The 72,089-nt window shown below is 37.1% G+C and overlaps 1 protein-coding gene across 2 annotated transcripts; it reads left to right on the top strand.

Moving 5' to 3' along the window:
• The first annotated feature begins 27,080 nt into the window (after positions 1-27,080).
• On the top strand, positions 27,081-67,983 carry PEX5L (peroxisomal biogenesis factor 5-like). Of its 2 annotated transcripts, XM_009702422.1 has the most exons (14): positions 27,081-27,143; positions 28,905-29,009; positions 43,785-43,896; positions 45,758-45,967; positions 47,075-47,201; positions 48,354-48,450; positions 54,579-54,674; positions 61,449-61,565; positions 62,498-62,641; positions 63,516-63,586; positions 64,804-65,001; positions 66,348-66,513; positions 66,886-67,043; positions 67,773-67,983. In XM_009702422.1, exons 2-14 carry the CDS (start codon positions 28,941-28,943, stop codon positions 67,975-67,977), a joined length of 1,770 nt encoding a protein of 589 aa, XP_009700724.1. In that variant the 5' UTR covers positions 27,081-27,143; positions 28,905-28,940; the 3' UTR covers positions 67,978-67,983. The 2 variants fall into 2 exon arrangements, with proteins under 2 accessions (XP_009700724.1, XP_009700725.1); XM_009702423.1 differs by lacking the exon at positions 45,758-45,967.
• Positions 67,984-72,089: the final 4,106 nt, after the last annotated feature.

The following is a 72,089-nucleotide window of genomic DNA, read 5'->3' as shown; positions in this document are numbered from 1 at the left end:
CATGAAATATATGAACAAAATTAAAAACATCACTCAAATCTGTAAAATAATGTACTGCAATATATCATGTTTAGTCAGCATCTTTTATGTAAAGTAACAGTCTTATTTGCTCATTTGCTTGGTGGCTCCACTTCGTATGGGTCTTGTGTCAGGAAGGTTTCCTGAGGTTTATCTTTGAAAACATTATGCCTCCATCACTGATAAATTTCTCAGAAAATGATCTTTGCACCTCAGGCAACACTATTAGTTTCCAGTTCTATTTCAAATCACATAATATATGCTGTCTTCAGTAAGATGACAAGTCTTGGAACAACATGATTTTCTCAGTAGAAAAACAGGAAGAATATAAAAAGTCTATAAAAGTAGAAGGTAATAAAGAACTTCAAATGAAGCATCTGCAAACTCCCAAGGCTGTTATAGACAATTTTGTCATTTTGAAGGAGATGGTGCAACATTTTATCATTTAGGTTAGATAGCTCTCATTTTGCCTGCCAAAGTATGACTGCTTTTAACATTACATACACAAATGAAAACACACACCTAACAGCCACACGTGTGGTCAATCAACAGTTATATTCAAACCAACAGAAACATTTGCCCATACATTTTCTGAAAATTCTCACAATTTTAATGCATCTGGAACTCAAAAGCTTCTCTGACTAAAAGATTTCAAAGTGATAAGATTAAAAAGTGCTATTAAATTGCTACAAATTGCTTGAATGCTGATCCACTTAGTAACACTTGTATCGTAAAGCACTTTGTAACCCAAATTGCATTTCAGAGTCTGCTACATTTCAGCAATGAATACAGTTATTCCTTCACAATAGGTTTATAAGGGTAAAGTGCAGCAATATCGCTAGGAAAAAAAATGTAAAAAGAATCCAATTTAAACGACATTTATTAGTTGCTTATAAGTTTCTTGAAAAAGTGTCTATATCCGATTTCCAATACAAGTGTTTTTAGAAGAATTCTGCACAAGCTGGCTATGTGCACAGTAATAATCCTGAGTGTCTTCTTCAAGGAAATGGCTGACCATATGCCCAAAATATACAACTCCACCAAAATTTCACTCTACTACAGCTCGGACAACAACAAACACTCAAGCAGGTTAACAAAAAACCCTTAGAAATGGAAAAAGGCATGGTCTTTTTTCTTTAATTAAAGAGTCCATGTGTTTGTTCATATGCAAACAGTTGTACCTAGGCTGGGTCCTACTTACCTTTTAAATACAGCTACCCTCAGCACCAATTTAGGAAAGAAAAAAAAATTGAAAGCTCAGTAGAAATTTGCATTAAGCAAATTAGTAAGCAAATTGTTTCAAACAGTTACTAAGTAGATAAATTGAAGGAAATATTAATAGTATACAAAACTGAGGAGAATTAGTTTCTGGCCATAAATTATAGATCTCATCAAGTACATGCTAGCATATCTCTATCTCTCAACCTTTGGCAAGATCATCAACAATATCTTGACCTGCTATCTTTTCCCTTTTCCTTGTATTTTGTCCCAAGATAAAATAAGGTAACATCCATATCCAAAGTGTCTGGGCATAGATAGCACCGGAACAGCAGCAATATCTCTGACACGATACGCGAGTTATATCCATGGCTTTAAGTTTATTTGCTTGGCAAACTCTTTCCTCCTTCATGTATTATCACCTTTAGCTTACAAAATTTGGAGATGATTAACAGAGCGCTGTAGAGGCTAATGCTTAATGGATTTAACAGAAGGGCTTGAAGAAATGTCCACAATGCCCAAAGCTTAAGTCCTGACACCGAAATGCATACGCACACATATGCTTTAAGTTTCACCACATCAATTATTATACAAGATATTTTTTCCTTGTAACAATGCCTCTAGCAAAGTTCAGCTCAAGAAACCCAGAATAGAATATGTAAAGATCCCTTAGTCAGCCAGTCTGCCTCTATCAGCTTTTAAAAAATGGTTTTAGCTCTGATTCTATTTCTCAAGTCTTTGCTAGAGCTACATTCATCCTACCAAGAAACAGAGCCAATACCACATCCTGAAAGTAACAAATCACACAGAAGCTGAGTACTGAAAACACATGGGTAATCCATCAGTAGACTGAAATATGTTTACATGAGAATCCATTCAATAATTCTGAATAAAAAGCCTGCAACTGAGACTGAAGGACTGTTCATATGTGATTTCTCAATAAGAAAGGACTGAATACTCAACCCATCTCTAGTGCCATTTATGAAGTAGTATATGATTCGTTATTTACAGCAAATACTCACCAGAAAAAAAGGTTTACACTCCAAGTTGTTAACCTTTTAGGCATGCTTTCTTTCTTTTGAAGATCTATTTTAGCTCAATGGTTATGTGGGTGACACACTACTAAGTAAAAAGATTATCCAAAATTTGGAGCCTAACACTGAAAACTGGTTAGTTTTAGATTATACTTAATCATGAATTTAAAACAAAGATGCAAATAAGGGCCAGTGCCTATATCGCAATTAATATGATTGGAAAAAAACCATGATGCTCAGGAGAAGAGACAGAGCCTGTCTGCTTCAGGTACATAGGAACTGATTAGTTTCATATAATAGCAAGAAAATTCAGTGAGCAGGGATCTGTCAGACTATTTGCTTGATGACTTACACCAAATGATGTGCAACAGCACAAAGAATTTACAGTCTAAATCAACTACAACACAGGAAGAGATGAAACTAAAGAAATGGAAGCATGTGGCCATTTTTCTTATTAGAATTTTACATGTGAAAAATCAAGTTGATGTAGACATCAGTAGTCAAAGGGCTACTTGAAAACAGTGAGTCTGGAGACACTTTTGTTCTCACACAAGTAATAGAAATTAATTTCTTAGTTCAATGATTCTGTAAAGTACCAAGAATTTTCTAGAAGTGTGAAAATGAACATGATCGTTGTCTCCTAGGAGACAATAATCTTCAGTAGGATCATCCTCCTGAACATATTTAGCAACTCTGTAGGGTTCAGTTGTTTTACAGGAAGAATTCAGAGTTTACCTGCACTTTTACATGTTTCTGAAGGGTGAATAACAACTGAAGCTCTTATAGAGCTTTTCAAAGGTCAGTAAAGTGAAAATATTAGAGAGAAACCAATACAATTTTCAACTATTTCTTGTTTGTACTCTCCTGACATAACATAGTAGCAATATGTATTTCTTCAGAAACTGCCTTATTTCCATCGCCAGATTTCATGCTTTAGTCTTTAGAGCCACACTGCCCGTCAACTCCGTCACAAATCACGTAAGAATTTCTCTCTTCAAAACAAAGGTACACATTCAAAACTCCCAACAGAAATCTAAAGGTCAGACATTTACATTTCCACCAGTTACTACCTTTCCAGCATAAAAGTCCCATGTGTCTATTCAGCGCATTCCTCATTATTCTAACATTTTTTATCCGTTAGAGAAAAAGAGGGTGATATACCCTCTTTTAATAGGAAACCAGTTATTAACAGAGTCATTTTCTCCTAATACTGAAACAAATAGTTTATAATTTTAAAAATTATTGCCTTGTATAATAAACACAGAATTTAACATTTTCTTCCACTGGAAATGCCCTAATGAGCTGCTGTCTTCTCTGCACAAGAGGATTGCTCATGTGTATCAATCTCGAAATGTGTCAGAGACTTTTGTTTCTTTGACCCAGGCTAATCTTAAATGGTCAGCCTTGACTCTGGAGAACATCCTTACAAAAATTAATCAAAGTGACAAACACGGAAAGAGGAACAGATCAAACAGCAAAGTTACCATCAGCAATTAGAGAGAGCTTTCTCTGAGGCCACTGGCTGTTACTGGGGGACCTTCTTCCCTCTCTGGACCAAAAGACCGGTACAGGGGGCTCAGCAAGAAGAGGGGCAAGCGTGACAGTCTGCCAGGGCCTGCACCTCCTGGTGCTGAATGGACTCAGGTTTTGCATTTGAGCTCAGTAAGAGGGATGGGTTTTCATAATTCTTCCCTTTCAGATACCTAATAACTCACTCTATAAATTTGAGTGTTTTCATATTCCCAGCTCATTCACATTCCTTCATAGCTGCTTTTCCCTGAGTCAGGACCCAGTTTGCTGCAGTTCACTTTTTCAGGATTATCACATGGTACATACTTTATATGATGTACTGTAGATGAAATACTCCCACCATTTGTAAGAAAGTCTTTTGCCAGATGGCATCTACAGAACAAGAACCTTGGCCAACTTCATAAACACTGTCCCTCCATTCTTACCCAGGTACTGGGTGATTCACGGGCAGAAATGCACCACAGGTGGCTCTGTGCTCCCTTGCCTCAGGTCTGCTATTGAAAATTTAAAACTTGTAGAAAAAGAAAGTAAAGATTAAATTCAGGGTAAGATAACAGATTCATATAATAATATAGTTTGGCATAGGCATCTGAAGATCATCAGATGCAAACCCTTTTGCCCCAAAGTAGGGCTATTTTATATAATACAAAAAGAATCTACAAATCTGCAGAAGGTAATCTTACACAGAGTCCCATACCATAATATCCTTCACAGGACATAGAAATTCATTGAAGTTATAACATGTCAAAACAGAAATGACAACCTTAGTTCTTTTGATAGCCAGTGACTGGCTTTAATCATAGGTTTTAACTAGGAAATGTAGTCAGCCTCCTGTGATAAGCATTAACAACAGTTTTCCCAAATACAAATGCTTTCCTGCCTCACACGTGGTCTAAGTCCCACGTATCCCACAGAGAGGAGGAATGAAAAGTTACACTAAAAGAACAAGTATCTTTGTCTTCCTTCTTGCAAAAGGCAAAGCAGAAGCTTCGTCACGGTGCAGCTAAAGTAACCAAGAAGCTGCCACCCCAGTCTTCCACATGCAGACAGCAGCAGCCAAATACAAAAGACATTTAATTAAAAATCTCAAGTTAGTTCTTGAAGTTTGGAGTGCTTCTACTGAAATACATTCTCTCACGTAAAAAGAAAATTATAATCAGCCAGTATTGTGGGACACACTGACAAGAGGATTAATGGGCTTTCTGATGCTGCCTGGAGATTTTATTACACTCTATAAAAAACCCTCTGTTTTTAAATTATTTTAATTTTAAAAATTTAAAATATTTTAAAATTATTTTCATTATTTTAATGACAGCAATACAGCAAAGTCAAAACACAAAGCAATGGACGAGTTGGTTTTGAAGAAAATGGTAACTCCACCGTTTACTGAGAGAATTTTACTATAGCTAAGAATATACCCTGCCACATTTCTAATTAAACGCTATGAAGCCAATAAGCATAATATAAAGATCAAATGCCAAGTACAGTCCAGATCAGCCATTCCTTCTAGTGCAAATAAATTAAATCAGATTAAAAACAGAGATTAGGATCAGATTATAGCACTTGAGTTACCTGCAAATAATTTTTATCATTTGTGCCTACAAACCATAGCTATGACACCATCAGCAACATTCATAAAATTGGTTATAAACTATTTCAGAGGGAACCCTGTGGAAAGCTGCACCCTGATAGAGCTGTCTGGGCCACTCTTCAGCTGCATTTTCTGCGGATACACACCAAGTACAAAATTTTGAAAAAGATGGAACTCTTTAGATGCACCCAGGGACCAAAGCTCTCCCTATGGAAAAGCAGATTTAATAACTCCTTTGAAGAAAACTCTTGAGGAAGTTAGAGAAACCACTAGTGTCTTATAAGTAGCACTTCCCATGACTCAATTCTGGCACCATGCTGTGGTGCCCTTTACTTCCTCCCTTGAACACAAAGCCTGAACCACAGTATTAGCAGGCAGATAATAGTTACATAAAGTGCGCTTAGACAGGAGGACAGTGAAAAGAAACATTATTTGTGCTCCTCTCGCTTGCATCAGTACCTGGAGTGTTCCTAACTCAGCTCCTCCAGGGTATTCAGAAGACAAGGCTACAGCTGTACCCAAAATCCATGCCGGGCAGCTGGTAACAGAGTGATGAGATTGCCTGGTGACAGCACAGAATTGTCTTTCAGCATGACTTATGAGCACGGGGGCTGCACATAGCTATAAGCAACTCTGATTCTACCCTTCTGTCAACAATTAGGTCCCAGTCCTGCTTCTGTGTGAATGTAGAAGTCCACCTACATTTGCCAAAAGAAGGATATAGGATCATATGTACTTCAAACTGGTTTAAAAGATACTGCAACAAAAATACAAGTACATTTTCCTTGCAAAGATATATCAGACAACATGGGAACTACTAGCTCAAAGAAGGGCATGTTAAAAATTACCATGACAGAATTAGGAGGAATGAGCACCTGGCCTTCCAGGTGTAGCAGATTCTCAGGAGACATCCCTTCATGCCTGAGTCTTTTAGAAAGAGCACGCTGAATTTATAACCTATGTAAGGCTGAAGAGCCACACAATACGATGTGCCACGGCACCCAATTAGTTTCAGAATTGGCATAGACATAGGAGGAAAAAAAAAAATAAGCTAAACTCTTTACTTTTAATTTATGAGGGTTTTTTCCTCCAAAATTAACTCAATATTTATCAATAAAGCGTCCTCTAGAGGAAGGGGGGGGGGAAGTTCCAAGAGGAGGTTTTAAAACCAGGTTTTTGACCTTCTCCTTCAGGGTTTTTTTAACTGCTAGATACCATCATGAACAGCTGCTCCCAGTCACAGTACACTTACCACTGCCAGACTGCACACAGAGAGATGGAAATCTACTCTAAGAAGAGGATTGTACAGAGTAAAACTCCACAGGCTACTTTTAAGGCTGATTTAGTACTCTAGAGGTTAATAATGTCATTCCAGTTTTTACTGGAATTTTACTAGAAGTTTTACTTCTGTGTTTGATTACATGATAGACCTCTAGTCTCAAAAAGAAAGGTTGCATTCTCTGTGCAACTTGTCACTTTTTGGTATTTTACATATCCAATGGGTAAAATAACGGCAGCATGAATCCTGCAAAATTTTGCAGATAATGTGACTTTTCAGTTGAAATCTTCATACCTATTTACATCCTTGTGTACATTTATGTGAGTGTGATGGATAACGTGATTAATTGTAAATGAGTGTGTGTTGTTGAAATATGACCACCCAATAGTTAGAAGTTTTAAAACCCCCATATTCATGTTTCTGCAGTTGCTGAATCTTCTTCCTAACTGGTCTTTTAAAAAAAGATTTCACTCTAGAGAAATTAAACGTCTCACTTCACTGAGTCTTTTCACTAATTTAAGCAGGAAAAGAAGTTCATTATTCAAGGTAGATCACACATGTTTAAAAGCTTAATTCTCTAGATTATGACTTTTAACAGGATGTATATAAGTTCAGCTAATGTATCCCTGCAGAAAAATGTTATGCCTCAGAATACAATGTCTTTTGCAGGCAGCAGCTGGAGACAATATTTCCTAACCATGTGCAGTGCATGGAGATGCAGGGCTATAGGATTCCCACAGGTCATATTTGTACAATATAGTTCTGGAGTTTAAGACAATCAGTTTTCACTGTTTACTACCAATATGGACTTCGTGTCTCAACAGGAAGTCCAGGTTCACTGTAGTCCAGAACCGGCCAAAGACTGGACACAAGATGGTTTTGAGCTTTAGGAAATCACAGCAAAGTTTCTATCGGAAGTGAGCTGATAGGAGAACTTGCAAAGACGCCTTTAACCATTACAATTCTTGGGTGGTTCTGAACAGACACCATCCTCCCTCCCTTGTGAAAAAGCCTAGGGAACTTGGTCCTGATGTAGCACGACTCCATATAGTTGCGTATGTCTCATAAGACTGCCAAATGTATGAGATCTACCTCCCTGAAGACCCAACACCACAATTAGAAAAAAAATCTAAGACAGACTACAAAAGATAACATGAAGACTGGCAGATAAAATATAAATTGCATGATCGTATGTCAATTACCTGCCCACTTTAAGAGAAGTATTACTTATTAAAAATACATTATTACAAAACAAATCATACCAGGGAAACAGAGGCAGTGATGCCAGCTACATGCATAACAACGCCAAAGCCAGCCAGCTCTATTTCACCTTCCCTCAGAATAAGTACACAGGACAAGTTGCAAGCGTAAGGTGGTACAGTTAGAGCAACGTGCTGTGCTGGTATTCGGATTTCACAACTGCCATGAGACTGCTCTAACTTGAGCAGAAGTCTTCTGAAACCCACAGATGTTAATCATTACCTATAAATGCAAATAATAGTGCAAGTGCAGTGCCATGATGAATTACTTATAATGCCGCTCCAGTTCCTCAGCCTCATTTGCTGTAGTTCTTGATTGCTCCCATGCATTTCAAGCTCTCTGTGCTACAAGTTCTGTGGCAGACTCTTTGGAAAGATTAGGCTGCCAAAGTCCATGGGACTGGAGCATCTCCCTTATGAGGAAAGGCGGAGAGAGCTGGGTCTGTTCAGCCTGGAGAAGAGAAGACTGAGAGGAGATCTGATCAATACTTACAAATACCTTAAGGGCGGGTGTCAAGAGGAAGGGACAGACTCTTTTCAGTGATGCCCAGCGACAGGTTAAGGGGCAACAGGCATAAACTGAAAGTCAGGAAGTTTCATCTGAATATGGGAACTGTTATTTTTCTGTCTGAGCCTTCAATCACAAACATGGTCTAAAAAAATTCAGTACTACAGAGATGTGAGTGTATAATTAGAGAAAGTTTCAATGTATGGTATATGCTTAGAATCTTACTTCATCATGTTTAAAACCTTTGTCTCATATAAACCCTTGGCTGAGCTCATCCCATGGCATACTTCATGAGGGCTGATGATCTCATCAGTCTTTTCCTTCTCTTTACTTCTGGCATTTTTCATTATTTGTGTTCTCTCTTCTTCTGTCTGGCCTCAGCACTTTTCACCTCAACAGCTGTCTATTCTCCTGAAACCAGTATTTCTCTTTAAGTATACTTAACCCTTTGTGGTATTTGGAACAGGGAGATGTAGTGAAACTGATAATAGGACTGTGAATTTTGTCAACAACAACTTTTTTTTTTTTTTTTTTTTTTTTTTAATCTGTGCGAGGAACAACTGATAAGAAGTATTTAACATCCAGCAGTTCTGTGGCTTGCCTGCAGCTGTGCACACTGACTGGGGCTACCTCCAGGCCCTCCTATTTCTAAATATTCAAGATGTTTCACAATCATATTTCCCTCTGATTCATACAATACCATACAATACAATTATGAGCTTCGTTTGCCACTTGGAACCAAGTTTAGTCTAAAGTTAGAAATTTCAAATCAGACATGGTTTTGTGCTGACTGAATATAAACCTTAGGCCGATTTTCAGTGTTTATTTTTAATGGATTTTGAACGCTTCCACTAATTCAGGAGCTCAACTGATTACAACACAAGAAGGAGGACTTATTTTGCTAAATGTAATTCCTGCTTACAGGATTTACCGAGTACGCCTTATAGCTGGAGAAGGCAATGGGATTGTGAGCTTTTAACATCTTACAGGGTCAGGTTATAACCACTGTCAAAATTCCACCAGGTTAATGCTCTAAGGGTAGATAACACATGCTAGCCTGTGTCATATCTCTAACTACAGATAGGGCATTGTATTTAGTATTTAAATGTGTGAGATTTAGTCTTTATTCATGCTAAAATAGATTGTTATATTTAGATCTTAGACAAGCTTTTATCCTAATACTTAAGTGTCACATGTAGCTACAGCTAGAATCCAGGATATAGTTTCTGTTTTTATAATTGCATTACTCAGAGCTTAATAAAAGTGGAGGGAATGGGGAATTTTTTGCTGTGAGCTACCAACAGTTTGGTTTTAGGAAATACTTCCAGAACACACTGTATTCATGTTCTCATGGGCTCATAATATAGCAGTACCAACATGGATGGGCAGCAGTATAAAGCCTTACAATAGGAATATTTGTAATGTTTTAAACTGGCTTCTAGCCATTTTGATAATTGCTAGTTTTACAGTACTAAAAGCTAATAACTGTTCTGGATTTCTCTGAGCAAAAACAGTATTCTTTTTCAATAGCTTATTTTACAGCATAAATTCCCAGCAACCTAGATGGGCCAAAGCACCTGTATGATTTTCGTTGCTCTTCACTCTTATTTCACTAGTTTTGTATATGAAAGAAGTGAAAGACTATGGACGTTATTACTGCAAGAAGTACAGTCTTATCTTTGATTTCACATAAATAACTGAAACTAGCTTAGAAAACTGGACTATGGAAAAATATTTTCTCTTTAAAGTGGTGAGGGATAGCTGTGCTTATTCATTACCCTTTGTACCACATTCCCTTATTTCTTTTGATTTCTCTTTCACACTGGTACCCTCTTAGCCAGTATGTTGCTATATGGCCTCTAGCCTTGGTTCACAATTCTGAACAATTTTAAAGTTAATACTCCTTTATAGAAGTGTTTCCTCACATCCATCTATCCGCCCACCCACCAGGACCCCAGGGAGAAAAACATCAAACTCTCTGAAGTTGTTCTGTTCTACTCTAGAGATGACAACTGCATTGCAAAGATTTCCTATCGAGCACTGAGCCTTGCTATAAAATTCAGAAATTCCTTTACATCCCTCTAGTCCTGCTGTTTTTATTCCACTTGCTGCTGACATTAGGTAGCTCTTACAAAATGAACACCTGAAGGAGATATGATTTTTTTTTCTTTTGGAATCCATCCATGAAAATAGCAGGACCAACAAAGAAAAAAAGGTATGTGTAATGCAGCAAGCTTTGAAGCAGCACTGTAAAAAAAAAAACCAAACAAACAAAAAAACGAACAAAAAAAAAAAAAAACAAAAACAAAACCCCGCAGCAAAAACACCACACCAAAAAATCCTATTGATTGAACATGCGTAAGTTGGTTTTAAATGACCACATTTCTTTTCACTGAGAGGGATTGACCGATATGACTGAGAGGTGCGTGCAATTTTTATAAACATTCAAGGAACACAGATTTTTTTTCAGGAAAAATGTGGCAGATATGGAGTGTCTGGCTAGTACACATCAAATGAATGTGAAATAAAGGTAAAAGTTTGAATAGGGTCAAGCTGTCTAGCCATCTTGTTTTCAGAAACCCCTGTTCATTAACACTATGAATTCTGGTACACCTCAGCACAAAAGACTGAGCTTCGTAACTTACATAACTGGATCGCAGGCTGGGGCCTAAGAAATAATATAATATTTGCCTTCTGAAAAAAAAAAAAAAAAAAATCTTCTTTCTCAAAGAGACTAATGTAGCTTAGTTACTCCTGTATTCAGGTTTTAGAAAAAGGCAAGATAGTATTAGAAATGTCAGCTCTGCATTCAAGGAATAGGTAATCTCTCAGGGTGCATCTACCTGCTCTGGTGAGCTTCACCGAGACACAAATACCATCAACCCATGACAGCTGTTGTATTAGTTTGTCAAAAAAAGTTTTGTCACATGATTCATATGTGCCATAAAGCAAATTTCCATCTTTGTTTTATCAAAATTATGTCATGGAAATATTTAGAAGATGAATCAGTAAGAGAATCTTTTTATAGATTCCTAAATGTAGGAAGCCTGCTGGTTTTGCAACATGCAAGTTTCCTGTTGAAAGAGAACAAAACCACAAAACTAAAGTTGGGACAGAATTTCTTAGCCAAAACGTCATTCACTGGAAAAACATAAGAGTCGGCATGGTATATTTATCCAATAAAGAAGAAATCAGCTTCTCAGTTTGAAAATTTGTTGAGAATTTTGGATCCTCATTTTGAAATGGCATTCTGTTCAAAATTGACACACGCTTATGTCAAAAATAAAGCCAGAAAACCAGGAACATGGATTGACATGAATGTCCAGTCCCTAACAATAATAGGTCGCTGTCCTTTCTGTATGCAGAGATCCATCTTAAAAGTAATTTTTTTGCTATTACGTCATTTAGACAGCTTCAGAAACTTTTCATTTCCAACCTAAGTCTACTCACTATCCATCTTTAATTCTGCTAAAAAGACAACCTTTAAATTTTATTATTTTTAATTAAAAGCTTTCATCTCCCCAGTTGGCTCTTTTAGTGTCAATCAACCCTTCCCAGATGTGACTACTATGGTATTTAGATGAGGACCTAGAAGTGTTCGTACAAGAGAAACAATTCCTGTCTTGAAGTGAAACACATATGATTAATTCACAGCTGCATAGCTTTACTAGTTTGCAGTAGTCCTGTGACTGACTGCTGTTTTTTCTTACTGGTTATTTCCAAATGAGAGACTCCCAGATGACAGCAGGAGTTCCGTGGTATTAGAAGGACCTTTCTATTAAAAATAGGAGGTTCTATCATATTGTCTATTAATGATGCCTTCAAGGCTTGTATCATTTATAGGTTCATTAGCATCCCCAGCTTCTTGTGCCAGTCTTTAGTGAAAAATATTTGGAGATACCAGTCCCAGATGTTCACCTACTGATTTCCTTCTGACCTATATATATATATTTTTGTCACCTCTGTAACTATATAGAACACTTGGATTTAATAAAAGATTCCATTTGATTCAAAGTTAAGTATTTTCATAATTTTGCATCGCATTGATAGTCACTTAGTTGTGGTTCAAACAACAAGAATTTTTTCATTGTGATTTTTCCAGTCAGCCAATGAACCAAAGACAACAACTCACACACCAGAAGAGGCAGATGCAATCTGGACACAAACAGAACCTTTACAAGGGTATTCCCATAGCACCTATGCTGCTGCTGGTGCTAACTGAGCAGAGGTCCCAGCAGTTCTCCTGCTAAATCTATGTTTGGACATTACTTTATTCAGATCATCTTGTAAGGTGCTCAGTATTCCAGACCATTCACCTATCTTTTTCTAAATAATGATATTAAATCAATATATAAACAAGTTAGCAGAAATGTCAACATTGTACAATAGCTACTGCACTATAAAATTCCCTCCTAAGAAGCCATAGCTGTGCTTTATTGGTCCACAGTGTAATTCTAACTCGGCAGTTTCATTAGAGAATATTTTATATCCTTCTTTATGAACACCTCCTATTGTTTCTAGGTATGATGTACAGTATAACAAACAGAACAGTGAGCAACATACATCAGGACAAACCTCCTGTTAGTCAAAAAGTGAAACAGAAATATCTAAGTTTAGTTCTGTAACAGTGTTTCTGACTCACTGAACACATAATTCTCAGAGGATGAATTTCAAATGTTGATATGTTTGTTGTAAAGTAAAATTAAGGATCAAAAACTAACCTTCATTGCTATTTTATAGATTATTTCCTAGAAGGATTTATAGAAATCATAACTTGAAACTGATAGCAAGCGATTATCTGAAATTCAATCATTATGTAAAATAGAACACTAATGTGATAGCAAGCTCTCTGCTACATTTTGGGCTGTACTACAAAGAGTAGGAAAGTAGCAGCAAAAAAAGAAGGCCAGCAGAGAATCCTAAGGCCACCAAAGGGAGATGCAGAACAGAACTGAAAATTCATTAAATCCTCTCTGCACAATATCACACCTGACCTGAAGGGTGGACCCAAGAGAAGAAAGGTAGCAGCTTTCCAAAATAAAACATTCCCCTCCAGATCAAGTAATGCCACTAGAACAGGCTGCTGAAATCACTGCCTGTGGGAGTATTCTGCGCCATCTACTCCCGTGGGAGAAGCAAGGCGCAGACATGCTGGAGTGATAGCAGAATGGGGTTTGTGGATGCATCTCATGAGGCAAGAGTATGGACCAAGTCAGACTCTCAACTTGAGCTTGCTTTTTCTCTGAAGTGAGTTGTCAGGTAGTCAACATGCTGTTCTCACTTCAAAGCAGCACTGGAGCACTTCACAAGCAGAATATTACAAATTCCATGAATTAACTTTTTTCATTATGAATATATGTATATATCTTGAGGATATATTTGAGGATATTCCCCATGAGATGCAAGTGATGTATAAAACAAAGAAGTTTTGTGATTTCAGTTATATATGAGGTCAACTACAGTGAGCGCATGGAATATTAGAACCTTAAAAGCTCGGAATTACTAGGAATTACTACATCATGTGGTCTCACACAGCCCAGAAATTTAAAGCTACTTTCTAATGGTACAAAAACACCTTACTGCAAAACCTTGCAAAGAAACTCCTCCTTTTCTCAGCTCCTGTAGGATTTGTAACAATTAAAAGTCATCTATAATTTGCTAATCTGGTGATATCTGTAATACTTCTCATTAGACTTAAATAGCTAACTTGAAATAGTCATAAACAAGTCACACTTAGTAATAGGAGTTCTAAATTAGGCCGCTACAAGACAAACAAAAGCCAGTATTCCGTTCTTGAGCCTTCTCTTCTGCACAACAAACCAAATGTGCAATTACCCTTTGATTCACAAATAAACGAGGAAACTTCAGACTAAAATTTCAAAAAGCAGCACAAAATACAAGCCCTTACTTATATTCACGGCATGTGTCTCTGATCCACATTTACTCTCAAAAAGCTCACTTTTGCACAGAAGACAATGTCTCATTTTTATTCACAATTGATTTCCAGCTATTTTATACGTAGGGAAATGAACATGCATATTTTTACATTTGCAAGCAGATCTTGAAGAGAGTTTCTAAAAACTCAAAGATTCTGATAATGTCAGGATGCTTACAGAGTGCAAAAATAAATTAAAAAGGCCATATGCAGAAATAATGCACCGTTATTTGTTGAGTTCTCACTCTTGAAGAGCAAAATTTAAGCTATATTGTCACAGGCAATAAAGAAATAAAAGGCCAGCATTTGACATAAATGCCAACACAAAAAAAGAACACCAACCCAACCTTCAGAGAAAATAGCAACAGCCTCAGCAGGCACACAAGGAGTTATTTCTCTACTTGTGAGCGCACAGGGGCATGAAAGAAATAAGTTGTTTTTTCCAACACTTTCAGGATAACACAGTAACATCTGCAAGGAGGTGGTCTTCATGTACTAGGAAATAAGAGAAAGTTCTTGGTCTACCTTAGCCAAACTGTCTTCAATCATTGGCACTGTTACGGAGCAAAGTAGCTTATTCCATTAATGAAATGAGGTAAAATGTGTGTAGTTGATGGGAGACAGTGCAATTCAGAAAGGAGTGTGTGAGAATAGCTCCAGGCTATCCTTTTGACTTCACTGACCATGAATCAGCTGCTTGAATTTTTTCACTGGCTGCTAATGACTCCAAGGGCACTTTATGTTAAGGTGTGAACAGGAATGGGGAAAAGAAAATCCTGGCCATGCTGTGTAGGCTCTTAGTTCAGCCTTTACAGGTCAATCACAGCTCGGCAGGGTTTCAAACAAGGCAGGTCGTATGTGGCCCAGGTAACACCCTCCCTTACAGGAAAGCACCAGTGTTTTCCGATTCCACCAGGCATCTTACACAATTATAAGTAATTTTTCCTTACCCTGGCCATACAGTGGCTACACCATGCCAATACCACAGGCTGCCTCACTCCTGGAAATCCTCATTCCCTCATCTCTGCCGGATGCTCTCTGGCACTGATCCCTTGGGACAACCACACACATTTCTCGGTTCACTTTTCTACTCATGAACATCTCTCCATAGGAAGGAATGACTTGGTTCACTCTCTTTACAAACGTGCAAGTTTAATTAGTTAATAAGCATGTTTCTTAGAGCCTGAGATTTTGGCAGTTGCTCTGGTATGTTATCCTACCTCAGTAACTCCCTTGTAGCAAACTTTGGGTTGAAGCACACATCGCTGGGCCTCTCACTGCTATCACCATCTGTGACAACTTCTTTTTTCCTCAATTATGCTCATGCTACCTGGGCTGAAAAAAATCTTCCAAGTCCTTGCCAGTCTAAGCATATGCCTACATACTTATTCAAGTAATTTTTAATCCATCTGAGTTAACAATGCCATCTTTCACATCATTTCACTGGGGTTTCATTAACATGAAGTGTCTGAAGGTTAATAGGAAAGAGTCAAGTTTAGATCAAGACTTCCCTTATTTACAAGTTTTTCAGAGTGAAATGGAGCAGCAGTGTGTTTCAGTGAATACAAAATTCAGAGTGCTGCCTGATAGACCTATTTGAGACAGCCAGAGCACTGTCACTAGAAAAGCTACCTACAGCCAATCTACTCTCTTCCTAAACCCACCAGGAGACAACATAGTGAATTACTGCTGGACTATACCAACAGCAAACTAGTACTTCTTTTCCTGTGGTGGCTCAGTTGCTCTCTTCAGTGAGCAGAAAGCAGAGTCAAGATACATATAGATACATATATTTGAAACTCCACCACTCATCCTCTACACTCAGGCCTAATACCTATCTCACCCATGCTGGGGTGCCAGAAATACCCGTACTCCCCTCCACGTGTTTGTCAGCTACATCCCTGTCTATTACTCAGTACAAATGGCAAACATGAGCAAGCTGCTGCACCCCTTTCCCTCAGATACCAGCTTGTTAATTCTCTGATGATAAGCACATTTATCAAGGCTGGCTGTAAGCAATTCAGAAAGTGGTTAACTCATCCCTGCTCTTTCACTTGATCGAGAATTACTTTCATGTTCAAGAACAGTGCTAAATGAATGTGTTCTTGTGGAAGGGGACACAAGTAGCGTATAGCACTGGACTACAAGATGAATACAGATTATTTGTTTCATAGAACCTCTAAGGAGAAATATTTCTGACAACAGCTGTCATGCTATTGTCAGGCAACTTAACTTCAACAGCATTAGCTTACTATGCCCTGAACTATAGGGAAGATTTAGTTCAGCTTTAACTACATAGGACAGGCTGGCACTAGATTTGACATCCCAGCTGAAGAGGCAGAATCCACTAATCAGTGCGACAGTACAGCCGAGGGATTCTGTATGTACCAGAAGCCAATTTTGAAATACAAGCAGTATCATTTACATCCCAAGAAAGTAAGTGGTTAAAAAGCTTCACAGCTAGCATAATTGATGATTTAACAATTCTTTGCATATAAAATCTTAATTAAGATGTTTTGAGAACCAAGAACCTCTCTGTAAGAGGCATGCACCATTATCAGCTTCTTTTTACTACCTGGTCACAGATAGCATGCTGTAGGTACTCACAGTGTTTTTATTAAGCAAAATTACTACTCTACCTGCCAAACTAAGCTGGTTTAAATAGTTGCTATAAAAAGCGTGCACTCGCCACCTTTTTAATTGTACCGCAGACATCCCCAAACTGATAGTAAATAACTGAATTTTGAAATACTATTGAAATACGGACAAAAATAGAGACTTTACTTCTCTAATGAGGAACCTGACAACCTAAGCATATATGGACTGGAAAACGTAGTGTACTTTACAAACATCATTATTATGTAATGTTAAAGCATGTATTTTAAAAGCATGTGTAAACTGAGTGAATAAGTACATCTTTTTCTTTAATAGATGCTTGTTACTTCATAAATATGCAAAAATAAGTAAAGGAGGTAAAAATAAACTTATGAAAATAGGGCTTTTGATTGCATTACAGTAACTTGATATAGGAGAGGGTGAATGCCTGTTTCAACAGACCAATACAGAGCATATCTGCTATCAGTGATGTGCTGGCTATTAGAAATGGAGAGATTGCTTTCAGCTCCTTGTAGAACAGGCCAAATGCTAATCATTGTCATTGATGTAAAATGAAATTAAATCCACTGAAGCCCAAAAGAATACAGAATACTTGCAAATACATACAAAAGAGCAGATTTATACAAATATAACTGATGTGGCCTATTATGTTAAAAAATCACCTTAAAGATAGAAGAATGAGCTTTTAATTGTCCAAGACGGCTGAACTTCTGATTAGGTCTAGAACTAGTTACCTACTAGTGCATCTACATTTTTTCATTTTTGTAATTACAACATTTTTGCAGTATTAGAGAAGTCCATTCTCTACACTAATAGTACACATCAAAGAATTAGGAATATCTTTTAAGAGCACACTCATAATACCTTAATTTTAAGAACTTGCTTCCTGAAGGTTTCCAAACTGTGTGATAAACGAGTGGCTAAATGAAGGGACAGTAACATAATCCTCTCTAAACGGGCTTATACGATGCTGTTAATGCTGCTTTTGTGGCATTAACATACTTTAGTACTTCAGATGAGATCATTCCAAAGCTGAAACTGTGCGCAGAGGCCATCTCCAGGTCAGGGACATGAAGTTATTTTGCACTCACACTGTTGTTCCGCTGCCTCATCTACTATTGCTGCTGTCTGATAAATGGCAACCTGCTATTTTTAGGGAATAAAAGTAAGGGGGTAAACATATTCTACTATACTGAGTTAAAAATAGAGTTTTATTCTAGCAAGTAAGATTCAGAAACCTTTGTTACCAAGAACACACAGCACAAGAGACAGAGAGTGAATTTTGGGTCAAGGATACAGCATAAAGCCCCTTTATTATTAAAGTGCTCTAACAGTCCTACTTTAGTCTCCATTCACTATAGAAAGGACTCAAATCTTAAGGTTGTAGCAGAAAAATGCCATAATAAATTCAGGGGTATCAAATGTTTCTATCATGGTGGGAATCAAATGTTTGTATTACAGAAAGTGCTAAATCTACCCTGACAGCATTCAGAATGGTGGCTGGAGAGAACTCAAATAGGTCAAGAAAATAAATCCTAAAATTATTTCTCAATCATAAAGCATCCTGATCTGTTGTTTTCAAACCTGCCATCTACTATGATATGTTTTCAATATTTAATATGTACAGGTCTAATCACAGGCCTGATGAGAAAGTATCAACAGTCTGCTTCAAAACAAATCCAGATCATAACCCTCCATCTATCCTTTTACTTTTTTTTGTCCATTCATTCTCTGCCTTACCATCTTTCTACCCTTTTATGTAGTATAATCACATATATTGTTATGTCGGGATTAAATATATTTTAGCATTTCACATTAAGAAAAATTTCCATTCTTTTTGCATAGCATTTGAGCAAGGTGTTCAACAAAAAAGCCAAAGAAAAACAAAAGTCCTAAACAGAATTAAATCTTTTCCTGTAATTATTATACACAAATCATGAAAGAACCTATATGAAAGAATTAAACTGAAGGCATGGATTTTGATCACATAATGTTTACCCCAGATTTATAGAACTCAAATCCTGAGATTTTCATCCTAATCTTCAATAAGAGTTAATACTGATGAGAATACAGTACAAACTGTCTTTTGTGTCCAAGCTGTCTTCCTTCATAAACAAAATCAGAACAACCAAAATAACAGTCCTTTGAGAAGTAATACAAGTTTAAAATGGTTCTGAAATTAGGCACCTAGCAAGAGACATATACCAATTCATTTATTTAAATATATATGTTATTATTCAACACAGTATGCAGAATTTTATGACTCTGAAGTAACAGGACATCTGAAGAGTTGCCCTTATTCAACATAATTTCACCTTTCCAAAACAATACCACCTTCCTTAAGGGCTTTCAAAACAAGAGTAAAATCATCCCTACAGTGACAATAAGGAACATAAACTCTTTAAATCTGGTAGTGTAAAAGCCATAGGAAGCAACAGACAACTGCTACGTCCATCCAGCAGTTTTGATAAAAATTTCTGTTATAGTCTCTACAGGTCTGCCAGTTCTTTTCTTTGCAGAAAACCACAGTTTCAGGACTTAAATGATCTTAAGACTCTCAAAGAATAGTAACTATAGGATATGATTGGATTAATATTTATGCAGAGCTTTCTTTTAGCTCTATAAGAGATCTTTTTTCTTTTCAATTTTGTTTCTTTGCCTCTCTATCTCATTCTAAATGTCTGATGAGTGTCTGCCCAATCTAGAGAAAGTAGCCACAAACAAGAAGACAGATGATGGGATTTAATTTCTTTTTTGGTTACACAGGTGTACAACTGTGAAGTGAATGGTTTCATAATGATATCTGGAACAATAAGAACAAAGTACTTAAACTTGCAAATACTGGAAAAAATATACATTTCTTCAACATTCCAGGCAGGAGAGTACAGATTATACCATTTTAACAACAGAACCTGCATCACTTCCTTTTTTAAAAGAACCTGCATCATCTTCCAGGCACAGTTATACTTCTAGTTGTATTGTCATACACTTTTCAGAGTCTCATTGGTCCCAAGTGAAGAAGCAATAGAAGAGAAAACGAACCCACAGACTGGTCTCTCCCCAGACATCATCCACTTTTTCCTCTGCAAAAGCTAGAGTCTGAGACTGAAGACAGACTGCTACTAGGTACTTGGATACAGCCTTTGATGTGAGGCCAAAATACTTCTATGTTGCCACATCTAAGCGTGTTTTTTTTTATTGTGAAAAGTTAGTGATATCAAGATATAACAGTTAAGGCACAACAGTTTCTGGGAACAGCTGGATCTGTCTCTCTTTTAAAAAAAAAAATAGACAGGAACATTTAAGCTATACCATGACTCACTCCACAGTTTGCTGTCATCAACACTGCCTTTGTTATATTAATATCAATAAATTAATGTTTTGACTCTCAGGACACCACACCTGAGAGTACGGGAACCTCTAACAGCATAGTTAAAGGCAGAGATAATGCAAAAGCAGATCCAAGCAAAACCATCAAATTCAAGATTCCCAACATCTATAAACATTTGTGACAAGCACAAAAATGTTAAATGCTTGTCTGAAGCTTTGTAGCTCAAGCCATTGTCTGAGGTTAAATAAGGACAGGTATTAATTTCACTGAGGGTTACCCTACCATGACACCTATAAAATATTTTATATGACAGGCTCAGACACAGTTGTCTTGTAATCATCAATTAGCTCAGAACAATGTTCTAGATTCTGAATTTCTTATGAAGACTATTTTATATTCCTACTCTTTGATAACAATTCTTTTTTAATTAAGCACAAGCTATGTATATATTTTTCTAACTGTCCTGTTTACTCAACTTACCATCACTTCTGTGTTTAGTCCAGCTGTGGCATTACATCTTCAACAGCATTAGCACTAATACAAAAGTTCTACATGTCCACAGATTACTTATAATCCAAATTGATTTCAGCTGTATTAAATGGTTTACTCATCATTCTGGATTAACATCTTCTGTGTCTAGGGGAGGGTGTAAAAGAATTGAAATATAATTTCAATTTCTACCCCAAAAAATAACAAATTCTAGATTTTTAAAGAGACAATATTTAATAGCTACTCTTCTACACAGTTTTAAAATCTAAAGTTGAAAGCTTTTCTGTCTGTTTTAAGTCCAAATTCTCAACAATTCTTGCTGATGATCAAACTTCTGGCCCTAAAATTACTCAGGAAATTAACTAAACTTTCTTAAAGGAGGGTGGTGATGCAAATGACAGGCCAATGCTTTGTGTCTACATACATTTTTAACTAATTCTTAAGGCATATTAAGACTATGTGGAAGAGGGCATACTTCTGTTGCTGATAAGAAATATTATGGGTTTATCAAAAATTCTTCCATTCAGTATTTATGGTCCACTGACCAATCTGTGTCAGCTGTAACACCTGGGTTTGTGAACGAGCAGAGGAATATAAGGAAAATTTGCTAGAGCACGTTCCCATCTCCCATCTGAAAACAAGCACATGGAAGATCATGCAAAATTATCTCCTGCCCAGTTTCTTATATGCTGAAACACTGCTAATTATTAAACAGAATGTATGTGCACCATATGTTTTAAGGCTCAGATTTCACTGCTTTCTCACAGTGACAATTTTTGACAAAATACCACAGTTCCAGTACGCACACATAACTCGGGCAGTATTGTTTCTTTATTAGAAAGCAGAATTTAAATTATCATTTGAAAACAACAGATAAAATCTAATGCTCAACTGTTCGTATATGTGAACAAATGTCATTGGAATTATATTATCTTCACTCCTGTACCATGAAAGCATGCTCTACATTACACATACAGACACATCATGGCAGATTGTGTCTGCCAGACATCTGTTCCAGGACCTCTCTGTGCTCCTAACTTTATCCTTAGTTTCTACCACTTTTGTAGCCCTTCATTCAACATGAACCACATCCTAGGAAACTCCACTAAAGATAAGATGCCAAGAAGTGCACAAAACTGGAAGCCATATAAGGAGAACTTATTTCATCAGTAATATTATGCATATCAAAGTAGCAAGTCAGACTTACTGTATAGCCTTGAATCATACTACGTTTGCCACAGACTGTTAGTCTGAGTTCTCTGAACATTTCATGAAACAAAAACCATTAAAAATCATTTAACAGCTTTCAGAGGTGAGGAGCACCTACCACTTTAAAAAACAATACATTATGTGCTGGGAGGAAGCGAGTGAGCAAAATACATAGTTTACACATCACGTGTGCAGTAAACATATTTAAACAATGGACAGTACATCCGTCACCAATCTGTTTTGAAGGTCATCTGAGCTCCTTGAATTTCACTTGAATGGGTGCTAGAAGAAAGCCTTATTCTAATTCAGTACATGCATTATCATAGTAATAAACATACACATAATAACAACAGAAGTAGTTATGATTGGGGCTGCTTATACTGAAGTCAACATAAAATGAATATCAACTGAGAGAGAGAAAACACTTCAGTATTAATTCGCTGCTGAAGAGCACCAAATAAAATTGAAATTGCCAGTTGCTACATCCAATGATTTCACAATGTTCCTTGACACAGACTAAGCAGAGATGAAAGAAATTTGACAGCAATTCCCTGAAATTTTTGAAGTAAAATATCATTATGCAGTCAAAAGACTCGCCCCTTTGATAATGCCGTTCCAAATTATCAAGAAGTCAATCAAATAAGTGCTAAAAAAATAGTTTCCACATATTCATAGTGGCCTTATTAAAAGATGACGCTTACATAGAAAGAAAGGACTGCAAAATGTCTCATCCAAGCCTGCTAACAGAAGCAGCTGTATTATAGAAATGAGTTTATATAAAAGGACAAGAACCTTAAACAACCTTTAACTAGTTAGTTCTGTCCCAGACTTCACACTTCTTATCAACCTTGCTCTCTGTTCCAGGTTGGATTGACTATTTACAGTTAGGTCAACTTTATTAATTATTGTTCCAATATTAGAAAGCATTACCTTGCTCAAAGGATACACTGCCTTTGTATAATATTCCAAATAAAACTTTTTGACTTAAGAGAAAAAAAACCAAAACACACACAAAACTGGTTTTACTGCATCTTCCTCCTGTTAGCCTGCAGGAATCATACCAGTTTATAGAGAATGACTTAGAGTTGAGAGAGATGTTTATTAATTTCCAGTCATAATATGTGTTCAGATGCATTAATGTTGCCTAAGTTCTTGAAAGCAAAATCGGCCGTGCAGAGCTGTGCCCAGAGATGCTTTGGAAGCAGTCCCACTTTGCTTTCAGAATGAATCTATAGGCATCAGAATGAGACAACTTCTAAAGAGAGCACACCTAATGCAACAGTTACTGATGGTCAGCAAACAGAAAATCTAACAATGCTATTTCAATGCAAATGCTACTCAAACTGGAATGCAATTTAACCACAGTATTGACATTTAAATGGACATAAGACACAACCCAATGAAGGTAAATGTGAATGTTTGTGCTGATTACGTTTTATCAGGTATTATGTCTTTGCCAATTTTCTTGTATGCAGTAAGGTCTTCCATATTAATATTGAAATCTGTTATTGCATAGACATAAGAATGAAAAAAGAAAGGAATGAAAGATGAGTAGTACACTCAGCCAATATGGATTTAGCTGCTTTACTGTAAATTACTTCTTAAGCAAGCCTTCCTATACCCGATTCCTTCTTTGTAGCCAACGTTATCTGTATTTCACCATAATCTCGTAAGAATGAGTTACTAAAGGTCATGAGTCAAGGGAGGTTGGACCATCACTAACAGAAAGCTTGATAAGAGGTTCCCAAGGATGCAAGTACAATATGGAAATACTAGCTCAGGTCCTGAAAGCTGGTCTACCTTGACAACACTGCTTCCAGTTCAGGACATACAGCCTGTTCACATGTCTCCACACCGTAGTCAACTGAGCACTGCCTAAAGGAATTATGTTCCCATTTACCTTAGATATATACCTCACTCTGTTAAGCTTACAATAAAACAAACTATCAAGAGCTTTGATGAAACAAAATTTTCTATTTAAATATGCATCTTGTTTTAGTTCATAGAACTGCCTCATCATATAGTTTGTCATTATATCTTGCATCTTATATATCATTTAAAATAACACCACTAGAAAAAAGTAGAAAAGCATAGATGATGAAAAGACAGACATATGGAGAAAACATGAACAGAAAAGCCTGAGAAGGGAAAAATGCAAAGTAATAAACACAGATCCTATGTGAAATCAAGAGCACACAGTTGTATTGTGGACACTAGAACTCTCATGGTACCATTGCATAGCTATGTGTGCTCATTTTGAGAGGTAAAAATGTTAGCACTGCATAATTTTAAACAGTAAAGTCAAGTTTGTCTCCTCATTTTTATTTTTAATTTGCACAAAACACAAAGATTTGTGGTGCATAAAGCCATTCTGAATAGGCTGCTTAATTGGTACTGCAAGTCTAATATATCAGCTGCCTGGGGATCTGGAGAGCAGCCAAGCATCCCAAGTTCAACACACACACAGTAGTTCTATCTGTTCTTTCTCCTAACATAGAAGGGCTACAGCTACTATAACTTAAAGTTACCACATAATGCATCTTCATAAAGTTTGGTTTATAAAACCCCTCTCCAACCTATTAAAGCTATTAAATGCGATCCGTACTTCAAAATATTTTGGACTGAGAAGTACTCGGTGGGGTTTTTTGGTGTTTTGTTTTTAAACACACTTCAATTCAGTAGTCCAATGTGAAAAGTTCAGCATAGCTGGTCACTTTTTTGACATTATATTCATAAATACAGCAAGTTTTTATTCTGCTTCTCCTCAACTAGAAAGGAGAGATGTGACATGAAATCAGTAATCATATCATACATGTACCAGCACTGTCTGCATATCCCTTTTTTTCTATCAAATTTCCTTACAAGGGAAGCTGTGTTAAAGCTCCTATTTTAAAATAAGCTTAAATTTAAACATGCTGACGTTGAGATGATTCCAATAGCTCAGTGCATAGCGAGGCATTGTAGTGCGTCAAGTAAAGCTGAAACAGCTTGGTAGGATCTTTGGAAAATAAATGGAACAGCACAGGTTTAGATAAAGGCAGAATTACTTTCTCCATGTATACATATTTAAAAAAAAAAAAAAAAGAGAATACAATCACTCAATTTCTTTCTCTTTCTGACAAGAATAAGTGGTATAAATATTCCTGCAAGGTGAATTTGGGACTCAAGTACATCAAATATTTGTCAAAAGCAAACTTCTAATTATGTTATGGATTTGGATAAAATTCTTTTATTGCTTAGAAGATGACAAAGAATTTCTCTAATTAATCATTATAGTTTAAATACTGTTGTCAAAACATTAAATATTTACAAGGCACTGGGCATTGGTTTTTCACGTACAAGAACAAATTTACAAACACCTGTAATGAAGAAAATCATTACAGAATTATGTAGTATTTCACCAGACAGAAATGTTTCAATTATGACCATGTATTCATTCTAACTGATCTGTCCATCAATCTATTGGTCCCATGTATTTAAAGAAAAGTTTTATTGTACATGAGCACAGTTACAAAGCTATATGCATCACTATTTTAAAACAACAAACAAACAAAAAGACCAAACAAAAAAACCCAAACCTGTATGCTGTCCTAGAAATTTACATTAACATGCTCTTACAGTAGCTTAATTGAATAGTCACTACTGAGTACCACATCTAAATAGTGTGACTTGTACAAAATTTAATTTGGAACTATTCAGAAACACCAGCTGCAAAAAACCAGAGCATTTCCATACAAAATCCTGCCAAATCAGCATACTCCTTTGGAAATGTCTATTACTATCCACTATCTGATGCCAAAGGATAAACCTAGAGAAACGGTTATTAAGTTTTGAACTCAATTCTATTATAAATATTTAGCATCATGGGAATACTCTGAACTCGACTCCTTATTTTGCTCTGGAGACGTCACCTAAAGGAACCATTCCATTTAAAGTGTATCAATGAAATACTAGCATGTTTCTCAGTTTTTCTTAAGCAGTATGTTCCGTGAAAACAAATAATGTATTTTTCCTTCATCAATTCCTGTTTGTCTTGATTTGTACATAGGTTGTCATGCTCTGCATGACAATTGTTTCCATCTATATATTGCAGACAAATAGAGAATGATGACATTTATTAACTGATTAAACTGTTGTTTACATGAGAAAATAACTTACCTTGCAAATCCACACTGTCAACAAACTGTTCGTTTTAAACACCTGGCAAGTGTAAAATTAACTGTTACAGAATTACAGGTTTGAGCAATAAGCTACTGTAACAGATAAATACATACAGCAAGCCAAAATGCCAAGAAGCACTTAATATTGAAGGAGGTCAAGTAAATAGCACAGGATTTTTATTATTTAAAAAGAATAATCCATCAATAGTTATTGTAATAAACGTACTAGAGATTATAATTTCAGCTGCAGTTCACAACAGTAACAAGGTTGTCCTGGTCATAGAAAAAACTGGTTTTATTCCTCTCCAGTTCTTCTGTGTAATCACTTCATAGGCAAGCATTGAATATACAGTATTCACTACAGCAAATACAGAGACCAAAATTTTCGAGTCTATATACCTTACATTGGACAACAAAATGCATTTCTAGTCACCAGAATAAAACAAACCCCTGGATTTTCCAATGAATTGGTCACCTCTTTATCTCTCCACCAGAATCTGAGAATTTAACCTATTTCACTGCACTGCCTTTCTCTTTGATATCCAGGAAATTGCCTACCAGCTTCTAGTTTCAGAATAATGTGTTTCATACCACAGGCTGAGTAGCCAGAACTAAATCAACTTGACTTACACATAGTCTTTTAGCAAAGCTAAAAGAAAGACCTAACAAAAAAAAGTAGTATCAAACTACTTGCCTTGACTAGCAAATGTATGAAGTCTGCTTATAAAAAAAAGTAGCACAGAGGCATTCACCAGGTTACTAGTCTACATTGTACTATAGCCACTTCAAACTAATGAGACAGATTTTACACACGGTATCAACCACTCCCAGGGTTTTGCAGAGTTATGTTTATGAAAGGTTAACAGCAGGCACTAATATGAGTATCATGACTCTTTTCAGGCAGTAGGTGAAACCTTGAAGAAAAAGTGGCTCTGTCTTCAAAAAAGTGACCTGACCTTTGCTTTGGTGGGTTTTTACTCTGCAAGAAATAAAAAGCACTGCATGCTTTCCAATGCATCCTTTCTAGCTGATAAACTATTTTGTTCTAGCACTCGGCACAAAAGGACTACATTTTATAAAAGTCAAATAGCATGTTATTAGTGCTAGCTAACGATAGCTCCATGCGTCATACTAGAAACAAGCTTTATAGACCTGGAATATGTCATATGAATCATGAACAGAGTAAATACGTAATTGGCCAAGAACCTTTGATATGCTTACCAATTAGAAGTAATTCTCATTGAATTAAGTATATTTAATTTTACAATGACTTTGCAGTTCTTTGGATATCAAAGGCATCACAAATCCAGCATGCTTATCATTTATGACACTTCTGCTCCGAGATTTTCTTGCAGCATGCAAAGAACTCTCTGTAGGGTAACTGTGATGTGTTGCACAAGCAAGCTAACCTAAGATTGACCTGACAATTAATAAAAATCTGTTAAAAAACAGCAATAGTATGCAATGTTTTTACCTGCAATCGATGAAATGTTTCTGAAACAACCTGTAGTTCAGTATAAGCAATAGCGGTTTTATTTATTGGACACAGAATACAGTGCTAGTGAAAGTAATTCTAGTATATGATGTAGTAGTAAAGAATCCCTTCTGTTGATAGACTTTTAAGTATTTAAATATATTTAAGTCTAGTGTAAAATACTGCTTTTATAGAGCCAGATTCTGCAGTCTTTGCACAGCTAAAACTTCCACAGAAATCAATGGGAGCTTTTAAAGTATAACAGTAAGGACACGCCTAGGGTCACTAGCATAATATAGTCTGCTGCTATGCTTTATGTGTATGCTGAGACTTTCTCTGTCACTTACAAGATTATAAGAGATCAAATACAGAAATCCACGGGAATTCAAGAAGATAAATAACCTTTTTAAATGAAGAGTATGGGCTTCAAAGACAGTATGGCACATAATGTTAGTGCATTTTTTGTTTGGCTAAAATATTGAATAATGTTATTTTAACTTTGTCTTGAATATTTACAATATATTAAGTGAATTTTAAGAAGAGTGAAGTTTAAAAAAAAAAATTACAGTAAGTTCAACAACCATGACCATTTTTGGAAGAACTGCAGCAATGCCTATGATGGCAGAATTTGGCTCTGTATACTCTTTTAGCAAAAACACAAGACTGTTTGTATGATGTAAACTGCTTTTAAAAATGTTACTAGAGCTATAAACACTGCGGGCCCAGCCCTACAGGTTATACATTCAACATTCAGGGAGAGTTTGCCTCAGTGAACTACAAGGAACTGTGTTGTATTTGCAAAATCAGCTTGATGCTATTTTTATACAAAACCCAGGTGTTTCAGATTTAAACTTTTGGGTAACTAAAATTAAATCAAGGGGCTGATCCTCCAGACTTTACTCCTGTGGAGAGCCTGTCCTGCAGAAGGTTCAAGTCCTTCTGTTCACACTGGAGTATGTCCAGCCAGCCTTGCCCCAGCAAGGCAGTGCCCTATTCCCGTTGACTTCACTGGGGCAACTCTAATGAGTCACAAGACTACGGCTACACCCCAACCGCGTTGTTAACTAACGGGTTCACAGATAATTTATTATTATTTTTAAACAGTGTTTGTGTATTCTACTTTCAACCAAGCTTTGCTTCCAGCCGTAAATGCCGTCAGTTTAACGACTGGATGGTTCTGGGGTGTATTTTTGGGAAGCGGTTGTTGCCAGGCTCGCTGCTGACTCGCGCCATTGTTGATTTCGCTGTTGTAGGGGAAAGGCTCTAGGGCGGCAGATAAGGCTGTTGCCATGGTGATGAAGGAGATTCCGAGGGAGGAGTCTGCAGAAGAAAAGCCCCTCCTTACTATGACATCACAGGTGGGCGGAGCGCGGGGCTCTGAGGAGGCCGCCGACACAGCGCGAGTCACCAGCCGCGGTGGCCTGGCCTGGCCACAGCCACACGGGAGATACAAAAGGCCCACACGAAACACGGCACACGCAGACCGAGGGGAACCTCACCCAATCCTCAGGCTCCCCTCGGTGCAATTTCAGCTGTAGTGGTGCTGGCTGAACCCACCTGCTAGAGGATCTCACACCAATGTCACCACATTTCCTCACCCACATGGGGAAAAATAGCGTGGGGTAACTAATTTAATCGCTTGGGGGTTTAGATGTTTTGACATGAAAATTTAAACAAAACCACATTTTTCCCCCAAATAAAGGGATCTGTAGAAAGTACAGTATATGTCAGTTACCAGAAAGTTATTTAAAACCAATTTAAAATTTCAATTCAATGCCATCAATATTCACGCCACAAATATTAATTTGCAATGCATATATAAAACGTACATATTCAGTGCATATATAAAATAAGAAACAACCAGCATCATTTCCAGTATCTCAGATCCCATCCCGAAGCTCTCACTGGGATTCTACTCCTGGTCCAGGTCAGCATATGTTATTTTGCACGCCCCATTGCTTTCATTTCTACTTCAGTCAAAAGAAGGATGTAACATCATCATACTAAACCGTACACCTTGGAGTAGCCATTGAATCTCAGGTGGTTTCATTAGTTTCTTGAAGACAGTGACTGAACGCTACCATAAAACACAGCACTTCCATTTCACTACAAGAGCGGATTTTATTCCCTCCTGTCGGTCACATAGATGAATTTGTTCCCCAAGCAAGCACGTTTAGTTTACTGGTAATATTTAGTGCACACAAGTTGTTCCTACTGATCAGGAGGTTTAATGGAAGTAATCTTACCACATAGTTGTTCTTATGCGAGAGCCTTCAACAAAATCCACAATCCTGGTTTATTCTTTTCATGTTTTAGGATAACAGCTACTGTACTTTTTGAAAATGTTTAAGATGCACACAAGGCCAGCATGTAGTTCTCTAACAGAGCATCACAGATGCACTGCACTAATACACGTACATTATAGAAATACCATCTACTACTACTTTGGAAACCAGGTCTGGCAATCTCCTCCTCAGCCCCTGTTGAACACCATATTTTGCTTGTGGTGAACTCTAATGTCTATGAAGTAATTGCACAAAGGAAAAGGATGCTCCCTTTAAGGCATCATTTCTAATTTTCTACTAGAGTAATTAGCAAACAATTAGAAACCAACATAAAATGCTGCAAAACTTCCATTGGCTTCAACAGGGCCAGGAGTTCAGCCTGGGTTCATTAAATGTTTAATGCACCATTTGTAGTGGTTGTCTGTCAGTCTACTCAGCAATAGTCTATGATATAAATTTATGAGTAAAATGCTTGTGTCTGTTAGTCAGTGTAATTTCTTCCACTAAACACAAATACCTACTTCCCTGCTATGCACCAAAGGGGTGCAGAAGCCAAAAGGAAGCAGAATCAAGTGAAAAAGTGAGTATTTTCCATAGCCATCTCCGCATCATGTATGTGTGTTGTGCAGTTATATGACCATATTGCATACATCATTTGTGTCCTAATTGTCTGGCTGTAACGTTGTTTTGAGATGCTGTCTCTCTAGTGTGTACGTGTAAACCTCTCATTCAGACCATTCATTCAGAATAACGCCCTGCTATATTGCGATATACATTTAACCATCACCATCAAAGTGTTTGTTTCTGCTCTTTACATGATGAAACAGATGGATGTGGTTGCTGCTCACAGGGTGAAGCATGCAAGTTCCAAATTGGCCGCAAAGAAGTTTCCTAAGCCAGATCAAATTGGGTCATGAGAAAAGGGCCTGGTCTTTCCAAACTTATCACCACTGAACCCAGTAGAGGCATGTGTGTATCTTAGGAAGTAATTATTTACATTAGGTACCTACATTGCTCCATCCTTACAACTAACTAAGCAAGAAATCTCCAAGTAAAGTGAAAGGATCAAGCCCAGATAGAGTATTGGCTTTTCTAAAAGTAAAGAAAAAAAGCGAAATCTCACATTTCCAAAAATTCTTTGATGAATGGAGGATTAATTATGTCTGACTGTGGAAGCAGACTCCACAGGAAACATAAGTGGAATCTGAGATACAAAGAAGAGACTCTAAATCTCATTTTGAGATAAACAGTTAGTGATAATGTAGGGAAGTCCCTGAATTCATATTTTAAGAGATGCCTCTTTGCTCTCTTCCTCTGGAAAAATGTTAAAAACATATCCAACACAGAACAAGTGAGAGAAACATTCACATTCTATTCCTATGCCCCTAGCAAAGCCCTACTTGCAAAATATGACACTTAATTGTTGACATAAATACTTGTTGTGAATTAAATTTTGATGAATTTTGCAATCCACAGATTATTTTATATCATCAAGTATTATTTCATCTCATAAGATCTGGAGGCAAATCTTCAAATAACATGAACCAAAAAAAGTACACAGACTCCAGTGGGGCTATGCCAATATACGGCAGCTGGGGATCTTGACCATCATTCCAGCAGTAACAAGTATACTACAATAAGCATAGAGGTATTGGTAACTGAGTAGACCTTTCAGTATCTATTTTTTGTGATTCTATCTCAATTATTTTCAATGAAAGTCACTTTATTGGTGTGAGAAAGCACTCAGTAGTTGCCAAATTTAATACTGCAAGCATCAATAGAGTGAGCTTTCGGTACTAATGGGATTTTGTAGAACATAACTCTATACCATGTTGCTGTCTCCCTTTATCTTTTTAAAGATAGTTCAGAAGAGACTGGAACAAATGAAAAAAGGTGGGGTTTTTTAATATGAACAGAACCTAGGAAAAGTGAAAGACAGTTTGCTGAAGGTTCGAAGATTAATTGGAAGTTAAGCTATGAACCAATATAATTCTAACTGAAGCAGAGAAATAAATGAGAAAAAAAATCATGCATAAAAGTTTGATTTGAATTCCAAAATAAAATTTTTGTTTAAAGTTTTTCACAGCTTCTTTGTATTTGTCAGGAGAAAAAAAGCTCCCTTCAGAATTACTTCCCAGTGAGAAATTTAAACCTAAATATCACCTGGAGTCAAAGTTTAATTGTACAGTCAGCTATGAAATTCCCAATTTACTACAGGTCAGTGAACCTCAAAGGATCCGATCCAATAAAGTACTTCGATCCACACTTACACTTTAAAATATGATTAACTGCTTTATTGACTAAAAAAAAGGGCATGCTTAAGTGCCTTGCCAGTCTGATTTTAAACAAACAAATCTCACAGTGTCACAAAAGTTACTTCTCCCAAGATTCATCACACCTAATTTAGAGTCTTCATTAGAGTACATAAATCTGAAAGCTAGTGATGGTAGGATCCCTATAAAGATCATAGAAAGAAATGAGACCTGCAGGAGGTGATTCATGTCCAAGATGACCCTGTGGCAAATATATTCTGGTATGATACAGAACAAAAATGACAGTCCATGAAAAATTCACCAATAAGAAATGCAAAGTGTCTATTGAAAGCTATCCCCACTTCTGTTTATAACTGGAAAAATATGGGAGCTGCCTACTTAGAATTTACAGTAACTGCACAGACACTGCTCAAAGTACAATTTTGATATTGACTGCTTATAATTTAGAAGGTTAAACTACAGAACACTTAGGTTTAGAATTTGAACTGAAAAGAAGAAATTTAAAAAGTTAAAATTACATTATAAGAAACATGCTGAAATTCAGCCTATCCCATGAAAAACACAGGCTACAACACACAAGTTGTGAAAAAGAGAGACAGGTTTTATGACTACAGCCCAATTAACTCCACCAGATGCTTAAGACTTTTTTTTTTTAATAGTCTCTCTATGAGGTATTAGTTAGTACTCAGAGTAGGAACTTTTTTTTTTTTTAAAAGTGAACTTCATTTACATGCCATTTGTTGATCCAAGCACATTTATGTTTACCAAGGGCTTACAAGTAAAATACTCAAACATTTCTACTGCCTAAATTCCACTGATTTTTTTTTTTTGGTTGCTTGGGCTTTTTGTCTTCTTCTGGGATTTGTTTTCGTATGGTTTTGGGTTTTTTTGTGTTGTGTTTTTTTTTTTTTTTAAACTCTTTTGTATACTTCCTTTCAACTTTACAAAGGAAACAGAGTAAAGATAGCTCATATTCAGCTCCCAATGTTGTTAGTAGATTTTCTGATGTATCAAGGACTCACTACATGAATTTGATTGCATAATCACAGTTTTCCATATAAAAGTTAACAGTCCCATTTGAATCAATCATGTTCATTCTAAGCTTCTTAGCATTAGACTTGCATTGACTTACAGCCCACTCCATAAAAGTTTACTAAATAACATTATAACAGAGTGGTGGAGAGTCAAAGCAAATGTAATTGGCTTTTGTTCTCTTTTATACTAATCTAAATGAGAATTAACTCCATTTTGACTAATTACTAGACATAAATGTAAAAAAAAAAAGGCAAAAATCCTGCCAGTTTTAGATAGTGACAATAATAGTTTGGACTATAACATCTCACTGTACATTCCAATCTGCTCTTCAAGAACAGTGGCAATTTCCTCACTGATCTTAGGAGGACTAGACCTGAAAATGTATTTTTATACTCTTTTTAAAGGATTCATGGTAAATTCATTAACAGTATTTTCCATACATCTCAAATCTGTCTTATTTGATTTATTATAAGAGTTTTAAGAAGTGTCCCCTGCTAAACTCCTCAAGTCCTACTGATAACTTTTTCATCTATTACTAAAACAAAGTACAAGAAGAGTACAAAAGAAAACAAAAAAATGCATAGATGCACGCTTAGCAGTATGAATATTAATTGATTCTTTACCTCTAAGTTAAATACTGCTCAACACTATTATTGCTTTTAGGGCACTATGCATAATTTCAGCAGAAATATTCTCATGAGTATAATAAAGTTGCCTTGGCAATATGCTTAAAAGTCATAAATTGGCTGCTTGCCTAAGGTTATACAGATTTCTCTGTCATGTAAGTTAAATACTTTTTCCGTGAAATAACTGCTTTAATTTGAAATTACCATGGGAATTGATTGTGTAATTTTTTTCATAAAATAAAAAATTAATGATACTGTTTCATATATTTTTAAATGCCTTACCATTCCATAAGCACAGAAAGATTTGGACAAACATTTTTTGTAAATAATATATTATGTCAGTTTAACCCTGTTTTTTTAATATGAATTATTTATGAACAGGAATTAATTTTCAGAAATTTGTTGGTTCTTCATTCATGAATACTCTAAGTAAAAATATACTATCCAGTTAAAGAGTTGCAAGCCATGTACTACAGTTGTTCTATATTCAATGAAATTGCTGTTTGTACAGTGACACTGTTTTACTGAATTGCAAGTCCAAAAATATTCACAAACAGCTTTCAAGTTTCAAGTTCTTCAATCTGCAAAAAAAACCCCATTTTAAAGCAAACACACACACCATGACAGATCCCTATGGAGGAAGGCTGTATAACTTAACAAGTAGTTATGACTTGCTTCCTATGACTGCTCAAAGTAACACACCCAAATCCACAGCCTTATTCTAGATATGCTAGAGAACTTTGCTTTAAAAGAAAAATTCACAGAAAGGACAAGAAAAATCTGCATGATTTCAAAGTAATTACAGCCTATATGCAAAGATACAACAAGGGTACAGTAAAAAGATGAACTTTATCACATAGGAAATTAACAAAGGGCATTTTCAGCGCCGTTGAAGATCAGTAGGAATGGCACAAGCTTTACAAAAATTAAATTCTGTGATAAGCCATGATATATTTGATATTATTAATTCTCTCATCTTCATCTTGACAGTCTTCATACTGCTATAGCATGAAGATTTGGTCTTAAAAAAGCAGCAGTTGTGCATCTTTCAGCTAAATTGATATTTTATTATACACCATACTCAGAATAGTGCATGAGGCTGTATACAGTCCACTATAGCTGAAACTCTTGAACTTTCCTATGGATCTCAGGTGGTTCACAAAGAATTTGTACATGCAGCTCAGTTCTCTATAGCCTTCTTTACTTTCATCTAATAGAAAATTATTTAATATTTTTCAATCTTTTGTAAACAATCATCATAGCTGCCCCCAGAGATGCCGCAAGAGTACGAATGTAATCCCTGCAATGTGAGGGATTAGTTTCTGTCCTCCGCACCTTATTTAAAAGAATTTGAGCACTGTGGTTGTCAAAGTTCAACTTCCTCTTCAGCTGGAGTTGTCACACAAAAAGTAATTTCAATGAGTGATACAGAAACCTAACCTAGCATCATGAGTTACAATTTGTTCCCTGTAGATACTGTCATGACACCTGTGCCTCCTCCCACAGTATAGGTTTCCTCAGGGCTTTCTCAACAGATAACTTTGGACTCTGTAGCCTTCCTGTTCTACAAGACTTTCCCAAGCTGCATTTACTCAGCTTACACGTCAACTTTCTTAATGCCTCAATTAACTAGCAAGCCATTGTAGGAGTACAGACTAGGTACTTCCATCAACTAACATTACAGAAATAATTTCTTTAAAGGAACATTTTGTAATTTCTTAGTGACTATATTACCACAAAGATCTGTAAGTGTCTATGATTATGAGTTAACTTTGTCTTTGGTCACAATTGTAGATTAGTTCTCTAGATCAGATAGTGATAGGGGGAAGGGGAGAGGCTAAAACATGAATCGCAGGGTAATACCACAGAGACACACATAGCCAAGTGAGGGAAAAGTAAATAAATAAAATCTAACATCCAGAAAAGGGAAACACTCTGTTTTAATAAACAGCTTCCTTCACTTAAAAAGCATATAGACCATGCAGATATTAATGCAACAGACAGATTTACAGTAAAATCACATTTTTATATGAGTAGCAAAGGCCAAATTGTCAGTCACAGTCAAAATACAACACGAGCAACTTTCCTCCTCGTCTCCCCATGGCTCTGATCCAGCAAGACAGTTAAGCACATGCTTAACCTTGAGTTTTGCAGGACATGCTTAAGTGCTTTGCTGGAGCAAGGCCAAAATGCAGGAGCCAGACAAAATGGCAATTCCCATGTTTAGTTTCCTTTAGCCAGAGCAAGAGGAACAGAGGGAAGGAGATGGTGAACTGCAAGATATTTAGTTCTACCTTGGAACACTACACCATAACTTGTATAGGTCAGCACTTAGGAACGCAGATAGGATGCTACTATGACACAGCAATCACAGCAACAGTTATCACCAAGCAATGCAACTGCTGTTTATGAAGATGCAACATAAGCATGTTATCATTTACCGATTTAGACATCAAACATAGGTTTTAAACAACACAGCTGGCCTGTGAATTTAAATATCCAATACAGTGTCTATGGTAAACCTCCCACAGCTTCTCCAACTTCACACAAGCCCTCTGTCAGTTGTTTTTGTTAAGCCCCAGAGGGTCACTCAGTTTGTGTGATTTCAGGTGAGAGATTGTCACCTCTGATTCACAGGCCACTCAGTACACTTCCTACTACTTAGCAACAGAGTACCAGTTATCACCTGCTGAGCAAGACTAGTCTTCCCAGAGGCAGCAACACCAAAGTGTTCTTTGCAGGAGGGTGAAATGAGTTTGAGTTTTAGAGCTTCCCACAGTTCATGTTAGGTGGAAGTCAGTTATACTGCATGCCTTGTGAATTGACTCTCTGTTCTTGTGAAAACCAAATATTTGTCTTGTCAGTTTTGTTGGAACATAAATTCACACTAAAGCGACAGAGAAAAAGTTAGTATCACCCTGGTACAAGGATGATACAAAATCTAAAGTAGCAATCACACTTACTATACAATAGTAAATTGTGTGAAGTGGTAATTTAGATTATGAAATATCTATAAACATACTAGAAAAGTGAGTGAAGAAAAATGTAACTCATTCAATTTGAGCTTTTAGCACAAGACTAGTGACTTTGTCAGAGGTTCCCTCTCTAAGTCTCCCTCAGCAAGCAGAAAATGAGGTCTTCCAGTTCTTATCCTGCCAAGATAATGATCTGCAGACACAACTGTTAGGCCAGTACTTCCAGTTATGCTCTAGAGAACAATAACCTCAATTTCTAGTTGTGGTTCCCATTTATCAGATTTTAGACATAGCTAGATTGTGGAAATTAATTCAGTTGTTTCCTCTTATCCTAGTGAGTGCCACCAAAGATCACGATGTGCCAGACACGTGCAGAGAACCTATCTATCAAGAAACCATTGCTATGTATCAATCACTAATTATTTGTATGAAGTTAGTTGATGCCTTAGTAGATGCCTCTGGTTATGTTAAAAGAACAGTATAACACTTACAAACTACTCAAATTAATCTAACTCATTCCACTATTTGTCCAGTCTCACCCAAGCAGCAGACGTATTTCTGAGAGCAAAGTTCAAAAATACAATTTCCCCAATAGAAAATCTGAGTTAAAAGTTCCTGCTTTCTCGCACGCTCATTACCACATGTTCATTACTACGCCCTGAGCTTTCTAGGTCAGATCATTTCACTGATGCAGTCAGCAGCCCGACCACACTCTAGCCAGCACGCTGAGTGGGCAGTACAGCAAAAGGTCTAAGTGCCCAGGAGTAGCTTTGCTGCTGAACTGTACAGGGGATTACCCACTAGTAGTTTGAGGCTTTCTAAATTAGCGCCTTGAGTAATTCAATCAGCCTCAGATGACAAAATGGATAGAATCAAATCCAACTAAGTTGGGTAGCTAATTACGTCTACATTTTAGGTGTCTCTTGAACCAGTGCTTCTAAAATAAATTTCATATATAGCCAGTGGGAAAGCTAGGTGCCTTTGAGAGCCTTCTGAGGGACAGCCTAAATTAGGCAGGCAGGATCTCCCTCTGGAATTGTTTTTCTAGGCATTTATCTCTCCCTACTGAACATGGAGGGAATTAGGCACTTAAATTAAGAGAACTAGTTCACTATGTGCTCAAAACATAGGTGCTAATTAGCAGCCTATGCCTGAGTGGAACCCCTCAATTTAGATCCCAAATAATTTATCTTAAAGGCTAGCATTATGTTATGCCCTACTAACATTAAAAGAAGAAACAAAACAGAATGCACTGTGCAAACAGATCAAGATCAGGAACGCAGTAAGAGAGCGTATAAAACGGGATGTCAGGACCATACCTCACTGACAGGCTCGGCGCACTCCAGCACTCCCACAGCGTAAGCCCAGCGCTCTAGGAAGAGAAAGCAGACAAAGCACTTGTAGCCATGAGCAGGACAGGTTGTGCAGGTGAACATTATCAACTGTAAGTGTGGCACTAGGTAAGAAGTTAGTCCTCTCAGCTGATCCCCTGAGCACCAGGTGTGCTCCGGCTCCCTCTGCCTCAAGGCCAAACCAAGCTGCTCTGTGGAAACCTTTCACAACAGAGCCCCGTAGACTGCCCAAAGCCATAGCAGTTGCTGCATACATATATGATCTCACCTTGTCTCTGACATAGTAAAACACACCGACACCAGCATCGCAAGAGGCACCTGAGTTAAAACCAGAAGCCAAAGGCTCAGAAGATGAGCAGAAAGCAAGTTTTCACAGGACAGCAGAGCTGCCACCATGGCAGGAGCTGGGCGCTCACTGTGCCCCACGCAGGCTCCCTAGCGCAGTGCCAGGCCTGAGGAGAGGCCCTGGGGCTGAGGCTCCAGGAAGGTGTTTTACCAGGCAGGGAGCTTCAGCGAGGGGAAGGAGAGAAAATAAGGCCTGGGAGGATTTAGGGGAGACCACAGGACAGAGGAAGAGATGGCGGGTGGGTGACTGAGGGAAGCTAAGGTCAGGTTGGATAGGAGCTAGAAGGACAAAACCTCTGTCATGGCCCCTGCTCCCTTTCAGGGGGTCAGCCCCGCACCTCTTCCACAACAAGGTCTCCCCCCCTGCCCCAGGACACCCACACCCAGGCCCACCTAGGGACCCCAAACCAGCACCATTCATTGGGCTCCCACCTACCCTTCAGGCCTGAGGATCACTCAGAGAGGGAACCACCATGAGCTGCCACTGCTACTGCCCCCTCCTCATCTCACAGCAGCTCTGGGGTCAGCATGGAAGCCACTAGCCAAAGTCAAGGAGAAAGGAAAATCTAGCAGCAAAGGCAGCTGCAGGTAATAAACTACATCAGCTGAATAAATGCAGACAGCTGGTGATGGGGTGGGTGACAGGGCACAGAAAATGGAGACCAGGTGATTCCCCTCAGTGCCCCGGGCTGCAGGACTGCCCAGCCTGCGCTGAGGGGAAATATGGCAGACATGGCCTCCAGCACAGCAACTCCCACAGCCTGTCCCTGCCTCTGTGCCTTGTTTCAGATCTCTGCTAAATAATTCTTGCTTTGAGTAGATCTAAGCAGTGGGGCTGATATCGGCCATCAGCTGACACTTTTGACACTCCCAGTATTGCTCCCAAAGCGCCAAAAAACCCCCCCGCATATATGTTTTTTGGAACAAAAAATTCTAATAGCATTACTGAGTGAGAAAAAGCACCTTTTTCTTGTTGTACTGTCCAAGAGCAGAAGTCAGTCACAGAAAATTCATTTGAGTTTAGAAGGAGTATTTTATACTCTGGATGAGTCTCTTCAGATGTATTAGTAGCAGGGAATATCACCCTCCACAGATTTTAGATATCCTTCAGTTAAAGGAGTGTGTGGGTTTTTCTTTAATTAAAATGATTTTTTGGAAGAAAAATTAAGTTCTTAGAGACATTATGAGAATTTATGGCACTCACTGGCTAAACTAGTACTCGGAAGTGAACAGTTTCACAGGCTGAGTCTGTACTGCTTGGCATGTGTACAAATATTGCATGCATAAATACTGTGCAGCAGCGCAGTGCCAGCCGCCTGGCTCCTGCTCCCAGCGCCGGTGATGTTGGGTGGCTTGCTTCATTTCACTTTGCTTCTCTCATCTGCAACTTAGAGATAATTCTTCTCAGCTCTGCGGTGATGCCAGGCTTGATTCATGAATGTTTTAAAGCATTCTGTGATGTTCACCCTGAAAGGTGCTTGAGAACCATAAATTATTACTTTAATATAGATAATAGTTTTCATCTCATGAATGTTTTATAGCACCACTCCAAATTCATGCCTGATATAACTCTAATAACTTGAGCAGAGTTAAACTAGGGATAAATTTGGTACAATATATGAGGCAGTGAAATGAAATTCAAAGTGTGAGACCGAGGGCTTACCAACTGGCATTGCATACACAGTAGTGTCAGAAACCTACCCCACTGCCCTTTTACCTACAGCAAAAGTATCAGCTCATGGCACTCTTTAACCTGTTAAGGTTTGATTCATCATTAAATGCCTGCTTCATGTCAAAAACCTATTTTTCTAATATGTTCTATTGCTATACATATGTAGTTTGTATTTATTGAGAATTAGTAGCCTTGATCATGTATTTGCTATCTGTTTTGACCCAGATATTTCAGTTGAAAGCAGATTATTTTTCACAGGAACAATCCTTTTAATAAGACACTCCTACAGCTTCCAGTGCTTAGTCATGGGAGCATAGGACATAGGACTAGGAGGGGTCCTCTGGGTCACGGTCCTCTAGGTCACAGTCCACTTCTCAAAAGCAATCACATCATAAACAGCCATGTAGAAAGCTTGTCAAAAGCCATTTTAAATAGATAGGCTTTTTGTCCCCCTTCTCTGAAAAAAAATACTGTTCATACATTTCACTGCTGTGATAGATTCTTTTCGTTCCCAGACCAGATCTATTCATGGCCAGTTTAGATCTCTTTGTTGTCGTGCCAGTCTTTCTCTATAGCTGAAATAACTTTCCTCCTCCAATGTCATCTAACCACTCTCCCTTTATGTATACATGAAGAATAATTATGTTCCTACTCACTCTTCAATTTGTTAGCCTAAGCAAGTCAAACCCGTTTAGTCTCCCTGTAAAATGTGCTCTGTATTCCTGTGATCATTTGGGTGGCCCATCTCTGATGAATTTAGTGTATATGTTCACATAGTAAGAGAGTCAGAGATTTTGTTTTCTAATTAAACAAAAATACTGCAAATGCAGCAGAAAGAAGTCACAACTTAGTAAAAATTAAATCTTGGTGTTTGCTGGCAAAATTGATGAAGTGGCTATTATGACCAATCTTCTTTTGGTCTGATGGTTGAATTTTATCAAGGGACTTTGAACAATACACTGCTGACATCAAACTAATGAAGGCCTATTGCTGAGCAGGTCTTCCTGATATAAAGGACATAATAAAGAAATTTCTAGGGACATGATAACTAGCTTTGGAAAGAAAAAAAATTTGCCAGACATCTGCTACTTCATACTTCAGTTGAACCTTGGAGAAATTCAGATCTTTGTTGATTCTAGTCTCCTTCCCCTTTGCGACTCTCATTCTTAGCATTACTGCTGGTCTCCCCAGAGTTTATCCTCCTACCCCTGCAACAGGTTTGGGCAACAAATTGCCTTTCCAGTTGGTCTTCAGATTTTCTATTCTTCACTGTCTCCAGTGAGTGATCTTGGCTGTCTTGGTTCTCATAATCCTTCTTCATTCCCTCTTTCCCCCATTATTTCCTATTAAAGAAAATTTCCATGGAATGTAATGGGAAACTTGCTAAGCATCCATACCTTATGTGATAATGTACCCCACTGATACACTCTTACAGATACAGAAACAGAATATTTCCTATGAAGTTTTTACATTTACAGTGATTCCTATAGAACCTTGTCTGTCTTCCCTCCTGTCCCCCTCCAAACGCTGTAGGACTTTTCTTTATGCTGTTATTATATCACAGAATAGATCACTGAAAATCCAGCTGATCCAGAGGCTTTGACGATCTTTCTGCTGGATGCTATGTTCACCCATATAGGCAATTTGTTGCAAAAGTGCAGCAGCTGTTACTAACGCTAGTTGCTAGAATGGGATGCGTAAATGCAAAAAGAAAAATGTATTCAGGCAATTTTTGCTGATATCTGGATTTGATCATAAAGAAACTTTTAAAATACTGAAAGTAATTTGGACAAGAATTAACTAGGCATCCACCTTCATTTTTTCACCAATAGAAATAAGTAAGAACTGTCACCAAATCATAAACATAAAAATAAGGTCCTCTTAAGTCTTAAATATCAGTATTAAGTAAAAACATAGACATGGAGATAATGTGGGTACTGTAGAGCCACCTTTAATGGAAATCAAAGGTGTGCAGTTGGTATAAAGACAATTTCCAGTCAAGTGTTGAGATTTACCAAATTAAGCAAGTATCTTCCGTGCATTGAATAAGACAGCAACCTGGACAATCAATTCAAAGAGTTAAAAACCCACATGATTAAGTCACCTGTAACATGCATCTGCAGTCTGGGTTTAGCATATGCAGAACTGAGTTTGGGACAGTATCGTTGCCAGATTTCTAAATTAAGTGTCCCACATTTGCATGTTTGCTACACACAGGTGGGCAGGCAATCACTCATCTGTCTTCCATGTTACTCATGTAAATTGGTATTTTGGTGCAAAACTGTAAGGTCCTGAGCAAATGCATAAGTGCACATATTATACAGGCCGTCAGCTTTAGGTACCAGCTGAAATGTTTGATCCATAAAAATAATGGACTTTTTATTTCAATAGCTCCAGGATTTTCTTGCAACATTGTAATACAGAAATCAAGTACTGAACAGTTACAGTGAATCTAAGCTGTTTTGCTGTAATAACTTTAGAGGCAATCCTCCTGCCGGAGTAGCTAAATGCCAGTAATTAACAAATATAAAACAAGGATGAGTAAATATCTTTTTTGTCAGTTTTACTCCATGTTAGTATCCTAAATGTAAAAGTTCACCTATATCTGAGAGAAATTTTTGAAAATTCAATAATGGGAAAAGAGTGAGAACAGAATGGGGAGAAGGACAGCAGAGAGGATAAAAGTAAAGCTAGAATAGCTCCAGATGAAAGTAACAGAGAGAAAACATGTTTTCACATTATTAAACATAAAGTAAATGCAGGCCACACCATCAGACATCCATCCACCTCAGCTTAGGTCTTGATCCTCCAATCAGAGATAGATTGCAGAGAGGAGACTTTTATTTCTGAGACTGCTTTACTGTTTTGTCTTTTTAATCTCTAATATATGAAATAGCCTGTAATAGAGAGATTTCTTTTAAGTAGCAGAAAACTAATGCGTTCATGCAATTACAATAAAAAGGAAAAACTGTTCATAAATAAAAACTGTATTATGAGTCTTCACACAGTCAAAACTCATGCAGGAAGTTCATACATTCACCAGGCTCCATCCACTGTCATTCATATGTCTTTGTATTGCACAGAGGTGTTTTCTGTCTCAGCAGGTTATTGTTTAATGGGCTAATGCATATTTGCTAGATGAAATGGTATTGTGGACGTTCTGTGGGGAGGCATGTTACTTGTGAAAAAACAGACCCCTTCCAAACAGTAAAAAAGCCCTGCTTAGCCTCCTGGTGATAGAGAAGGCCAACTTCTCCCATTGATTTAAAGGGAGTTACATCAGGCTTGTATACTTTAGCCCTATAAGCAATAGTATGCAATAATTGCTATGGAAAAATCACCTTGCTGCTTTATTTTTGTGCAGTTTGTAAAACTGAAATATAATTTTGCCCCAAAAGAGTGACTAAAGATTTTTATTTTAAGCCCAGAGCTATTTGTACATCCTCTAATTGCAATATCTAACTCTCTCACAATCAAAAATAAAGCGCATTATATTGTGAGAATATGTTTTGTTTCTTTAAATTCTGCATCCCATCAACACTCTGTGACCCTGGGGTTTTTTGTTGCTAGCTGGTGAATGAGCAACAAGAAAGCAGACCCCTTCTGAGCCCCTCCATTGATGACTTTCTCTGTGAAACTAAACCAGAAGCTGTTGCAAGGCCTGTAACATCAAATACTGCAGGTAAACAAAATTCTTTACTATCCCTCACTAGAGAGAAATAATTTTAGTTTTATCTTAATTACAGTACCTTTTTTGCCCAGTGCTTGCTTTATTTGTTACTATTTGTACAAAATTACAAGCTGTTATTAAATTATAATTGTTTGATCTATTAGTAGAAAAAACTTTGTTCATTACATTTGAGGGTGAATCTGATGTGATCCAAATCACATGTATTCTAGCAGATCTCTGGGGTTGAATTAAAGGGAACTTGTTTAAGTTCAACATGAAGTACATATCCATTTGACCAATTCTCAATCTTTGTTTCTGCAAAATTTTAACCTATGGGAAAGCCACATTTAGTCTGGTTTTAGCCAAACTGATTCCTTACTCCAGAAAGATTTGCTTTAACAAAAACTTGGATGGGATGCCAGAGAAAAGTGAAGAGATATCAAAACAGTTTATCCAGGCTGAGTTTGGGCACTTTATTAGTGAAAGGATCTAACACATTTTTTAGCTCCTTTGTGTTGCGATGAGATAGTAGAGCAGATAATAAAAACTAAGAGTGAATCCTGAAAGCCTTTTGAATTATATTGAATTATATTGACTTATATTTGAAGTATATTGTCCTTTGGAAGTGTTTTCAGAAATTGGCCTCCTCCTATTTGGTATTTATGCAAAGGTAATTAAAGCGATTGAGCAGATCAGCTGAGATACAATAAAATCAGCATAGCACTACTATGTTCTATTGCTATCTCATAACATGACTTGGCTTGTTAGAAGCTATTTAATTAAAATCTATATACATGCAAATTATTAAATGAAAAATTGACAGCTGGGTGATTATCTTCACATCTAATTAATATATGTCTAAAGCAATATGCAAGCAAACAAAAACTGGAAAACTGAATTAAATAACAATTGTAAATAGTATTTTTTTTTGCTTTAATATAGCTAAAGATATTACAGGGCTGAAGAGAAATATTTCAGGTTGTTTAAGAGTGGTGTTTATTGTAAAAAAGTAAGTATCTGTAGATCCTATATCTGCCTTGAATATCTATCAGGTTCGGGGGAGTTAATTAGATTTATTTGATAACAAAATAAAAATTTCTTATTTTATGAAGATTGATGAAATTCGCTGATTTACCAAGAACACAGATAAAACACTGCAAGAGATAATACAAATTGATCTGTCAAAAACACCTGCCCTATAAAATGAGGATAAAGACTGAGTTTTTCTATGTGACAAAGAATTTTAAATGTTACTCTTAATTTAAGCAACTTTTAAATGGAGAACTGAGACTAACATGCCTTTTATACTTATCTATTCCCTAATAGAAATAGCAGTAGAATTTATAATTATATTCACTATTTATAACCCAAAAGACAAACAGCAAGAGTAGAAACCATTGCTAGACATACCATTATTCCTTTATGACCCAAGAAGTCCACCCAAGAAGCTGTCTACTGTTCAGCTTTTTCTGTAATGGCACGCGACACAACAGTAGTGCCCTAAGCAGCTGTTACTATTACTTGATAAATGATAAGATTAATAAAAGCTCAATTGTACAGGGAACCCTCACAACATAAGAAAATCTGTGGAGTAAGGCCACAGCCTTAAGTGGCCTTACGATCTAAGATGTCTTTAAGATTTTCAGAGGAAAAGCCTTTTGTGCAAATCAAGCTTTTTTAAAACTGGATCCAGTTAAGCACCTGAAATCCCTAGTCATATTTGAATGTGCTGGTCATCATCTTTAGCCAGGAAATATACATCTACTCTAGTCAAATGCAAAATTACTAGTAATTTTTTTCCAATTAGAACAAATTTTAAAAAGTGAGCTATTCGAGTTAAACCAACATTGAATTCTAACATTTTGTCTCTAAGTATTATCAACAGGTCTGGATCTCTTGGATCTTAGTGAACCTGTCTTACAAACCCAAAACAAAGCAAAGAAATCAGAGAATCCATCAAGAAGTGAAGGCTTAAAAGCTTCAACCCACAGAAAGAAGACAGACAATTCTGACCTTATCAGTGTGGATACTGAGCAGAAAGTCCAGACTGTCAGAGGTTCAGACAAATCTTCACTAGATTTAGGTAAGAGTGTAGCTATCTTATTAGTGGTACATAGCCTTGCTTCACACAAGTTTCTCCTTGCTACTCTCACAAAATAACAAGCAACACCAGAATTTTTGCTGCATCGCATTTTAGCAGGAGCGTAACCTTTGTTCCACATTATAAACTACTCGAAATGCTTTAAACTTAAAACACTGTGATCACATTTTGCCTCTTGCCTTTGCCATTATACCCATCAACTTGTCACTAAATGTGCAAATAAAGTTTTGAAAGGATTCTTTCAGGAAAGAATTTAGTCAGCGTGAGTAAAGTGGTATCATAAGAAATTGGTAAAGGACACAAATCAGAGGCAGCCCATACTGGATGTCCTTTTCAGAACTGCAGATGTCAGAAATACACATTATATTTGTAATTACTGCTTTATCTATGCATACAAGAGAAAAAAAAAAATCCATTCTTGACAAAAGATCTATATTTATACAGACTGAAAAAAAAATCCCAAACGCAACTCAATATCCTGCCAAGCATGATCTATAGATGAGCTTTGGAAAAGAGGAATTTAATTTAGTTCTATCCAAACTAAATTACTTGCACTGCAAGTGAGAAATTTGCAAGGTAAATGTAATTTATACCAAGGTAGCAAATTTTTCATTCACCAGCATAGAAATTCTTTTAGAGAACTTTATCTTCAAGCAGGAGCTGAACATCTGATTTTTGCAAAGCAAGTCCAACATATGACAGGAAAATATCAGTTGCCTACACAGTCATTTTTAAATGGTAGTCACTAACAGAAGTTTTATTTTTACAATTTGACTACAATTAGAAAATTAAAAATATCCCAAACTATCAAATAGTATAATTTTATCAACAGATATAAATTACATACAAATCCCTGATTTTAAATCAAGAGTTCCACTGATACTGACCACGAAAGCTAATAGATTTAGAAAATTGTTGTGAATTCCCAAATATTTTCACAGAATATCAGCTAGAAAGGTATTTTGGACCTTAACTAAAATATAGTCTTTGGTGGCACCATTTTCTCTATAATGTACATTTAACAGAGGAGATAAAATTTTCTGCAGTAGTTTCTTTAAAAGATTAATATTTTGTTTTCTTATTTTTCAGTTGATATTCAGACACAGCTAGAGAAATGGGATGATACCAATTTTCATGGAGACAGGAGTAGCAAGGTCCACCCTTCTGCAGAGCGAACATCATCATCATCTAGAGCTCCATCAAAAGAGCTTTTATGGTACAACTTTTTTCTTTCCTTACAAAAGTATTTCCAGTCCAGCTTTCTTAATTCACAGAAATGCTCACTTGATGACAAGTCATATTATTAAATCTGTTATGATTACATTAAATGAGTTCAAGCAGACATTTTGGACAATGTATCATAAGCAAGTACACTCTAAAATGACATTTTGCCACCAATTTTTAATGTTGTGAAAAGTAGCAGGTGCAATTACTAAATAAATGGTGGTGAGAACACTACAGAGGCATGCAGTGATCCAAAATCAACTACAAACATGTGAGTAAAGTGGGTAAAAAAGGATACTTGGCAATGATTTGACAGTCACTGGATATCCAGTGTATTTTGGTTTTGCTACCATAAGGGCAGAATTTCTATGTATAACTGGGACAGGCAAGATAAAATATCCAAGCCAACTACTACCTCTTTCATGCAGTTCAACTAAAATTGCAGGGGTTGTAAATGAGGGAAGAATTGGACTGTGCCTTTGGGAACAGTTCATGTACATTAATTCTGCTCCCTTCCTGATATGTAAGCAACACCCATTCACTACATTATGCATGACCTTAATTAGCATTTTCATACACTAGAAGCAGTTTTCTGACAAAATGATGCTTATCTTGTATCTTAACCTGCCCGTTATCTGGATGTTTCATTAACTTAGAGCTCTACGCAAGTTTTGCTCAGTTAACTCAATTTTGGTCTACAGGGTTTCACTTTCTAGGAAGAAAGAATATTAGGATATTGTGGCACAAAAATGCACATATGCCAAGGTGAAGTCCTGTAATGCGGTGGTTGATTCTTAGACACTGACTGCAGGTACAGCCTCATTTTGCCTGACTGTGAAATAGAAGCATAGCAGTAGAGGCAAAGTCTTAATTCCATCATACTAGTTTCATGCCAATATATACTCAGGGCTGTACTGGTGAATCAGGCCTGACTCTGGTCTGTTGTATTAACTATTGTCTGCATGCGACTGAAAAGCCAAGAGTGGGAACACTGAGAAGGGTCCAGGCACTTCTGATAACTGCAAGTTAAACAATTCAGTTAAAAGAAATAATCTAATTAATCAGTACATGCTTAGAAACCTGAAAGACATAAGGCAGTGTGTGTTAATGTGCAGTGATGAGTATGTAAATGCATTATTTCTAGGTCCACAGAAAACAGATCACAGTCTGAGCTGACTAACGTCAAGAGTGCCTTGGACTCTGATTCCATGTCAGAATTAGAACTTGCACCTGCAACACAGGTAAGAGGATTTGGTAGATTTATTAACAATAAAAAGACAAGGAGGAATTGTCCCACTGGCTAACTGTTCACATTCTGGAAGAACTATTTAAGCGATATTTTCAGGACCATCAGTTAAAAGATTCATACAGCCAAATCTTCACACAGCTTCCAAATTAATATGTTACGAAAATAACTATGTCAGCATCTCAAACATTCAGAGTTTAATATTGCATTGAACTGTGACTTTCCTGTACAGAGAGAAAGACTTCAAACTGCAATTTACAGCATCACCTTTTTTCCCTTCCTTCAGTTCTGAAATTCAAACTTCTAATGGTTCCCTCTTCCTGTAATATATGTGTTCTCAAGGTCTCTTGGTCATCCAGGAATCCCCAGAATTGGGAAATGGCTAGGGAATACAGGAAGGAAACATTAGACCAACGGTCACTAGCAGTTTATCTCCACAGGTGGGAGAGCAGTGTGGTCAAAGGAGTTTTTCCTGCTGGAAAAGGAACTCTAATACAGAGGGCTCTGGGCTGAAGGTTTGTAGATTTGCCCAATTCTGCTGTCGTATTGTATATTGGACAGGACCTTGTGGAAATGATTACTTAGAGTTGTATGGGTTTAGATATGTACGTATGCATATGTATGTACAGATATGTATGTACAAACATACATCTATATATGCATTCACATAGATCAGGTTGCTTATATACCTTCTTTCCTGCTTCTTATTTTTTAACTGAAAGATTTCAAATTCAGCCAGTGCCACCAGCAGAGGGAAGAGAGAGTTGTTTGGTGGATTAACTTTTAATTGAAAATAATTTTCTCCTCTTCCACAGCTCTTTTTAGGCCTGGACTTCAAAACCTTTTTGTCAGATGGAAAATCTGGAAATTAATGGAAAATAATAGCCTGATTTGAAAATGGAAAAATGGACACTAAAATGCCAAATGTCTTTCCTGAGATTATGCATAATTTTTTTTGCAGAAAATAGAAATAGAACCCAGTTATCAGGATCCATTCCTGTGTTTTGGTTAGGAAAAAAGTCTTGTTTACTTCCCTGCCACCTCTACATTACAAACAGGATTTTTTTTTCCCCTTTGGAAAGCCTAACCCTAGTTGTAATGCATGATACCTTTCCTTTTTGTACAATAGATTTGTACATCTTAGTAATGGAAAAGATCTATTCCACATTATCATCCACTTGAGATGGACAGTGTGTTTTCACATGCTTTGTGCAGCTTATCTTTAAGTACCTCAAACTCCTTTTTGGGAGGCTGTTCCTCAGCCTAGTAGATCTAAATGCTAGGAAGTTTGTGCTCAACTGAGATGTGTGTAAATCAAGTAGACAGTCACAGAATTAAAGTGCTATGGCTTTCTGTAAAAGCAGTTACAAATTTAATATATAACATATCTACTTTATATGGTCTATTTCCGGTGTATCTTCCACTAGAATAACTGCAGAAGCAAAAATCCGCATTTTTAATTCAGTAAGAGTTCAGTCAGTTGAGGCCCCATACTATTTTGTAAAATGACTAGTATTTCAAAATAAACAAAAATGTGAAGTCGAATCAGCCAACTTGAAAAAGAAGCAGAGTATAAAATTCTTATCTGTTGTTCTGGTATATTTCATGTTTTGCTTTGGTTTGGTTTTTTTTATCATAAGCTGCTTTTTTTCAAACTTGTGATCCATTCAAGTCATGAAGTGTTGTTAAACTGGTAATTAGTAGTACAGAGAAATGACCTGAGGTGAGATTGCATTCTTACTCTAGGTAGTTTACTTGGAAATTTAATATTTTCATTCACTGCCTGCTTCATCCTGCTTGGACTGTCAAAGTTGTCAGTTCCCAACAGCCTCATCTGTCTTGACTGAGTTCTTAATCTGCTTGTAAAAGAAATCACGTTAGAGCTTTTATCAAAGCATATGTTTTCCATACTTTGTCCTCTGTAGATCTTGTCTATCTCATTTAAGGGTAACCTTTCCATATGCAACAGATTCTGCCATACCCTAAAGATTTCATCTTGTCAAACTTGCTGCAGTTTTCCATCAGCACTTTCTCAGACAATCACCTTCATCACTCACCTTTGACATGTTAAATTTAGTTCCTGAAAGTGAAATACTAAGTAACTAGGTCATATTTTCATTAAAATTATGCAATCTTCTTAAGAAAATCCTGTGTTTACCAACACTTATGCCACTACAAAATCGCAAAGGCAAGCTTTGAATTAATAAGGAAGAAATGTGTTTGAAGGCTGGAACAGGAAATAGCGTGGTGGCTGTCTTTGGATGTGACTGTCTCGCTTCTCCATATTCTACTCACGTCATACGTTACCTATTATTAACTTTTAAACTACATTGGCCCAAAGTAACTTTGTTCTTTCTTTTATCTGCCTTTCTGAAAAGTTTCTTGTTACGCTTTTATTAGTACTGAGATATCCTACAGTGTTTTGGGTTTTTTGAAGGTTTTTTTTTTCTCTTATAATTACAAACTGCAGAGGGAGATAGTATGTTCAATTGTATATATAATAAAGTCTGCTCGTGTTTTAACTCTCTAAATGCCTCCCTGGGCATTTTAGATATTTTATTGCTCACCCAGAATGCACACACAAAAACCCTGACGTGCTAAAAAACTGTACCTAATTCTGATATGTCAGCACTCAGACAAAGATAGCACAAAGCCTGTAAACCTTAGAAATCTGCAGTTTGGGGCAACAATATTTGGAACGCAAAACTTAACCCCCCTTTCTCCCAAATAGCTACAGTAAGACTAACAGCCCTAGCTCTCCTTGGATGTGCCAGTTACTTTAACAAAAGGAAGAGTTACAAGGGACAGATTTAGCTTATTATTTGAAGACCTGCTCAAAAGTTAAGACTATAATTTAAGCCTCTCACCAACAGTTAAGGTCCAACAGCACATAAGCAGACTACAAGCGCAGGAAAGTGTGTGCAAATGCATTGGAATAGAAGATTTTGTCCCTGAAGACAGCAGCCAGTGATCAGTTACAGCACCTCCATTGTAGACTGGTGAGCATATCAAATCACAGTGTATGCAGAGCGTCCATGCATCGGACATGGCCCTTCTACCCTGACCATGGCCCGCCTTGCACTCCCCTTAAGGGAGGCAGCTGCGGAGTCCCACCCTGTCACCCACTGGAGATATGAAGTTCTCCAGTGTGTGCACTCCATTCCCATCCCCTCTCTTCCTGCACTAGTGAAAGGCAGCATGTTTGTGATATGTGGGGTCCTTCACTTCTGGGTATCACAACTCAGAATGCGACTCTGCGTTGTCTATATGCAAATGCAGTTTATGTAGGTTTCATTAATCACTTCTTTTTTCCCTCTGGCTGTGCATTTCATGGAGGAGAAAGTATATTTCTGTGAGGATTATACAGGGATGATGTGTTTACCTTGACATGCAGCAGAGGAGGGGACTTCTGTGCTTCTTGTCCTTTTCCCACTCGCCTGTTTACAGCCCCAACAAGCTCACTCTCCCCTTCTGCAGTACTGCTCAGCCTGAACATCATGATTTACAGTATTGTCCTTGACCTAAGGAAATTGCAGTCACTGGAAAGAAAAGATTAAAAAGCGGAAGTAATCAAACAGTTTGCAAGAGCCAACTCGTAAATAATGAAAAGGCTAGGAACATAATTAATGCCTATCAACAGAGTTTTGTGTCAAGAAAACCAAATTTAGTTCTTCGATCAGATTACAGGTCAGGTTGATAAATGTTACTGTGTGATATTCTGCAAGAGGTTTGAATTAACATACCATATTCTGATTTTAAAATTAGCACCATACAATATGAATAAAGCAGCTGTTAAACAGATTTAAACTGGCTAACCTAAGAGGTTCTTCTGTGATTCCAAAGAGAAACCATGATATTCAATATTATTGATCTGAAAATAAATATGAAAGCCATTCCTGATAAAATTTGCATCTGATGTGACAGTGGAATGAAAAAAATGTAAATAAGAGAGTACTAAAAATGAGCTGGTGACCAAGACATCTGTATAAATATGTATTCCAATACAGTCACTTGAAAAATCATACATTTCAGAACAAGAATGAAGGCTCTACTTCCAACACTATGCTGGAAGGCAATTTAAAAAGAATCTATGGCCCAGAGTGTACGAGGATGTCAACATGAGTGCTCTCTGTGCAGTACCGTGGCAAGGAGAGTGTGTAGAAGCAGACATAATTACCCGGCGATAGGAGATCACCTGATTTCTGTATAGAGAGACAGCAAGACAGGTACTGGAATATGTCTGTACAGCTATAAAAAACCCAAAGCTGTAAAAAAATAAAGAAGGAGAGTAAAAGAGACACAAAAAGGTTGAAATCTGAATAAAATGGCTCATAAGGAAATAATTTAAGAGCTCAATCTCTTTATATCATTTAAAAGACAATTAAAACCTCATTAAAGTCATCAGTATCTTTCCAAAGAGAAAATAAGGAGTACTAAAAAGTGCTTTAAACTACTGAAAAAAGAATAAGTAGTGATAGTTGGAATGTGAAATTAAAATTAATAAGAGAAACAAGGAAGGCAATTAAACAAATTTGCAAACAAAGTGATAAGATTAAGGTCTCTTGATAACTTTAAATTAAATCCAAGCACCTTCCTCAAAGACACATATTCTAGACAACCTCAATTTATTCTCTGTGGAATGTCAGTTTCATCCTGCAGATGTTGAGTGACAAATACTGTCATGTGATATATAGACAAACAGGTCATCTGAATCAGTTATCTCTTCTGTGCTAAATTCTATTAATCAGTAAAATAACCAGTTTGTGTATAGGATTGTTTTTTAGTATGTTTTCAATGACAACCTGAAATCTCTTCCTGGCCTCACCAAAGGAAAAAAATATTTTCCAAACAAGATGGACCAGAGGTAGTAGATGTGAAAGCAGCAACAAAAGATCCGCAGTGCAGACCTTCCCTCATGCTCTGCGCTTCCTGTCACTTGTGGCAAAGTCCAGAAGCCAACACAGAAGAATGCACACAGTGCCCCTTATCACCGCGTGCTTCTCACAGAAATTGTGCTCTGTCATTCTTTTCTAACCGTACGTGTATCATCAGCCCAGTATACATCTCATTCATCAGTCTCTACCCAGGAGACCAAAGACTCAGGAACAAACCAGAAACTTTCAGGCTAGATTGCCAAAAGAATGTCATCTTTCTAGGTAAAATACCACGTGTGTACACACGCAGACATAAATGTTTGACCATGCATTGCACATTACTTATGTGAAAACTCAGGAATGTATTGGATGTTTCATCCCAGCAGTGCACATTCTAACACTTGCAGATACAGCTCAATGAGTCTGAAGTGAGCGAAATTAGTCTTTTAGCAATGTGGCTCACTGAAATTGAATATTACAAGTACAGTAATCAGAAATATAATCACTTAAATTAATGCAATTGGGACCATGGTCAGGCAAATGGCTAATGAGTTTAACCTCTGACAAACACGAGGGAAGGGATTAGCAGTCAGAGCTCTGTTTAGCAAGATTAGGCCACTTTGTGCTTTTCTATGCCATCATTGAATACTGTTTGGTTTTGTACTGTGCCTTCTGTGAAAAAAAAAAAAATATTAATAAAAGGACAGGGAGAAACTTGTTACTTACTTCCAATGGGATCAACTGATTGTATGGCACAGGAGAGCTGCTGATTGTAAAACGATTTGTCCTTCCAGTGAAACCCATAGCAAACCTGGTTCTCCAATGTGATCCCAAAACAGAACCTGAAAGAAAAACACAAAATGTACACAGAAAACAAGATGTTTTCTTCCTGGAGCATAGAGAGTGGAATGTGTTGCCACAGTCATAATACAGGAGAAGGAACAATTAATGTAAAAGTCTTATACAAAATAGTCTGCTCTTCCCTTTGTAACCCAACTCTTGCATTGTCTTTTCTCTTTATCTTTCACATGTCTTGAGTGAAAAGAAGTCTGGAAAAGATACATTACTCTGCTTCCTATGAGGAATGATTTCTGCTACAGCATAAGAGAATTCAGAGGAATTCACGCAGGGACACAACTAGTTTTGCCCAAGAAAAAGGCCATTTGGGGCTCTAGGCAATTAAGGAAATAACTGAGAAATGTGGCAGAGAGTATATCATCCCTTTCTGATTTATTCTTTTATTTTTCAGGCACGATCAACTAAGGAGCAGCGTTGGGGAGGGCCTCTTCTCTCCAGAAATCACTCCTTGGAGGAGGAATTTGAAAGAGCAAAGGCAGCTGTTGAGGTATTACTTCATTTACTGTTTTCATTTTCAGCTAATGTGCTATGGATTTCTTATTCATCTTGCAGCACAAGTATAGGAGAAAGTTGGAACTGGATTATTTAAACCAGAGGAAAAGATACATTTCCTGGAGTTACTCATTTAAAATAGCAGTTCCTCTCTTAAAAAAAAAAAATGCAAAACCTTAGCTATAAATGAAGATTAGACAGAACCAACTTTTAAGCTCGATTTTTATTGCTATAGCAAGTGGGTCAAGAAAAATTCCCCATAAATTTAAGTACTTCCAAACTTAAAAGTATAAGAATGAAATACATTTTTCCCCAGCAACTGAATGTCTGCAATCAATTATTTAAGCTCAGACACAAACCAATTCTCCACAGTGAAACTGGAATTCAGAATCATTGATAAACAGAATTATTACCTGCTGTAATGGATAACTGCACGAAGAGCAGTAACCATGTACCAATGCATTTTTATAATTAGAGACAGAAACACAAGAGTATTCTTGTTTCCTGACAAATCAATTTAGGTTGAAAAGGTGCAGGTATTCAGATAGTTCTCCTATGGCACTTCTGTTTTTTTTCACTAAGTACTAGTTTTCCAACATGAAAAAATGCCTCTTGAGTGTTTTCTTATACCACTAGTCCCAGTTTAAATCCTGATCCTGTCTAGAGACAAGGTGGCATACAGGGTTTTTTTTAACAGAATCCAATAAAAAATTAGATATAAGCATGGATCTTGAGCATCATATCTTCTCAGGGGTTTAGTCGGTAACCGTTCAAAATCCCATCACCACAAAGAGCCAAGACAGCTGCATCCCACCAAGGACAAAAGGTCAGGCTGAATTATGTAACAGCCAGTGAAATGAGTTTTTAGAATGGAAATGATGAGGCTGTGAAACCGATTCCTCAAAACTGGTTATTATAGCATGAACTGCAGTCTCATTAGTCTCCAAATATCTAGAACATTTTAGGGATATTTGGGTTTAGATTTAAATTTTAGCATCTGTATTTTAATAGTCCTCTAACTCAAGGTTTATACCCTTGTAATTCCAGTGTTGGCAGTTGAACTATTCTAGATTAATATTGGATAATTAAAACCAAAACTAGCCCTAATTCATATGCTGGCTTCTAGCTAGAAACAGAATTTCTAATTTAAGAAATTAATTTGATTTGTAGGTTTTTTTTCACGATATGCTAAGGTAAGACGGCGTGGTTTCTACCATGGTTTCTTAGGATCTTATTGCACACAAAAAAATTCTTGTCTCAGCGTAAATGGACAAGTCCCAGGCTAAAATGGACACAATCAGTAAATCAGCTGTTTTATAAACTATACCTGTATAAACTAAATGCATTTTTCTTGCATTTTCTGAGTGCATTGTTTTTTCTTCATCAAACAGATTCTTTATGAACAACTGCTGGTGATGCACAATAGATTTTTTTGATGTCACACATCATACACATCTGCTCCTGGCAGGGAAGGAGAAACGTGTTTTCAAATTGCCACTGCTTAAAATCCACTAGATGTTCCTAATTGCACTGCAGACTGATCCTTATGGTGGGACATGTTATGCTGTAATCTGTGATTGCAACACAGGGAATCTGATGATGAACATCTCTGTGTTCTGGTTAGTGGTTAAGCAAATGATGTCAGTATTCTCCCAATTGCCAGAAACAATGTATGATGGGGAGTTCCCAGACATTCAGCAGAAAGAAAAATGAGTTGAGGCCAACAACAGATTACAAGACTTTATTGAATTACTTTACAGAGTAAAGTAAGGAGGAGAATATATTGTAAAAAAACAACCCTGCACATTAAAACGTCATTCTGAGGCAACAAAGACATATTGTTAAAATGCTTTAATGTAGTCTCAAAACCAACTATTAAAAAGAATCTAATTAAATGTTTCCCTAACTGTGTAGCTGGCAGTCTTAAGTTATTATTTCTGCTTAAAATAGAAACTTGGACCAGGTAGTTAAAACGTAAAGGAAAAGATTCTTCAAGACCTTATAGAGTAGTTATTTTCATTTGCATATGAAAAGAGTTGAATTTTCATCCTAGCTAAAATGAAGTGGTAAGAAAGCTGGAGTGATTGAAATAAATTGCAGCCCATCTCAGAAAGATTAGTGCTTTCTTAAGCGGAGAATAGATACAGTTCAAAAATTCATTTTTTAGTCTTTGGATGTTTCTGTAATATTCTTCAACTGGGAAAGCTCCAAGCAGTAAGATTAGCCAGAAAACTGATCAAGAAAAGGAAGCAAATCTCAGGTTCTTTGTGGCCTAGTTCGAAATGAATTAATTAACAATTCAGTAAATGAAGACACCAACTTTATCCTCCATCCAGGATTCACTTTAGAGCTTTGGGAATGGTTTTAAGATGTCAAACTTTGAGATTAATGAAGATCTGTGAGGTAATTCTTTCTTAAGAAGGTTTAAAGATGTCTATGCCATTGGGAAACCTTTTAAGAATAAAGAGGTAAGTAAATTAGTTTTTTTACTAGAGAGGGTCTAGATTCACTTGCAGCGATTGAGTGCTTGCAAACTTCGCTACCTTTTCTGTGATTCTGGAAATTGGATTTGATTTTTGCTTAATCCTTTTGCTGTACATATAAGGGAAGCAGAAATAACCTAAAGTCTTCATGATTTCCAAGTGCCATACCAAATATGTTTTAACATAGTCTTTCTAATAATTAGCTGTGTTTTACCAAAAATTGGTACTTTTGAATTTTTTTTAAATGCCAGCATGGGGATTCAGAACCATCCTGTACCCATACCTTGTTAAAATGATTGTTTTATCATCCACCATCCTATTGGTAATGAGTTAGAATAAATAAAAATGAAACCAAGAAAGGGCAAAAACTTCCAACTGAGAAACATCTCAGAGATGGTAAAAAAGCAATTTTGATATTGTCTTATTCCACATTTCCCTGATGTAGAGATTAAACTGCAGATGCCACACTGTTTTGTGAGCTTACGCAAAAGAAATTTTGAGCTGTCCTTCTCAGCATCATTTTATTTACAACACCATGTCACATGAGCCATCTGCTGTATAATATACTGTTATGAAGCATCAGAACATATTGCAGCTAAATTATGTGCCAATAGTAGGAAGAAGATGGGATTAATTTATTCTAGCCTAGGAAAACATAGTCCAGAATCATCAGCTTTGTGCCTCCCATTAATACCGATTAGAAACCTTGCTGTACCTATGATATTTCTGTCTCACTGTTTCAACATCCCTTTTGGATATGCCTAAGACTGCCTAAACCACATTTTATATTGGGATCTACTAGCTTGAGCCCTTCAAATCCATTTTATTTGGTACTCTCTCAAATCACAACAGGAATCTTTGCCTTGATATACATTTTTTAATCTCCAAGCCTTACCAAAAAGGCATATTTCAAATTTTGCTTTGACAAGATATCAGCTGAGGAAATCTTACGTAGTTAGCACATAAGTTTAACTTACTGTGTCTTTCACATTGGAGACTATGTTGATGCAGTAATTCAAAGAAAGAACAAGCACAGAACCTTTCTTTCTCATGCATTAATCGAGAAGGAACATTGCAAATTCATTTTTGGCAGTAAAGGACAGGCAAAATTCTGTTCTAAAAGTTATAAAAATAAGTAAATTTAGAAATTAGCCAGCAATAGTCAGAAAGTAGACCCCCCACCCCACCCCCTTTCACTGTATCATAGGAAGTAAAGAGCCTAGAAATATTTTGCCTCCCATTTGTTTAACTGCTTCAGCATATTTCTAAATACTAAGATTAAAAATAGCCTTTTTGACAAAATGCAGAATATTCTGCTTGGAAGTAGTCAGATGGTACAAACATTTTTCCTGGTTGTCATTCCGCTTAACTGCTGCAGATGATCTGAGAACGTGTTAAATGTGTTCAACTGGTCGGTAAACTTTTGGTATGTCCAAAGTAATTTGTGAGCATTAAGGTAGCAAAAACATTGAAATGAGGTAATTGGCACCAGTCACATAGCAAATAGAGTTAAAATTAGATCTGGGAGTCTTGATTCGAAGCCAGATTTTCAGAAACATTCAATATTAATTTAACCATCCTGCCACTGAAGTCAATGGAAAAACTGCTACTAACGACAGCTGAAATAGGCTTAGGCCTTTAAGAAAGACTGCGTAATATTTACAGTTCTCTTCCTCAAGGACATTAAACTACTCTGCTACTGACATTGTGATTTGTCACAGCAATATTATGGCATTTTATCAGGTGCCATAATTGTGCATGATCCAGTTGCTCAGTGCAGCTTTGCCATACAAGTTTCAGAAGCCCCACATACTGGATGTACTTAGAAAGCTGAAGCTGGGACTTATGCCCATTTGGCCCAAACAAGCAAATCTTTGCTTGTAGTTGCAAAATAACAGATGGATCCTGGCCTGCGTCCAAGTAACATATGATGAGTAGAGAGATGTTATAGCGAAGCAGGTCTTCTCCCCATTACATTTTTCCTCCACCTTTGACTCACTATAGATAGAGGTTAAGCATGGTTACTTGAATGCATAGTAATTCATTAGCTTTTTAAATGGAGTATGCACACAGTGAACTCCTGTGTGAATTATAAATATGTAATTAAGCAGCAGAATTTGAACTTAAGACCTAAAATCACTTATACGCTTGCTTATAATCTGCAGAAATGTGATTTGATATGCTTCCAAAACATTGATTCATAAGGGATTTCTGTGCGAAAAATACAAGCAAAAATACTAATATAAACATCACATATATTTGTATTTATGTATAATTAGTTCTATAAGTTAATCTGTTTAAAAAGGTATTACTAATTACTTTTCAATAGTTTTATTAATATTAATCAGTAGGAAAGGGAAATTTCCACTCCTTTACCTCATCCTGAATCTCAAAATTACTGCTAGCAAAAACATGGTCAAGTAATTTTTATTTCAATGCAGAGCAGATTTGCACTGAATGCGAAATAATCAATAGAGCCATCTGTTGAACAGGACCGTTTAAGGGATTCGAGTGCCTCTGGTCATGGCTGATAACGGTAAAAGAGGGAGCAATCTGATTCATTATCCTAGCCTTTTCAAACCCTAAATGGACATTTCAGCACAATCTCACAACTATTTAAAAGACTTCAATTTCAATTTCCTTCAAATTTGGAATAAAAGCAAATTTGGAAACCTTGGAAGTTGTGTCACAGAGTTTTCAAGTTCTGTTACAAAGAGTGAAATCCCCTCTCCAGGAGTGAATGATTCATGTTTGTTTCCTAGTCCACAGAGGAAGATAGCAGGTACCTTCACTGATCCAATAACTGCATAATTCAGACAATTCTGAGTCTCCTGGAAGAAAGTGCTGGATATCAGGAGGCACGTACTACAGTAACAGCAGAAGGGAAATGCCTGTTAGATTTCTAGAGAGGGAATGCACCTTGCCATTTGTAAAGAGCCTTATGATTTACAGCAACCACGCCTAATGTTAGCCAGTACAAGTCCTCCTAATCCTTCACATCTAGTCTCAAATGTTCTCATCGCTGACTCGTTCTGATATGGTAATAGTCTGTGCTTTCCTTTTCCAAGTACCTAAGGAGGGTTGTAGCAAATCATGAGATCACAGACTAAGCTCTATTTTTGCAAATCATGCCTGTCTGTGGAGCAGTAGCAAAGAGATCCGTCTTGCAATGAAGATTCAGACAAAACTATCTGGACCAGTTTATAAAACCTTCAATTAATTTTGATTAGCACCTTACTCTCAAATAGTTCTGTCTACACCTCAGCAGAATTATTTGTGCTGTTGTCTTTGACACAAAAAAGCTGAGAGACTGTGCCTCCAGTTTTGTCAGTTCACTGAAGTTCTGGCCATGACCTTGCAGGAACTGGAGAACTTTGCAAAGGCTCATAGAGCTGAGCATATATTCTGCTATGGAACTGCTTTTCAGGGTTTATGACTAATGTGTGGAGGCTGAAAAAATAGCACCTTAACTTGGATTCTCTCCTCTTTTTTTTTTTTTCAGTCCTATCTCTGTCTCTTCGCGTCATTTTCTAGTAGCCACAGTGGTTCCCTCATTCTGGTTGTTACACATCCTAAATCTCATGCTTTTTTCATCATTTCTGTTTCTCTTGTATACGCATTTTTCCCTCTTGTCTTTGAGCTGAATGTTAATCTTACTGTACAATTTTATGATCTCTCATAGATTCCTCTCAGCCGTACAGTATATAATGCAATATTAAGATTTCTCCACCATGTCAAAAGCCCCATTTTTATTAATTCTCTTGTGCAAACACCCTCTCTCTAAGCTTTGCCATTACTCTTTTACATAGTTGAAAATGATGCTGAATATACCAAAGCAGGATGCTGCTTCTCTTCTAAACTGTTTTATCTATTGCTATTCTTTAGCATGTATGCTTAGTTGATTTTTTCTTTTTTTCTTCTTTTTTTTTTTTTTTTTTTGACCAGGGACTAGAAGCATTCATTTCCTTCAAATCTTATGTCACAATTTGTTGTTAACATCAGTAAGATGCAGTATAAGCTGCTGCAAATCCTGCTTCAAATAGAACACATGCTGCTGCTGAGTTTTCTGTTGATGAAATGCATTCCAATATAAGAGATGAAATTTAATTATATGGAATTCCAAATATGAGCTGTAGTATTTCAGTCAGTATGATTATTAACAGAATTAATACTGCCTAGCAAAATTGCCAGACTCAGACCACTGGTAGAAAGAAATTAAAAGCTTACCATTTTATTTTAAACTTTTGGGGTTTGTTTTCTTCCCTTTTTTCCTCTTTTTCTTTTAGTCAGACACAGAGTTTTGGGATAAAATGCAAGCAGAATGGGAAGAAATGGCTCGCAGAAACTGGATTTCAGAGAACCAGGAAGCACCAGGGCAAGTCACTATCTCAACCATTGAGAAGGTAACACAAAGGTTTTTAATACAGTACATCCTTCCTGTGAAAGTTCAAGATGAGCCTCAGCTATTCAAGAAAACTCTTTGGACTTGGAAGCTAATTTTACCCAGAAGAGTTCATCCCCTTTAACTGTCTGTGAGTGGGGTAGATTTAAAAGACCTTACTGTAGTAAGAAAACATTTAGACTTGCACACTGCCTAAATTCAGCTGAAGGGATCACAAAGCAAACTGCTGGATTATGGGCACTTTTGAAGATGGGCACTTAAGGAAGAGCACAAAATAAAAAAATCTGGGCTGGCACATTCAAACACTGTTGAGGACAGAAATGATACAGATTGTGTCACTCTTCTTCATGCCCTCCATTGTATGTTTTTATTTGATTTCTATTATGTAGCTGATATTAGCATACACCCTTTACACTGTAGTGGCAAGAAGAGCAAAAAGCAAAATTTAAAGAAATACTAAAATAAACTCAGGTGCTTGCAACACTGTTCTGTATCTTGAAGGTTAATTGAAGGTTTCAGGGTATCAACTGAACAGACATCAGGTTACAAGAACTGCAGAGAGTCAGTTGCTTGATGTGTGCTCTTTACGATCAAATTGAACGTACTGGGCTCATGCTAGGTTCAGCTCTGCTGTTATTGCAGGCAGTGTGAGTTGTTGCCATTATCTTTGATGGGAACAGGAGAGCCCAACACAAGTACCAGTAAGTATAACTTCAGAGCTAAAGCAAAAGTAGAGAGAGCTGAAACATCAATGTCCAGTGATGCTGACTTCTTATACATTTTGTCATTGAAATGTTATGGGGGAGCTCCTACCATTTTCCTAGAACAAAGGATGTTTACATCCAATTGGAAAGTAGCGAGTCATTTAATTTTATAGAGTTGTCATTCCTTGCTACAGTGCTTCATCATGGGTCCATTATCTCTTTTCTCCAGGGTTATTATTTCCATACTGAGAATCCCTTCAAAGACTGGCCTGGTGCTTTTGAGGAAGGACTGAAAAAAATGAAAGAAGGTGACCTGCCAGTTACAATCTTATACCTGGAGGCTGCTATTCTACAAGAACCCAATGATGCAGAGGTATTCACTCACTTGCCTTTTACTGATAAAGGAAAAGGGGACTGCCTTTAGCATGCAATGATGGAATGATTTCAGGGCCCAAACCTTTGCTAGTCATGACTGACTGAAACAGATTGAATGCTAACGGTGGTTTTGGAACAGTCTATACCTTGAAATAGATAAAGGTTAGCTTTTCACAAGATAGGAATCTATTTTTTAAATTACAGCATTTCCAAGTTGTCATTTAAAAGCATTCAAAAGAGACAATATTGCAAACCTTTCCTTCTTTTCCTGATGTTTTCACACTATCTTTTAAATACTGCTATTGAAAAGATGAACATTTTTGCTTTAACAAGAATCTTGACAAATTTTTAAAAGGTGTATCAATTTCTGCAATACTGATGTTTTCAGTGAGTATATATTTAAAGTCTGTTTTCTGTGAAACTTGAAAAGTATTTACAGTGTAAGTATCTAGGTCTCTTTGAATCTATTTCTACATTAAATTAAACACCAGTATTTCAAAAAGTAGAGCGAATCCCCAGACCCTGTAAATCCCTTAAATCTATACAACTTGAGAATTTTTCTTCACCAGTTTCCATAAAATTGTAGCAACATTTAAAATATACAGTAACTCAAATTTAAGAAATCAGCATGTGATCATGCACTGACAGAATACCTTTGCATTCATTGATTGTAAACATTATCAGGCCCAAAGATATTCAAAACTGCATTGATTTGTACTGTTTGTATGCACACTGTAGAAAAAAATCTGTAGTTAGTGCTGGACAGATCTGCTATTTTTATTCACCCCACTGCTTAACGGTGATATTAGTTGTAACTCTGCTTGCAGTTGGGTATATGTAACAAAATAACACAATGATGATTATTTTTGCAGGCCTGGCAGTTCCTGGGTATAACACAGGCAGAGAATGAAAATGAGCAGGCAGCCATTGTCGCCCTCCAAAGGTAGATGAAGATAATTGCTAAATAAGGGGTCTGATGAGTATTAGGTAATGGAGGCTTAGGTATATTTAATGTCATACTTATCTTGTAACATGAAGCATTTATTTAACTAAGTAAAACATTGACATAGATATAGAAATCTTCCCAGTGACTTCAGAAGGATGGCTAGCAATTAATATTTCTGTTTCATTAAATAAGTGCAATATTTAATCTAGTCATTTAATTAGTTGCACAAAAGAAAAAGTCACATGACCTGATAAACATGAATTAGGCATAATGCAAATAAAGTGCCTTTTTGATATTCTAGCCACTTGGCATATTTTCTGTAGTCCTTTAATGAAGACATTTTCTTAATTGGAACGAGCTCCCTTCAGCCACTGAATACTAAACTGACAACATTTTTAGGTTAATAGAAATGTGAAGATCACAGTATACTTGTACGTGAAATGTCAGTTCCAAAATATCAGCATTATCATTGTCTTTCTGTAGGGGGTTTTCATGTTTCCATTTGAAGTAAGTACCCTCTCCATATTCAATTGCATTAGCAATGTTAACCATCAAGTCATTTCACCTAAGAACACTCTAACTTATTTATATGCAACTTGTTAGCTTACCTGGATAGAAATCCAAGGGGTTGCCTGATTTAGGGCTTGCTCATCCCCGCAGTTTTGAAACAAGCAACAGTGATGTTCCCACAATAGACTAGATTCTATTTTCAGTTAATGGTATATAACCATAGAAAGACTACTTGAGTTGATTGGCTCCAGCTTTATCAAAGAAAAACTGAGAATTCAGGATGACTGAGAGATTCATAGGGATAGAAGAAATTTTGTCTTCAAAATACTTTTTTGTATAGCTGCAAACTATATAAAACTGTTGGCTTGAATTCACATAAAGCTTCTCTTTGTTTACTAGACAGATATTATAAACATGAATCTACCTACATTTACTCATAACCAGAAGGATGAAACCAAAAATTGTATATATACAGTTATATACATATGTGTGTATGCACAGCAATGTGCATGCATGTGTCTGTATACATATGCATAATGCACTTATCACAGAAAAATAAGACAAAGCCCCTTCTTTAAAAGTATTATTGGGTAGATGTTACTTGTGTAAGTGATTTCTTTTTACACAGATTACTTTGGAAGAATTCAAGAATTATGTTTGACTAAAAAAAAAAATACCTCAATATGTTTTTATTTTCTGCCTAGGTGCTTGGAACTACAGCCAAACAACCTAAAAGCTCTGATGGCCCTGGCTGTAAGTTATACTAACACTGGCCATCAACAAGAAGCCTATCAAGCTCTAAGAAACTGGATAAAGCAAAATCCAAAATACAAGTATATAGCGAAAAGCAAAAAAGCGTCCCCAGCACTTACCCGGAGAATGTCTAAGACATCAGATGAAAGGTAAATGCAGTCTAAATCCTGATGGTGTACATTGTAATGACATCACTAGAAAAGATGGTGCATGCTGTGCCCCCTTACTCTGTAGAAGTCCAGCCTGTTCCCTGTGATGGAAGACTCAATGTCTCTAGTGGCAGGAGTGTGAAGCCAACACAGGACATTTGGTTTAGCGACTGAAGGCTATATGCCATCCCTGGAAGCTAAAAACAAAAACAAAAAAACAACAAAAACAAATGGCTGAAAAGAGATCTTTCCCCTCAACTCTCATCACTTTCCTCTGACTCTGTCTGCTGCCTCTGTATTCCCACATCTTGCATTCTCATTCTTCAGCTGCTTCCCAGTCCATACCAGGCCTGTATCTTGCTCTACGTGTGTGCGTTCTTCCTACTGTTCATTGTATTTCCTATATCCCAGACAAGCCACTAGCATCGAGGAATGATAGACATTTTGCAGTGGGACATGGCTTCAGTTCACTGAAAATATTGGGAGGTAGCATCTGCTTGTTTAAAAGCCATTCTGGTTCTAACCAAAGAGATAGTGTAGTCATTTTATTTTACTTCAGCCTAGCATATTATAATGGGAGCTAGCAGCCATTTTAAATAACAAAACAATTCATGAGTTGGCAGCTCTTTGTCATGATTTCATGAGGTCGATAAATAAGTATCTCTGAACTGTGAGATGCATGATAAAGTCATTAAAGGTACAAACATGATTTATAGAACTAAACCACTAGGCCTAGCTCACTGCGTGCTATTTTGAAGACAGGCCTTATGTTTTCCCCTTATCACTAATAAGCCCTAGATTGACAAGATAATTTAGTATAAGCAAAAATAAAATATGCAAGTTCTGCTTAACTGCTAAGTGTTTTATTCTACATTAGCTTCATCCTGCTGACATCTGGTATTGTCAGTGCAAAGGTTTTATGAAATCTACAGTGGGTACAGAAGTCTTAAATTTCGGCATCTTTCTTCAGGGGTCTTGGCTAAACACTTGATCTATTCCTCCTAAGAATGACTATTTTTGCCAGTAAAGAACTCTTTTACATCTGAGACGCTCATCTAATTTTAATAGTTTTAATAAGCCTTCATGTTACCTCACTTGGGTTCATAGCTGCACTTTGATTTCATTACATAGGTGAACTTCTTTATTCCAGACATGAGTTTACAACAGCACCTGGAAGTAAATCTTTGCCATGATGAAGATGAAGAAGCTTATTTTCAAATTTTAGGAGTATATCACTTCTGATAAATCCACTACAAGGATTTTAATTTCTGGCTATGCAATCAATATTGCAATAGTTGTAAGGAACTGTAAGATGGAACTTCAAGTTATTTTTCACCCTTGTCTAGCTCATTACTTGAAGAAGTAAAGGATTTGTACCTAGAGGCTGCTCACCAGAATGGTGATATGATAGACCCTGACTTGCAGACGGGACTTGGAGTTCTTTTCCACCTGAATGGAGAATTTAACAGAGCAATAGATGCATTTAGTGCTGCTTTAACTGTTCGACCAGAGGTACATTTTATGCTTTTACATTTGTAAGAATTTAGCTTTACAGGCCATTTTCTTTCTCCCCTCTTGATCAGGCTAATATTAATGAGATGTCACTTCAGCCATTAAAATTTTAATACCCGAAATAGAAATGTTAATTACAAGACAGTCCCATTTAGAAGCAGATTTATACATGTCCAATTTCTAGCTGTGTGCTGATTAATTGTTCTAGTTATATAAAGTTGCCTATAATCATGAGTCAGAACCTCACATTCCGTGTCAATTAAGAGAAGATACGATACTGTTATTTTCTGCAGTCCTCCTTACTTTGCAAGCAAAAATGAGATATTATGTCCCTTTTTGACACTTACAGTAGAAAACTCATTTTCTCACCAGGACTATACATTATGGAACCGTCTTGGAGCAACATTGGCAAATGGGGATCGAAGCGAAGAAGCTGTCGAGGCATACACGCGTGCTTTAGAAATACAACCTGGCTTCATTAGGTCCAGATACAATTTAGGGATAAGCTGCATCAACCTAGGGGCATACAGGTAAGTTACAAAAATGTGTAAACAAAAAAGTCAGGGATCATAACTACCAAGTCAAAATTCATTTTTTAGGAGCTATCTAAGAAAAAACAATCAGAATATAGCTACATAATCTCAGCTACTGTCAAATTTTGTAGTTATTTTTACAAAGTACTAACAAAGCGATGATACTTTTCTTATATCCACAAATTCTGCATAACAGAACCATTTAATTTGTGTTCAAAGAAAAGAAATCGCTCATTCAGCAAGCTGCTTAAGCATTTGTTTAGCTCTAAGTGCAAATACTTTTATTATAATCAGTGGGATTGTTCTCACACTTAAACTTAGTCCTGTGCTTAAGAGCTTTTCTAAAAGAAAATATAAGAGCCTGTCTTTAGAAGGGAAACTTCAGTTAAGCTGCTTCAAGTAGTTAATGCCATCAAAAACACTCTCAGTACATCCTTCAGGAATCAAGAGTGATATTCCAGGGTCCCAACTGTCAGCTTAGGACAGTTAAGATGAAGGGGAGCTACACAGCAATGAAGTCAATACCCGCAGATGTATGAATAGACTGAGCTCTGCATTACTACAAGCTGTGTCCACTTGTTTGAAGAAAATCAAGCAAGAATAACACAGAGAGACTGATGAACTGCATTGTAAAATAACATACTTGAGTCTAGCATAGTACTTTAGGAAGTTTTACTCTAGTTGTTAAGCAAATTATATTGCTTATTTTTTTCTTCTTCCCTACAGAGAGGCTGTCAGCAATTTTCTCACTGCTCTCAGTTTACAAAGAAAGAGCAGGAATCAACAACAGGTTCCCCATCCTGCTCTATCAGGCAATATTTGGGCAGCACTTCGAATTGCTCTGTCTATGATGGACCAGCCAGAACTATTTCAAGCTGCCAACGTGGGTGATCTAGACATTCTGTTAAGAGCTTTTAATCTAGAGCCGTAATAAAAAGTATCCACAAATCAATTAAGTTGTATTAGGAAACAAAGAACTCTTTTATTACTCATCTCAAAATGACCACATTTTTCAAAAGATCACAGCCATAGATCAGTAGGGGAATTCTCTCAGACATTATTCAAAAAGGAAAAGTTCAAAAGCACAAAATATTGTTAATAAATTCAAACTGAAAGGATTGAAATGAGCTGTGGCTAATCTGACAAAGCCCTGAACTAGATGAAATAGCCATTTCGGAAGAATTTTCATCCCAGGCAAGCTGTATCTCTCTATATATACACAGCTATACAAAGAAAAATATATTAAGAACAAACCTAGATAATTGTTATTGCACATTAGAATGGCAAGCAATGCATCCAAGGAACCTGCTTAGTAGCTCATCGCACTATGCTGACATCACTTTGCCCTACAACATGGATTCTCTATCCTTTGGTTTCCTTGTTGAAAAGTCTTCTCGAGGTCCATTTTTAATATAGGTGTGAAAATAGACGCATGTAAAATGGATGTATTTTGTTTTGAATATATTTATTAGTAGGCAGTCAAGAAAATTTTTGCTTCCAAAGGTACCTCGATTAATTTGGGCCCAATTCTGCAGGCTCATAGAGTTGTAAACTATGTGCAATGTTAAGAGGAACATTGCACATGGAGGTCTACGGGATTAGACTGTGTTCATATGGGAAGGCCAAGTGTTGCCACCAGAAGTGGTAATTTGCACTAGAATTGTTGCTCTTCAAACCAGCTATCCCTGATCTTGGATGAAGAATGTGTGCTTCAAAGGAGCTCATAGCAGGATCTGCACCTATCTATGTACTTATGCACTTTAATCTTTCTTTTTTGTAAAATAGTGCTATGCTTATTAATTACTAACAACAGAATGTACAGGATAGCCTTGTTGGCATAGAGGACCAAATATCGTTTCCTAAAATGTGATGAGAGGGTTTTCACTATTCTTATGTTTAAAAAGTACAAATACAGTAGAAAACTGCAATATCTATTAGAAAGATTATTCTATTATGCATCCATGAGGTACTACACACATACATGCACGTGCATGCACATACATGTTGTATGTGAATTACGTCATTTCAGAACATAATAAGCCACAGATCTTTATTGCAAATAAAGAAAAAAATTCATAGGAGTTAATGCCTGAAGACCATGCTCAAGGGAAAATTTTCCCTGAAAAAAATTGGTCTATGTAATGCTGGTAGGATTGAGACTAAGATTTGATCCTGCTGTTACGGCAAGCAGTAGCAAAAGTCTCAGTGACCTCCGTGATCACAGACTAAATCCTTAGATAACATCAATATTTGTAGCTGCTCTAAAAATGTATATATATTTACACCATCTTAGTTTTTCCCTGATAGGATGAATGGGGAACAGCACTGGGGGCAGTACACTGCCACGTGAATTCAGCTACAGTCAAACACATTTAGCTCAAGGTGAATGTGTCAATCAAAGACAGGAATAGAAATTTTTAAGGAGGTAATTTTCAGTTTCTGATATTTTTAATATTTTTCCTAAATAATGAAAGATAAAAAGTGTAATTAGACAGCTACTGTGTTGATCTGTGGTCAGGAATTCAATGTGCAAGGTAGCTATTGGAATGTGTTAAAGTGGGACAAATAGCACGTTTCCCATAAACAGCATTAAAAGAAAAATCCAGCTCAATCAGCTGGATTAAAAAAAAAAAATTCCAACTGCACAGATCACAGAGAAAGAAGCTCTGTGGGAATTGGACAGTTTCACCAGTACAAACCTAAAGTTTCTTGCAGCTGTCTGTTATTTTGAGCAACCACTTAAAGGAAAATTCCATGTAAGACAGTGTAATCACTGCATCTAATCACCAACTATAGTTTGTTAGATAATCAATTTTCATTAAAAAAGTAAAAGCCTTACCCCTCATTCCCACTGAATAGAGATGCTGAAACAGCTACAGGAATTTTTTTAATAGTGCTTTATTAATTCATTGTTTACATATATATTCCTATCATCTATGAAGCATTTCGTAACTGATTCCTGCAACTTTTTCTAACGATTGGTTATCAAGGAATGACTGGGGATGTCATTTTAGCTAAGTGGGCTGCTGTATGCATATCTGCTGATAACAGCTTGCTCTTTTGCTTTGACAGCGATGTGTGATGACAGCTCTCTATTGATAAGGCAGAGCAGAAGGTGCAGTGCAATTGAATCTGGAAAGTGATAAGAGAGAAAGGAGGAAGCTTTGAGAAGAGGCTGTAAAGCAAAGGCATATGTGCTTAGATTTTGCTTGATGCCCTGCCATCACACACATTCTTCTGAAATATCCTCTGTGCTGTGGTGTAGGATAATCAGTGCTTATCCAGAAGAATTAGTTGTTCAGGAGCTTTCTTTTTATACCTTTCAAATAAAAAAAAAAAAGACTTAACGGCTTGACTTTGCAGAGTCAGAATGACAAGGGGCATTTGATACTGATGGCAGTTCACTAAACCTCTTCTTCTCTAGCATGTGGACAAGTAACACAGCAATTCTGTTGGGAAAACTTAATGCAACTCCTAGCCTCCCCAGAAAGAACAGACTAAGTAGGTAGCTTTTGATTTATCCTAGGATGCACTGCTCAAAACTGTATTCATCTGCTGATACATGTCCACACCCATGTGATTAGTACAAGGAAAGTTGTCTGTGTAAAGCTAGAGACAAATCACCTGGGCTGAACTCTGCCTCCCAAGGGGATACTCAGGCCCCCAGTTCATCACAAGCACTGCAGTTCTGCTGTACAGGACACAGGCTACAAAGCCGATCCAAAGAGATTGTGCACACTTCTTGTAGATTATCTCAACTGTTCTCTCCTGTTTCAGAGAGTCTATGGCCAGTTAACCATGTACCACTGACCGAGACACTGTGTGAGGGAAAGACTAAAGCAGACAGACATAGGGTACAGTGGCAGATCTCCTCATACCAGACACCAGTTCTGGTCTGGTCTGTGGGAGAGTGGCCAGTGACTGAGCTCACCTCACACTAACAGGTCAGGCTCAGCAGCTCTTGGTACTTCTGGGGACTTGTCAATATCCTGGGCTTTATTGTCCTCCTTTAGCCCCCACTGCCAAGCATTGCCAGTGCAGAAGACAGGATTAGATACAGCTTTGATCTGACCTCCTCATGGCGTTTCTTAAATATTCAGTGGCAAGCATGTATATTTGCCTGAAACAGCAAGAGGAAACACGTGAGGAGGCTGCAGCATATTAACAACCTAAAGAGGAAATTCATCTACTCAGACTTCTTACCAAGCACGAGGTAGGATAAATAAGGCGGCTGCTGAACAGTAGCAGATTGAGCCTGAGAGTGAGAGACAGGAAATCTGGGTCCTCTTCTCAGTGCTCCCTGTGAGCTCAACCAAGTCAAAACCTCCTGCCATCCCTGACTTGCCCAAGTGTGCAAGGAAGGAAGGTGGGCAAATAACAGCCGTTGCATGTGATGGCACTACCTGAGAGCAGGGGAGCGCAGCTCTCTCACAGACTGCATGGGTGAAGTCATCACTCATGTAAATTGAAAGGTAACATGTAAACACGAGGTTGCTCATGTCTAAGGAAGCAGTTTCACATAGAGACTAGCAATTTCAGCAAAGAGACTCAGAGACATTTCAGGATAACAACTGTACAGCATCTATAGGGTGATGCCAAATTAGAGTGCTGCAATGGTTTATCATCATCTCCCACCTGTTTCCCCTTCTTGTTACTCCTCTCTTTCTCCAGAGGTGATTTATCACTGCCGGGTGATTGATTCCAAGTTTTTGAGTCTTTCATCTATTCTATATTTCATGCAATTAAAAAATGTTTTCCTAACCCCAGCTTGTGACTGTCCCTCTCCTCTGCAAAGCTTTATAAATATTTATGACCTTTAAGTCTGATCCATCAAGCTGAACACTGAAAGTCTGTAGTCTTCACAGGAGTGCTCAGCACTTTGCGTGATCAGCTCATGTGCATGTATTCAGGTACCAGACGAAGGCTGGCCTCCAATACCACGGCACATACTGAACAGGCACTGAAATCAAAGTGATTACTTACAGAGTGAGGCTTTGCAATGAAAGCAATAGGCTCATTTCTTGCTGATCTCTTTAAACTGTA

This window comes from Cariama cristata, unplaced genomic scaffold (genome assembly GCF_000690535.1).
Source record: "Cariama cristata isolate BGI_N322 unplaced genomic scaffold, ASM69053v1 scaffold9426, whole genome shotgun sequence".
In the NCBI taxonomy this organism is placed as follows: domain Eukaryota; kingdom Metazoa; phylum Chordata; class Aves; order Cariamiformes; family Cariamidae; genus Cariama; species Cariama cristata.
The sequence above is the reverse complement of the archived record's forward strand: the minus strand, read 5'-3'. Positions and strand labels throughout refer to the sequence as shown.

Coding starts and splice junctions, on each gene's coding strand:
- PEX5L (XM_009702422.1), top strand. CDS start 28,941: ATGGTGATGAAGGAGATTCCGAGGGAGGAGTCTGCAGAAGAAAAGCCC. Junction 65,002..66,347: donor TCTAAGACATCAGATGAAAG/GTAAATGCAGTC, acceptor ACCCTTGTCTAG/CTCATTACTTGAAGAAGTAA. Junction 67,044..67,772: donor ATCAACCTAGGGGCATACAG/GTAAGTTACAAA, acceptor TCTTCCCTACAG/AGAGGCTGTCAGCAATTTTC.